Source organism: Hyperolius riggenbachi, chromosome 3 (assembly GCF_040937935.1).
Source record: "Hyperolius riggenbachi isolate aHypRig1 chromosome 3, aHypRig1.pri, whole genome shotgun sequence".
Taxonomy (NCBI): Eukaryota; Metazoa; Chordata; class Amphibia; order Anura; family Hyperoliidae; genus Hyperolius; species Hyperolius riggenbachi.
The window spans coordinates 503,636,970-503,709,058 of NC_090648.1; the positions used below are offsets into that span (position 1 = coordinate 503,636,970).

Here is a 72,089-nt window from a genome sequence, read left to right on the forward strand (position 1 = left end):
TAGTTTATATGGATGATTATGCAATATTTGATCCTTGTGGCTATCGAGTGGTTGACAGCATATCATGTATCTTTTTCTAGGAATATATGTCTGTCTTCCAGCAGTGTACATCTCACATATATCTCTTCATAAAGGTTGACAAGGCCCCTGTACAGAGGCGCCTCTAGGCACCAGCTGATAAGCCAACTGCCTGGAGCGCAGATTTATCTGGGGGCGCTTCCAGGGGGAAAAAGTTTTTTTCCCGTCCTTAGAGACTGAAAACTGAGGGTGTGGAGATAAAAAGTTCTAATGAAAGCATCTGCTGCTCAGCCTCTCATAAGGAGTCTACAAAACATTTGTCTACAACTCTTTGCATGACGTTCCCTAAACTATCTCGGGATCTAGGAGTGTGTCTGTTCACTCCTGTCCCGCCCCTTCTTATGACCCCAAAAAGAAAACATCAGCAGAAGAGGATGGTGTCTTTCTGGGAAGCAGGTACAAGGTATTCCAGAACGGACTGGCCGGGGGCAAAGGGGGGAGATTTTCCTCCAGGCTGCTGGTACAGTGCCTGGTGCATTGAGGTTTTTCTTGTATAAGGCAATGTGAAGCACTAGGCTGGCTGAGGAGGCTTGCCTTATGCAGAGTCCATAGAAAAAAACTCTGTCTGCTCTCTCACCATTGTAAAGACTGCATGTGGGCAGCTTGATAAGGAATTACACAGGTTGAAAAGTTTTAGACTGTCCCTAGACTCCAGGAGGGCTTTCTGACTTGTGCGAGAGACTGGCAGGGACAGGAGTCACATTACAGGCAAGTAGCCTCTGTGAGATATGGAACTGCAATACTATCTAAGCTCTCTGCTCCCTCTCAGTATCTCTCCACTTCTCTTCTCTCCCTTATTAACCTTTGTTTCCCCCTTCCCCTAGTGCTGGCTGTCTTCTTGTCATACAGGGAAGCTAAATAAAAGTTTTTTTCATCCCTCTCTCTGGATAGTGTAATGGTTAAGGGCTCTGCCTCTGGCACTGGCAACCTGGGTGCAAATCTCAGCTATTCCTGCTCAGTAACCCAGCACCTATTCAGTAAGAGACCTTGGGCAAGACTCCTTAACACTACTACTGCCTATAGAGTGTGTCCTAGTGGCTGCAGCTCCTGAGTCCGCCAGGAGAAAAATGCAATATAAATGTCCCTTATCATTCTCTACTTTGCCCCCAGGGCCCCCACCACTTCTTACCCTCACAATTTAATCACCCCGATCTTATTATTAGTAACCCTAGCCTATAGCTGTCAATACATGCATTCATTTTTACTGACAGATTCTTTCACTAGGATTGAATCTGGTGATTACCAACCACCCACATCGATTATACTTTCGATCAATGAATCCGTTCAGGGGCAAACCCAGGATTTTCAAGGCGGGAATTCCTGAAAGGTCTCCCTCAGCCACACACAATACAGTATAATAATATGGTAGGACATCATGCTGGGTATACATAATGCAATTTCCCGTCCAACTGACAGGATCTGACAATTATTCCCTAAATGTCCGATCTGCTCCCGATCGACAACAGGATTGATCAGGAGCAGTTTGGATACAGATAATAATGAGGACAGCCGACATTGCTAATGAAGGGGAAAGTGAAGCATTCACACAGCAGGGCACAGGGCTGTGCTCATACCTGGCTCAGTGCTCTGCAGATATTCTGGTGACTCAACTTGTGCCTGTCCCTAGATACTGCACCGGTCCTGGTCTGAGGGGGGATTCCGGGCAGCTGTAATCCCCCCTGCGTTTGCCTATGCCGTTGCAAAAATGTATCAAAATTACGATCAAACTGTATTTTACAACTGTGAAGAAGAGAGAACCGAGAGCCCGATATGGTGTAGTATGTCAAGGTAATTGGATAATTGGAAAGAGTATGAATTGTATACTCACAAACCAGGGTTACCTCCAGGCAACCACTGTGTAGGCAGGTGAGGAGATTAGCCTGTCCTCACTCAGGAATAAGAAGTCGCTCTCTGTAGGCTTGAAAAACAAGAAGGGGTATCCCCCTCCACCAAAGGTGGATATAATCAGTATTATGGTAGAGAACAGAGGCGCCAAAAGGATAAAAACAATATTTAAAAGTTTTAAAATTATTGCTTAGGAGGCAGTGGTGGACTCACCTCCCACAAGCAGACACAACAACTGTGTATTCACATTTATTGGTATACTCCAAATAAGGTTGCAACGCGTTTCGCAGGTCAAACCCGCTTCATCAGGCAATTACAGGAAGGAGCACACAACAGCAGTAGCGCCAGGTGCTATCTGGACATACTGCTGTTGTGTGCTCCTTCCTGTAATTGCCTGATGAAGCGGGTTTGACCTGCGAAACGCGTTGCAACCTTATTTGGAGTATACCAATAAATGTCCCTTTTGTGAATACACAGTTGTTGTGTCTGCTTGTGGGAGGTGAGTCCACCACTGCCTCCTAAGCAATAATTTTAAAACTTTTAAATATTGTTTTTATCCTTTTGGCGCCTCTGTTCTCTACCATAATACTGTATTTTACAACTAGACACAGTGGTATAGAGGCGGTAGATCGGCGGCTCGTAGTATTGCACTGAACCACTACTGTAATACGATTATTTTCTGGTGAAATGCTGCAGCATTGTGATTATTTTAATGGGGGAGAGGGGGGGGGGGGGGCAGGGGAGGACCTTTTGGCCTGGAGGGAAAACACAAACTAGAGGCCCGTTATCACGACAGCCCAAGCACAAATGACATAACACATGTGCCCCTCGTGCTATATGCCAGTAGTCACATGGGAAATACAGTAAGAACACTTAAAGCGAACCTTAAGTCTACTAAAAAAAATGAGATTTACTCACCTGGGGCTTCCCTCAGCCCCCAGCAGCCGATCGGTGCCCTCGCAGCTCCGCTCCGATGTCCCAGGACCCGCCGGCGAGCACTTCCGGTTTGGCCGTCACCGGCCGACTGGCATGGGAACGCGAGTGATTGTTCGCGTTCCCAGCCTGTATATCCCCCCTATGCTGCTATTGCGGCCAGGAGACGCGTTCCCATGCCTGTCGGCCGGTGACGGCCAAACCGGAAGTGCTCGCCGGCGGGTCCTGGGACATCAGAGCGGAGCTGCGAGGGTACCGATCGGCTGCTGGGGGCTGAGGGAAGCCCCAGGTGAGTAAATCTCATTTTTTTTAGTAGACTTAAGGTTGGCTTTAAGGGACAGCGTAACAGGTAAAGTATAATGCACTGGCACTAGCGGGTACATAATACATTTTGAGTTACAACGGCCGGGGTTTCCGTCGCGTTCAGAATTTATCATCAGAATTCACCTGCAAGCAGCCCTTCTGGAGTCTAGTGACTGTTAAAAACTTTTCAACCTAGACAATACCCTATGTAGCTGTGCACATGCAGTCATTTTAACAATGGTGAGAGACTAGACAGATTTTTTTTCCCATGGACCCTGCAGGCAAGCCTCTGCTCTGCATCATGCTGTATATATTTACCTGCTTGCCCGCCCTCTAATTGCTCTGTAATTGGGCTTTTATTTCCCTCATCCAGCCCAGTGGTTCACATTGCCTTATACAAAAACATGAAAGCGCCAGGCACTGTGCCAGCCCTAAATCATTAAGTGAGAGGCAGCCTGGGGGGGGAAATCTCCCCCCTTCCCCCCTGGCCAGTCCTCCTATGGGGGGAGGGGAGGGCACAGATTTCCTCACCTGGAGTGACAAAATGGCCAGAGGAGCCCCTGCCCCTGTATCTGCAAATATGTGTAACTGATACCTGTGTTTTTAGTTGTAATTAGAGACAGATGGTGCTGGAGTTACCCAGAGTTCCCTGCTGGTTTGTGTATCTTTCCCTTGGCCTTGCTCAGTAGGGGGGCAGGCTCAGTACACTTCTGGTAATTTATGTTTTTGTTTGATCTGTAGTGCAGTGGTAGTGTGAACTTTGCTGCTGACCATCTTATGCTGGGTACACGGTATGAGATTTCCCGCTCGATCGGCAGGATCGATCGATTATGCACATGCTCGGACCAACGGGAATCCCAATGATGTACTTCCTGCCCAGCCGAAAGTGCATCACTGAGCGGGGGGGGGGGGGGGGGTGGGCGGTGCTATGCATATGACCCTGTCCGCAGGGTCAGAGATGGATTAAGATGTACTGAGGCCCTATGCAAAGAAATAGATTCGGGGCCCTTTTGTGGTCCTTGTGGTAAGTCGAAGCAAAGACAGGTCAGAGAAGGTGGCTGGGGGCCTCTTGACACCCACTTGGCCCCAAGCACCTGCCTGGGTTGCCTGGTGAATGATCCCGCTCTGCCACAGGATAGTATGTTTGTCATTTTCTGCATTGCGGTGGGATGCAGTAGGAGCATCATATCTTCACTGCAATCAGGGCCGGTTCCAGAAACAATGGGGTCCCCAGGCCCTTCAATAGACAACCCCCAGCCAAAAGGCAGCAGTATGGGCCCGCGGATGAAGACAAGAAAGCAAGGAGCCACAGACTGGAAGAGGAGTGTGCCAGCTGGGGCAGGAAAGACACAATGCAAAAGGGGAGCAACAGTTAAGTTGGGGAAAAGACACCTTGGGGGCCCCCACAGGCTCTGGGGCCCTGGGGCAATTGCCCCCTTTTCCTCTATAGTGGCTCCGGCCCTGACTTCAATGCAAAAAATAAGTGCAAAACTGGCCTTAGTCTATCAAGTACCTAAAGGCATGCATTGGGATGGGACCATGGTGGTGTCCTCATTAGAGATGGCCTGAACGGTTCCCAGCGAACTTCCGTGGTTCGCGATCGTGGAGAACCGCAAACTTTTCTGGAAGTTCGGTTCGCCCCATAATGCATCATTAGGGTCAACTTTGACCCTCTACATCACAGTCAGCAGGCACACATTGTAGCCAATCAGGCTACACTCCCTCCTGGAGCCACTCCCCCCTCCCGCCGGCCATTACACTCCCTCGTGTGCCTGCAGTAAATAGAGAAGGGACTGCTGCTTAAAATCTCTCATAGGGAAAGATTAGTTAGACTCTCGTAGGCTTGTTAGCTTGCTCCTTTGCGGTTCGCGGAAGTTGACGTGAACCAAACTTTTTGCGGAAGTTCGCGAACCGGGTTATCGGAGGTTCGGGCCATCTCTAGTCCTCATGGTAGAAATAGGCTTCTACAGGGACATTACCGTCATGATAACATTGTTTTACCTTGGAACCTATCCTCATGCCAACCCTCAAGTAAGATGCCAAGATGTTAATTGCTTTTCTTGGTATCAGTTTGGATTTATTCCATCTCCCATCCCGTTCCTTGGTTGAGAAATCCTTCCTGATTGCTGTCGCCAAGGCCCCATAATTAAACAATAATTTTATAGTATCTGAGATGAAATCAGATTAGAATTCTACAAATCAACAGTGATTCATCCTGATCAAGGCCGGATATTCCATAAGGCAGTGTAGGCACATGCCTACAGGCTCCTGATGATGGAAGGGCAGCCTAATCCCCTCCCCCAGTGCCTCCCTCCTTTCCTATACAGAGTACCGAGCAGAGCATAAATGAGAGGTTACTCACCCAGCTCTCTGCATTCCACCGACCAGATCTCCCTTCAGCCGGTGGCATCTCAAGCTACTTAATATTGAGGCAAGTTTACATAATACTGAGGGGCACCTGTGGCCACCTATGCCGGGCAGGGGAAGTAGGGGAGAAGGGGCAGCCAGCACACTTGCGGTGCAGTTTGGTGGGGTCCGTAGGTCCATGGAGGGTGAAGTCTAGGGTGCCGGAACATCTGTGCCCATAGGCTCCAGTGAGGTAAATCCGGGCTTGATCCTGATTCTACGTTTGGTGGCTTGGCGGCCAATCGACCATCTGCTTCAATTATTATGATTGAATCGAATGAAAATTGGTGCATCCAAGAGCATGCCTGATCAATAATGCGACCAATTTCGGGCCAAAATTGGTTGCATGTATCGATAGAATGTGTAATCGATATCGTTAGAATGTGAGGCGTGTTATATCAGGATGATCGATGAACACAACAGAACCCTGGCTGGTGCTGTCTCCCCTAGTGTGAAATGTGCCTCCCGATGCCCCTTGCATGCATACTTTACCTGTCGGTTCCCCACACGCACCCACATTACGCCAGCAACCATGTGGGTGTAAGACCGTGTACCGAGGGGTACCCCAGGATACAGTGAAGTCACAGAACAAGGAAGGAGACACAGACACCAGCTTAGTGCAACCAAAACTTTCTTTACTGAAAAGTATTAACAGGAACAGTTACAAACACAACAAGATTTGCAATACACAGGGTACCCTATACCCCAGAGTCCCCACTTCTGTCCAACTGGACACCTCTACCTGATGGCAGTTTACAGTAGAGCCTCCAAGTCATACTGAACTGCAAAATCACTCTTAGCCATTAGCAGACACAGCAGAGCGAACAAGTCATGCTGAACTGCAGGATCAACCCTAGTCGTGGGCAGTTTACAGTAGAGCCTCAAGTCTTGCTGCACTGCAGTATCAATCCAGTGTCACCTGCTAAAAACAGTTCCTAACTATCTACCTTAAACAGGCCTAAGTCTCAGTTTCTTCAGGTACCGTACCACAAAAAACAGTTTAATGAAAACACAAGAACCCGGGTTCACTGACCTGTTCCCACTTGGTATTAGCAGATCCCTCTCTTTAGGACAGCCTCAGGCCTGCAACCACACTTGCAGCCTTGATGGGTAGCTGGCGTAGAATCCTAAGCCCAGGGCAGCTAACTGGGAACAATCTACACTCCAGCAAGCAGGATTCAAGGAGAAAACAGCAATCAGCCTCTCTGCAGCTTAGATGGATCCAGATTGTCCTTTTCACAGACAGCTCTCCACAAAAACAACCATGTCTGTCTCTGTCTTTTCTTCCTGGTCTTTCTCGAGCTGCCAGGCCCCACCTCTCATGCCTGTTCATCCCTCAGCAGGATAAGTTTATAACTTTCTGATACAGGCTGCATCTAGTGGCCAAAATGCAAACTGTCACTTCAGAACTTAATTCAGGCAAGATTATTGACAATCTCACATGGGTCTTGTGTATGGGAGGAATAGTGCGCAGGCGGAGCCAGCAGCAGACACCGACGTGTGGCAGATGCGGCGTCGCAAGGCCGATTCCCAGGAGATTTCATGCCGGTCGGAGAGAGATCTGTCTCTTGGTCGATCTGCCCGTACATCGCCTGATGTTTGGGCACCTTTATTCCTCTCTAGAGAGTCTCTGGGCACAATTCTCTGTGTCCCTGGACACAAGTGGCGCTAAGCCACCCCTGAGAGCCACGGCACCAGACCCTGGAGGTACGGACGCTTTACAGATGGTAACAGAACATTAGATAAAATCTTTGCAAAATAACTTCCATCTATCTAGCAATGAATTCCCTTAAACATTCCGTCACAAAGGAATAAACAGAGTTTTATCGCAACGTTACAACTGATTGTTCTGACTTTGGAACTTAGTCTCCATCTTTTGTGTCCTCTGCATAACTGAGGTAAACAGAGTGGAACTTGCACCAAGGCCAAGCTTAGTTTGGGGATTGTTCTATTCCTGAGAACTAACATTACCTTTTTATGTCTTTTGTCAATATTGTGTAAAGTGCTACATAAAAATAGGGTTTTGGGGGGTTATTTTAGCATTTTTCTACGGTTCAGATTGTGAGTTCCTCTGAGGACAGTCAGTGACAGGACTATATACTCTGTAAAGTGCTGCAGAAAATGTCAGTTCTATATAAATACATAGATAATAATAAGGTAATAATATGGCAGGACATTAGATTGTGACTATGGTAGGATTAGAATGTGAGCTCCTCCGAGGACAGTCAGTGACATGACTATGTACTCTGTAATGTGCTGCAGATGATGTCAGTGCTATATAAATACATAATAATAATATGGTAGGACATTAGACTATGACTGTGGTAGGATTAGATTGTGAGCTCCTGTGAGGACAGTCAGTGACATGACTAAGTACATGACTATAAAGTGCTGCATAAGATGCCAGTGCTATATAAATACATAATAATAATATGGTAGGACATTAGACTATTACTATGGTATGAGTAGATTGTGAGCTCCACTGAGGACAGTCAGTGATATGACTATGTTCTATGTAATGTGCTGCAGAAGATGTCAGTGCTATATAAATACATAATAATAATATGGTTGGACATTAGACTATGACTATGGTAGGATTAGATTGTGAGCTTCTCTGAGGACAGTCAGGGACATGACTATGTACTCTGTAATGTGCTGCAGGAGATGTCAGTGCTATATAAATACATAATAATAATATGGTAGGACATTAGACTATGACTATGGTAGGATTAGATTGTGAGCTCCTCTGAGGACAGTCAGGGACATGACTATGTACTGTGTAATGTGCTGCAGAAGATGTCAGTGCTATATAAATACATAATAATTATATGGTTGGACATTAGACTATGACTATCGTGAGAAAGGATTGTGAGCTCCTCTGAGGATAGTCATTGACATGACTATGTACTGTGTAATGTGCTGCAGAAGATGTCAGTGCTATATAAATACATAATCATAATATGGTTAGACATTAGACTATGACTATGGCAGGATTATATTGTGAGCTCCTCGGAGGATAGTCAGTGACATGACTATGTACATGACTATAAAGTGCTACATAATAATAATGTGGTAGGACATTATACTATGACTATGGTAGGATTAGATTGTGAGCTCCTGTGAGGACAGTCAGTGACATGACTATGTACTCAGTAATGTGCTGCAGAAGATGTCAGTGCTATATAAATACATAATAATAATATGGTAGGACATTAGACTATGACTATGGTAGGATTAGAGTGAGCTCCTCTGGGGACAGTCAGTGACATGGCTGTGTACTCTGTAAAGTGCTACAGAAGATGTCAGTGCTATATAAATACATAATAATATGGTAGGACATTAGACTATGACTATGGTAGGATTAGATTGTGAGCTCCTCAGAGGACAGTCAGTGACATGACTATGTACTCTGTAATGTGCTGCAGATGATGTCAGTGCTATATAAATACATAATAATAATAATATGGTAGGACATTAGACTATGACTATGGTAGGATTAGAGTGAGCTCCTCTGGGGACAGTCAGTGACATGGCTGTGTACTCTGTAAAGTGCTGCAGAAGATGTCAGTGCTATATAAATACATAATAATATGGTAGGACATTAGACTATGACTATGGTAGGATTAGATTGTGAGCTCCTCAGAGGACAGTCAGTGACATGACTATGTACTCTGTAATGTGCTGCAGAAGATGTCAGTGTTATATAAATACATAATAATAATATGGTAGGACATTAGACTATGACTATGGTAGGATTAGATTGTGAGCTACTTTGAGGACAGTCAGTGACATGGCTGTGTACTCTGTAAAGTGCTGCAGAAGATGTCAGTGCTATATAAATACATAATAATATGGTAGGACATTAGACTATGACTATGGTAGGATTAGATTGTGAGCTCCTCAGAGGACAGTCAGTGACATGACTATGTACTCTGTAATGTGCTGCAGAAGATGTCAGTGTTGGTAAAGAAGGGGGGGGGGAGCACTAGATGGCAGAGAGGTGGCAGTTAAAGACAGAAAGATAATCTGATGGTGAGGAAAGTGTAGAAAGAGAAGGAGGAAAACAGACTTTTCTGGGGAGGAAAGATGTAAATAATCAGCAACAGCCCCCCTCCCTCCTGTAGGTGAGCTTATCTTTATTGCAGCTATCTGGCTGCTAATATCTTTATAACTATTTAATTGTCTTTGACTTTTTCCCAGTATTTCCCCGGACCCCGCTGATAGGAGCACTTACATCTCTGAGTCAGCAGCGATCTCTTGAATCTCCCGGGACAGACAGAGTCTCTATGTGTGACAAGCAGCCTGGAGCGGAAGGGGGCGTGGCTGCAGAACACACTGCTGTACAGAGAGGAGGACTCTGGGAGCGACAGGCATTAGCGTCACTGTGAGTTACCTGTAGTCTTGTTGCTCCCTGCCCCTCACATGCCCAACTGTGCCAAACCCAGCCATCCGTGGTGGCTGCCTTAGCAAACTCTGAAGCAGGGCAGGCGCGGATCTGATCAGGCTGGCTGTATAGCACACCAGCAGGACCGCAACCCACCGCTGCTAGGGTGAAAATGCTTTTGCAGGTAAACTGCCAGTACTACCCCACTGCCCGCAGATCGCCCTTGTTAATCAGCCGCCCCAGGCCCCAGCCTGTGTTAGCTAGGCTGAAATCCGGCCCTGCCCCCCCTTATGAAAGGCAGGCCTTTTCACTCACTCGTGTGCCTGCAGTAATTAGAGAAGGGAGAGTTGCTGCAGAGAGAGATATAGGGAAAGCTTAGTTAGGCTGTTGTAGGCTTGTTAGCTTGCTCCTTGCTGATTCTTATTGCTAAAAAGCACCCCTCAACAGCTCTTTTGAGAGCTTATCTTGTTCTTGTGATCTATTTTTTTTGTGTGGCCCACTTGCATTATATACAGCCCTGTCAGTCAGGTGCAGCTGGCCTTTGGCCCCTTGGGGGTAATTACTACTGTGCCAGGTGCAGATTTGAAATACCCATCACTGCATATACCTACATGTTGTTCACAGTGCACCCACCTACCTACGTGAGCGCACGCAGTGTCACTGTGCCTGTCCGCTATCTGTGTGCGTGTGAGACAGGTGCACATTTGTAATACCAGTCATTGCATAATTGTTAACAGTACCTGTGTGACCGCACGCTGTGTAATATACCACTCCGAGCATACCTGTTAACTGCACCTGTGTGACAGCTGCACATTGTATTGTAATACCAGTCACTGCATACCTTTCACTGCACCTGTGTGACTGCACATTGTATTAGTCAAGTCAGTGCATACCTTTCACTTCACCCCCCCTGATATGGGCAAAACAGGTAGAGGCAGGGGCAGACCCAGAGGCAGGCCACCCGGCAGGTCTGTTCGAGGTCGTGCTGACGTGATTTAGTGCGGCCCTGGCCCAAAGTACAGTGCTCAGAAGGCACGTCCCATCAACTCCCAAGATTGTCAGGTCGTGGTTGACTATTTAACACAGAACACCTCATCTTCCGCAGCCACCAGCGCTCCCAATTGACACTCGTTGGAAGCAGACGCGACAAGCATGCAGTTCAGCCCCCATGTGAAAGAGGCCATAACGTGATCAGATACTCACCTGAAGAGAGGGAAGCCTCAGGATCCTATTGAAGATTACCTCGGTGGTTCGATGTCCCCCGTTGCTGAGCGCAGACCCTCTCCACATTAGGGCCACACAGCTCCTCTTCCTGCAGCATGGCCACGCAGTAGACAGGCGAACACGGCCATGCATGCGCAATAGGCTTACTGCGCATGCGCGGCTACTGCGTGGCCACGCTGCAGGAAGAGGAGCTGCGTGGGCCCGATGTGATTAGCGGCAATGCCTTGTCACTAAACTTCTGGGGGGCCGCGCTCAGCAACGGGCGACATCAGAATACAGAGGGAAGCCTCAATAGTATCCAGAGGCTTCCCTATCTGTAGGTAAGTATCTCATTTTATACCCAAGCTTTGGCTCAGGTATACTTTAACCACTTCACCACTGAGGGGTTTTACCCCCTGACCACCAGAGCAATTTTCACCTTTCAGCGCTCCTTCCATTCATTCGTCTATAACTTTATCATTACTTATCGCAATGAAATGAACTATATCTTGTTTTTTCCGCCACCAATTAGGCTTTCTTTAGGTGGGACATTATGCCAAGAATTATTTTTTTCTAAATGTGTTTTAATGGGAAAATAGGAAAAATGTGGGGAAAAAAAAATTATTTTTCAGTTTTCGGCCATTATAGTTTTTAAATAATGCATGCTACTGTAATTAAAACCCATGAAATGTATGTGCCCTTTTGTCCCGGTTATAAAACCGTTTAAATTATGTCCCTATCACAATGTTTGGCGCCAATATTTCATTTGGAAATAAAGGTGCATTTTTTTCAGTTTTGCGTCCATCCCTAATTACAAGCCCATAGTTTATAAAGTAACAGTGTTATACCCTCTTGACTTAAATATTTAAAAAGTTCAGTCCCTAAGGTAACTAATTATGTATTTTTTTTAATTGTAAATTTTTGATTTTTTTTTTAATTACAAAAAAAAAAAAAATGGGGAGTGTGGGAGGTAATGAGTTAATTTTGTGTGTAAAAGTCATTTATTTGTATGTGAAAAATGTGTAGGGTGTAGTTTACTATTTGGCCACAAGATGGCCACAGTAACTTTTTGCTTTATTGCGACCTCCAAGCCTCCTTCCGGAAGCTTGGAGGAAGAATAAGGAGGCTGGACACGTGAGTTTCTTCTCACAATGATCGCGCTGCCCATAGGAGAGCAGCGGGTCATTGTGGGGCTTAGATCAACGAACGGGAATGGATTTTCCCGTTCATTGATCTCCGGGCGAGCGGGCGGCGGCGGTTTTACTAGCGGCGGGCGGCGTGTTTACGAGCGGGAGCGCGGGCAGCGTCGGGAACGCGGAAAGTACGTGTTTCTCCGTCCCTGGTTTTTAAAGGATGGAAAAAGGGGCGGAGAAATACGTACGCGCGGGGGTAAAGTGGTTAAGAGATGAAATCGATTGTACCAATATTTTCATATGTATTTACAATTGGTTTTACCCGAAAATCCTTCTTGCATAACGTGGCTTCATGCCGAGAAGTGGCTGCGAGAATATCGCTGAGAAAGATTGGGGCTGATTCGCCACCAGACCGACCTTAAACATTTTACTCGTTCATCCCTACTCTACTGAACATACAGTGGCTTGCAAAAGTATTCGGCCCCCTTGAAGTTTTCCACATTTTGTCACATTACATGAATCAATTTTATTGGAATTTCACGTGAAAGACCAACACAAAGTTGTATACACATGAGAAGTGGTACGAAAATCATACATCATTCCAAACATTTATTACAAATAAATAACTGCAAAGTGGGGTGTGCGTAATTATTCAGCCCTCTTTGATCTGAGTGCGGTCAGTTGCTCATAGACATTGCCTGATGAGTGCTAATGACTAAATAGAGTGGACCTGTGTGTAATCTAATGTCAGTACAAATACAGCTGATCTGTGATGGACTCAGAGGTTGTCTAAGAGAATCTTGGTAGCAACAACACCATGAAGTCCAAAGAACACACCAGACAGGTCAGGGATAAAGTTATTGAGAAATTTCAAGCAGGCTTAGGCTACAAAAAGATTTCCAAAGCCTTGAACATCCCACGGAGCACTGTTCAAGCGATCATTCAGAAATGGAAGGAGTATGGCACAACTGTAAACCTACCAAGACAAGGCCGTCCACCTAAACTCACAGGTCAAACAAGGAGAGTGTTAATCAGAAATGCAGACAAGAGGCCCATGGTGACTCTGGACGAGCTGCAGACATCTACAGCTCAGGTGGGAGAATCTGTCCATAGGACAACTATTAGTTGTGCACTGTGCAAAGTTGGCTCCTATGGAAGAGTGACAAGAAGAAAGCCATTGTTAACAGAAAAGCATAAGAAGTCCTGTTTGCAGTTTGCCACAAGCCATGTGGGGGACACAGCAAACATGTGGAAGAAGGTGCTCTGGTCAGATGAGACCAAAATGGAACTTTTTGGCCAAAATGCAAAATGCTATGTGTGGCAGAAAACTAACACTGCACATCACTCTGAACACACCATCCCCACTGTCAAATATGGTGGTGGCAGCATCATGCTCTGGGGGTGCTTCTCTTCGGCAGGGACAGGGAAGCTGGTCAGAGTTGATGGAAAGATGGATGGAGCCAAATACAGGGCAATCTTGGAAGAAAACCTCTTGGAGTCTGCAAAAGAATTGAGACTGGGGGGGAGGTTCACCTTCCAGCAGGAAAACGACCCTAAGCATAAAGCCAGGGCAACGATGGAATGGTTTAAAACAAAGCATATCCATGTGTTAGAATGGCCCAGTCAAAGTCCAGATCTAAATCCAGTCGAGAATCTGTGGCAAGATCTGAAAACTGCTGTTCACAAACACTGTCCATCTAATCTGACTGAGCTGGAGCTGTTTTGCAAAGAAGAATGGGCAAGGATTTCATTCTCTAGATGTGCAAAGCTGGTAGAGACATACCCTAAAAGACTGGCAGCTGTAATTGCAGCAAAAGGTGGTTCTACAAAGTATTGACTCAGGGGGCTGAATAATTACGCACACCCCACTTTGCAGTTATTGATTTGTAAAAAATGTTTGGAATCATGTATGATTTTCGTTCCACTTCTCAAGTGTACACCGCTTTGTATTGGTCTTTCACATGGAATTCCAATAAAATTGATTCATGTTTGTGGCAGTAATGTGACTAAATGTGGAAAACTTCAAGGGGGCCTAATACTTTTGCAAGCCCCTGTAGGTGTCATCCAGCAACTATCCCATCAGCTGCATTGATTGGGTGGCATTCTGGACACCTTCAATGACCCCGTCTGCAATGTGTGATGCCATAGTGTGCTTCTGTACAGCTAGAGCCTTGTGCCCATTGCTGGGCTGCCTTGGCCAAGACTCCAGCATAAGTACAGGGGCCCCAACACCCCCCGATGTGTCAGCAAGGGATCTGGAGTAATGGACTATCTCAGCCAAACACAGGACGAGGGCATTGTTTTCCCCCTTGCCCCTCCCACTCTGTCAAATGCTGCACATTATCCCTCCTCCTCACTCCATAGCAACAGTACGTAGTGATGGGCTCACGAGAATTTGTGATTTAAAAAAATGAGGCTTAATTGCCTCAGGTGTGCGGCTGGATGAGAAGGGGTTTGTTACCCATACGTCCGTCGTCCTCCCTGAGCTCCAAAAAGCTTGCACACGTCCTATTGGAAGGAAGGAGGAAGTGCGCGGTAGTGAGTCCAATAGGACGCGTGCAAGCTGTTTGGAGCTCAGGGAGGACGACGGACGTATGGGTAACTAACCCCTTCTCATCCAGCAGCACACCTGAGGCAATTAAGCCTCATTGTAATCACAAACTTGAGTCCCTAGGGACTCGTGACTACTAGTGAGCCCATCATTAATGGTACGCATCAATAGCCTGAAGGCTAGTAACGTGTTTGTACAGTACTCCTCTCTAAGTTATCACCTGAAGGATCATGTCCTGATCAATGTGGGCGACAGTCCTGTGTGTGCATCTTAAAGTACTCCTGTACTATAATTTTATGACTTGTTAAAATAAACAAAAACCCCACAGCATAATTCACCTACTCTGTGTTACCTTCACTGTCTTCTCCACCCTCTCAGCTCTCCTGTTACCCCACCGCGTCCTCTTTTATCTGCCAGCATTTTCACCATGATGGTGCTGACGTGGGAGTAGCCCGGGACAGCGCCATAGTGGTGAATGTGCCGGCAGATGTGAGAGGACAAGGGAGAGCTGACAGGGCGGAAAAGAAAGGGAACCCTGAGTAGATGAGTCATGCTGTGGGTCAGGGCCAGGCCGAGGCAGAGGTGAGAGAGGCTTCAGCCTCAGGGCACAGTTTAGGAGAGGGCGCACAACTCACTCAGCTATCATTCTCCTATTGTGTTTAAAGCAGAGAGAAATACAGTAAGAAAAGGGGATACATGGCAGCGACTGCAAGCCAGATAACTAGAGATTAGGTGTTGGGGGCAATGTGGCGTCTCTTAGTCTAATAGCAATCAGTGTGTGATGGCTGAGGTGGGAGGGATGGACTTTGGTGTCTCAGCCTTGGGTGCTGGAGGACCTTGTCCCGGCTCTGCTGTGGGTTGTTTTAACAGGTCAGAAGTAGTATGATGGTACAAGTGGGCGCGGTGGGGGCGTTCCTAAGGAGGATAACTGGCATTTTCTCCCCGCCCATTTTGGACATTCTAGTCAGTCAAAGATTTTGCCTGACTAGAGCGGGGGACACGGGGCACTGGACTGAAAGGATGGTGCTGTGACATATGTCACAGCACCATTCATAAAATGGCACGTGTATTAAACAAACCCCCTCTCAGTTCTTAAAAGCTGTCTGCAGAGTCTATACTGATGAATATTATCCAACAATTAAACACCCTTGGCTCACAGCAAACTGATATGGACATTGATTTTGAGTTTCTGTTTTATTATTATAGATCCTCAGAACATACAAATCACAATATATAAACACCAGTACAAATCAAACAAGAGTTACATTGCATCAAGAACACCGCTGGAGATGAGATGCTACTTTTTGTCTTTCTTCTTTCCTCCCTGAGAAATTTACAAAAAAAATAAATAAATTAGAAATACAACAAAACAACACCCACGTTTCCTAATGTAACTATAATCACAAAAAATCAAAAACTAACTTCAGCTCTGACTATAATATATAAAACGAAAACGAATAAACACTCTAGATTCCTTTTATAATTACACTATGGACAAAACTTTCATTCAACCCAACATTAACCACTTAAGCCTAACTGTACAAAAATTTGTCCAGTTAGGCTGCGCGCACTCCCGCGGGCCGCGCACGTTCCCGCAGGGGGCTCCCGTGCGCGCTCCCGCCGCCGGCCGTCAGCCCAGCGATCAATGAAAGGGATTATAGATCCCTTTCACTGATCGAAGCCACCCCCCCCCCCCCCCCCCCCCGGAGAAAAACCGACGCTGCGGTTTTTTTGAGCTCAAAAAGTTCCTGGTCTTCATTCTTCTTTTTGACTCTTTGACTGTGGCCATGTTGTGGCCAAATAGTAAAACTACACCCACAACCACTTTCTATTAAATGAATACATTTTTTAACATTTAAAATTAGCTGTTTACCTCCTACATTAAAAAATACCCAAATAAAATTTTTAATAAAAAAAACAAACAAAAAAAAATAACAATAATAATAATAATAAAATATAAATAGTTACCTAAGGGTCTGAACTTTTTAAATATGCATGTCATAAATATAATTTATTGAATTATGGCCTTTTAAATAGTGATGGACGCAAATTGAAAAAATGCACCTTTATTTCTAAATAAAATATCGGCGCCATACATTGCGATAGGGACATAATTTAAATGGTGTAATAAGCGGGACAAATGGGCAAATAAAGTACATGGGTCTAAATTATGGTAACATGTATTCATTTCAAACTATAATGGCCAAAATTGATTTAGAATAAATTAATTCTCAGCAAAACGTATCACCCAAAGAAAGCCTAATTGGTGGCGAAAAAAACAAGATATAGACCAATTCATTGTGATGAGTAGTGATAAAGTTATTGGCAAATGAATGGGAGGTGAAAGTTGCTCAGATGCAAAAAAAATCTCAACCCTGTGGGCTTAAGTGGTTAAAGTGAACCTGAAGTGCTTTTAAAATTAAAAAAAAGAGACTTACCTAAGGAGGGGGAAGGCTCTGGGTCCTATAGAGCCTTTCCTCTCCTCTGCCGATCCCCGGCTCCATAGTGTGCATGCGCAAGAAAGCATGGAGCCACCTGTCTAAATCTTCCAAAGCCTCCGGTGGTGGGAGATTTGAACTGGGGAGATAGCGCTGGAACGAGGGGACCGTGAGAGAAATGAGGCTCAATTGGACCCAGAGCCCTCCCTCTCTTAAAGTGGATCTGAGATAAACTTTTACTCATTGCATAATTGTGTTCTTTTCATATAATTTATAGGGCATTCCTCAAGCCAAATACTTTTTTTGTTTTGTTTTAATACTCGAATTCCCTATAAACTAAACAAGCCTCGCCCACAGCTTTTCAGAGAGCCTTGGCACTCAGTCCCAGGTAGCAAGGGCTTATGGGAGCTCAGTCTGGGCAGGAGGAGGTTACTAGCCAGAGATTTCAGAGGCAGAGGGGAGGAGGGAGGAGGAGAGGATACTGAATTTACACACAGGCAAGCTGATAGCATCTCCAGCCCTCAGCCTGTGACAATGTGACAAACAGAACATTGCTGCCCTCATTGTATCACAGGAATAAATAATCATAAACCGTTTAAGCTGTTTGCAGCTAGATATGCTATCTAAACTTTAGATAAGATATATAGACAAGTTACTTATTATAGTTCGTTTTTCATCTCGGATCTGCTTTAAGGCACCTGTTTTTTTTTTTTTGTTATTTTAAAAACACTTCGCACTACGGAGCCGCCCGTCTTCAGGAAGACTTCTGAAGCTTTCCGTGGTGGAAGAGAGGAGTATTCAACCCATCGCCGGTCAGAGACTGCTAGCGGGGTAGACAGCGCTGGAACAAGGGAACAAGGAGAGGAACAGGAAGGCCCTACAGGACCCAGAACCTTCCATCTCCATAGCTAAGTGTCTGTGTTTTTATTCTAAAAACACTTCAAGCTCGCTTTAACAGAGCAATGAAGGCTACCAGGGTGAGCTGACTGACTGGAACAGTGGGAGTAAAAAGCAATTGCTCAGTCGTTACAGGATAACCATTAGGATCTTACCTCAGAATCGCTGCCGGAGCTGGAACTGCTTTTGTCTCCTTTATGTCCATCCTGGGAACAAAAATATACAAAAATATACAAAAAGTCAGCTAACACATCATCTTTACATAATGCAAAATGCCCCAAAGGAATGGATGTGGGAGAAACAGGATAAACTCTATGTGAACGCATGAACCACCACAGGTTCACTATTAACAGCAGAAAAAAAACAACAAGAACATATATGCTGATTTCCCAGTGCCCACACATTTCTGCTTACGTGGACACAGTTTACGTGATCTTCTTGTCATTGTATTAATGGGTGGCTTCAAATCGCATAAAGAAAGACTAGCAAAAGAAACAAAATGTATACTTGGTTCATAATTGTAGACAAAGGTTTAAACAAGAATTCTAACTTCTTGGGCTGTTACAAAGAGTTTTTAATGCTACAATTCCTTCTATTTCACGTGCTAGAAGATGGGTTTTGAATGCTACAATTCTTTTTAGCTTATAACAAATATTATTTGTAATCTGCCTAGTCACGGTGGAACTCTGGATTTACAATGTCTTCCCATCACACGGAGTCTGTGGTTTGTGATCTTTTAGCACACAAGTGGTCCTATCTGTTTGTCATAAATTAGCTAGCATCTCTGTGAAAGCCTCCTGAAGTTGTAATTTACCACTTGCCGACCGCACACTCATACCGTGTGGCGGCAAAGTGGTAGCTGGAGGACCAGCGACGCAACTGTGCGTCGCCAGGTGCCTCCCTAATTAATCAGGAAAGGCCGCTGGCGCGAGCGGCCGTTTCCTGTTAGATCACGGAGCGGGTCTCCGTGAATAGCCTGCGAGCCGCTGATTGTGGCTCGCAGACTAAATGTAAACGTAGGAGACATCGGTCTCCTTTGTTTACAATGTACGGCGCTGCTGCGCAGCAGCAGATCGGCGATCCCCGGCCAATCAGCGGCCGGGGATCGCCGCCATGTGACAGGGGACAGCCTGTCACTGGCTGTACAGGGCGGATAGCGTCCTGTGCAGCCCCGATCACCGGGGATGAGCAGGTAGGAGAGGGAGGGGGGAATTTCGCTGCGGAGGGGGGCTTTGAGGTGCCCCCCCCCCGCAACATGCCTGCCCACCGGAGCGATCAGACCCCCCCCCCTGCACATCATCCCCATAGGGGGGAAAAAAGAGGGGCGATCTGATCGCTCTGCATGAAACATGATCTGTGCTGGGGGCTGCAGAGCCCACCCAGCACAGATCACAAAAAATAATGCTGGTCCTTAAGGGGGGGTAAAGGGTGGGTCCTCAAGTGATTAAAGTATCAAATGACATTTATTTATGTCTGCAAAAGAATGTTTCTCCTTCGAATGTGCAGTGTATATAAGCTGTGTTTTTTTAACATCTTGTTAATATACAGGAACTAAGTCTAAAGAAGACTTATTAGTCGAGAGCTTACTTTTTATTTACCTCTAAGTTAGCCAATAAATGGTATTATCCAGATTTAAAACTCCCTGCTTTTACATAATGAAGAAAGTCTTCTACTGCTAGCACACTGCCCTCTGCTGGTAGACTAGGTGAAATAATCCGTTTACAGGCAATCCCTAGTTAAACACAACTTGAGATACAACATTTTAGCATTCACACTAGAAATCGTTAAACGCAATCGCAAACGCTGAGCAATTTTCTGGAGTTTTCCAGGGTTTTTTCCTAGAGATTTTCCAGCGATTTTTCACTGTACAGAAATCGTTTTTTCAGCGATTAGCGTTTTTTTGATTTCAATAAGTTGTGTCTGTCTTCCATAAACAGGAAATGACATCTGCACAGGAAAAAGAGGTGTTTTCTGGGTAAACTGCAAGATTTGATGGGTAAAATTGCTGGAGAAACACTGTTGATTGTGAGCAGGCCAGCGCTTCCAGAGTGATTTACAAGCGCTCAGATACTTAACACTGAAACGCTAATCACTCAGAAAATGCTCAGGCAATGCGTTTCCATTTCACAAAATTGCAAATCACTTAGATGAGAACAGTGGTGCTCGGATACCATTTTTCATTATCTGGAACTAATTCGGATCCGGATACCCAGATATCCGATCCGGGTTGGATATCTGGATTCAAAATTTTCCAATCCGAATCGGATATCCGACCCTAGTATCCGGGATATCCGGCCGGATTCGGATATCTGGATAGAAAAGTGTCCTTTAACCGGTTCAGCGCCGCGGTCCGAAAATCTCATGCATCCGAGCAACGTTCACCTCCCATTCATTCGCCTATAACTTTATTGCTACTTATCACAATGAATTGATCTATAGCTCGTTTTTTCCGCCACCAATTAGGCTTTCTGTGGGTGATACATTTTGCTAAGAGCCACTTTACTGTAAATGCATTTTAACAGGAAGAATAAGAAAAAAACGGAAGAAATTCATTATTTCTCAGTTTTTGGCCATTATAGTTTGAAATTAATATACGCTACCGTAATTAAAACGCATGTATTTTATTTGCCCATCTGTCCCGCTTATTATACCATTTAAACGATGTCCCTATCACAATTTATGGTGCCGATATTTCATTTAGAAATAAAGGTGCATTTTTTCAATTTGCGTCCATCACTATTTATAAGCTTATAATTTTAAATAATATAATAACATATTCTCTTGACATGCATATTTAAAAAGTTCAGACCCTTGGGTAACTATTTATGTTGTTGTTTTTTTTTTTTTAATTGTTGTTTTTTTTTTTTTTAAATAAAAAAAGTGTATGTGGGTAATTTTTGGTGTGGGAGGGAAACTGCTAATTTTAAATGTAAAATAATGTTTTTTTTTTATCAAAAATGTATGTGGGTGCAGTTTACTATTTGGCCACAAGATGGCCACAGTGAAAAAAGTCCTAGATGCGAACCAGCTCGCATCTAGGAACTAAAATGCTGAGAAGTTGTTTCCTGGGGGCAGAAATACCGCGCTCTCTGGAGAGAAAGCGTCGGTATTTCTGCGGGGAAGTTAGATCGGTGAATGGGAATTATATTCCCATTCACTGATCGGGGGGCTAGCGGCGGGCAGCGGGAGCGCGCGCGGGGGCGCGCCCGATCGCGCGCACGAGCCGGCGGCAGCACCAGTGCCTATCTGGACGAGGAAGCTCGTCCAGATAGGCCGAACTGGTTAAATTGCTTTAAAAAGGGTTTTGGGGGTCAATGAGGCATGTATCATCATTATTTTGCAAAGGGAAACACTAATTGATGATGTGGGGTCTTAAAATCCCCCCCCCAAAAAAAAATGGCTGTCAATTAACATCAGGCCTAGGTTCCAGACAGCAAAGTGCCATGTGCAAAGTGCAAAGCGCAAAGTGCCACATGCAAACACGTGCAAAGTGCCACGTGCAAAGTGCCACGTGCAAAGTGCTACATGCAAACATGTGCAAAGTGCAAAGTGCCATGTGCAAACACATGCAAAGTGCAAAGTGCCATGTTCAAAGTGCCAAGTGCAAAGTGCCATGTGCAAACACGTGCAAAGTGCCATGTGCAAAGTGCCAAGTGCAAAGTGCCACGTGCAAAGTGCCACATGCAAACACGTGCAAAGTGCCACGTGCAAAGTGCCACGTGCAAAGTGCTACATGCAAACATGTGCAAAGTGCAAAGTGCCATGTGCAAACACATGCAAAGTGCAAAGTGCCATGTTCAAAGTGCCACGTGCAAAGTGCCACGTGCAAACAAGTGCAAAGTGCCACATGCAAAGTGCTAACAAGTGCAAAGTGCCACGTGCAAACACGTGCAAAGTGCCACGTGCAAAGTGGCATGTGGCACTTTGCACGTGTTTGCACTTTGCACGTGTTACTTTGCACGTGTTTGCACTTTGCACGTTGCAATTTGCACGTGTTTGCACGTGGCACTTTGCACTTGTTTGCACTTTGCACGTGGCACTTTGCTCGTGTTTTCACGTGGCACATTGCACGGGTTTGCTTTTTGCACGTGGCACTTTGCACGTGTTTGCACTTTGGACGTGGCTGCACTTTGCATGTGGCTGCACTTTGCACGTGGCAGGCAGCAGCTGGCCTGGTGTGTGCACAGCACACACACAGACACATGGCAGCTGCAGTAGCACTGCAGCACACACTCTAAATGTCACACTATGACATCAATCAAGCTAATGAACGATTTAACTATAGTGTAGTGATAGTGAAGGGGTTAATCACTGAACAGCTTATCACTGTGTACAGCCCTTGGCCCAGCAGCAGTGCAGCACACACTCTAAAGGCTCATACACACATCAGACCATAGTGTTTTGAAAATGAAAGATCACAGACCAATTTTACCCCCTTCCATGTAGTATGAGAGCCATACCTTCACAGTCTATTCTATGGAGCTGAACTCCCCATCAGACAGAAATCTTTGCAAGATGCTGCACACACAGATTGCATTCATAGTCTATGAGATCTGCAGATCCTTACACACCTTGTTTAACAGACATTCATCTGCAGATCAGATCCACCAAGATGGATTTTTAGATCTGCAGATGATTGTCTGATCTGCAGATGAATGTCAGTTAAACAAGGTGTGTATGAGGATCTGCAGATCTCATAGACTGAATGCATTTTGCAGGAACGGATCTTTGGCAGGAACAGATCTTTTGCAGATACTGATCTTTTGTGTCTGTACAGATCCGTGTGTGCAGAATCTTGCAAAGATTTGTCTGATGGGGAGTTCAGCTCCATAGAAAAGACTGTGTAGGTATGGCTCTCATACTACATGAAGGGTGGTAAGATTGGTCTGTGATCTTTAATTTTCAAAAGACTATGGTCTGATGTGTGTATGTGGCCTTAGGCTGGGAGCCCTCTGATTGGCTCAATGAGGTCAGGTGGGGCTGGCCAGGGTTCCCCTCTGTGGTAGGTTGCTAGGGCTTCTGATGGGAGCCCTCTGATTGGCTCCAGGACGTCATCTCCTTAGTTACAGTATTTCGGATCCGGATACCCGCAGATATCCGCGGATATTCGAATTATGAGCCCAACTATCCGCAGATAGCTATCCGGATTTGGGCCTAGCTATCTGGAACCTGGATCCGGTCGGATAGGCCTAAGAAGTTCGGATATCCGGGTTACCGGGATATCCGGAATCCTGATGAGCAGCACTGGATGAGAACACTTCCATACACTTTTCATTGTACAAGCATTTTTCAAAATGTTAGCGATTTTCAGCGATGCTGAAATCGCTTGTAAAGCGCACAAGTGTGAAAGGGCCCTCAGAGATACAAACAAAGATGTCTTCATGTACAAAATGTACAATATTGTATTTTATTACATATTTTGTTGTTAAATTTTACAGTTTGTATAAAAATTGTTATAGGTAGTTTAACATTTTTTAAAAGCACAATTAATACAAACAAAAATATAGTTTATACTATATATCCAAATCCAGAATTTTCCAAAAATTAAATAATTTATCCACGTTTCACCATGTATAACCCAGGTCTCAACTTACAAACAATCTCCCAGAAAAGAACCTGTTTGTAAGTAGGGGACAGCCTGTATTAAAGTTTAACTTAAAGAGAAAGCATAACCAAGAATTGAACTTAATCTCAATCAGGGATGGTCGTAGTCAGCCAACTTCGCTACGCTGGTATTTTTACGCAAATACGCTTCGCAATCTACGGCAATGTAATCATAAACTTCACTACGTTTGCATTTCGTAGACTACGTGTTAAATTACGCATGCTTCGCGTAGTGCGAAGCGTAGTTGATGCGACCGCTTATGCCCTTATGCGGAAAATTTTCCGCAATAATCTTCAACCTATTTGCAAGTATAAAGTAATATAAGTGTACATTCCACCTTCCAATGCGGAATTGTATGCGTCTAAAAGGGCAATAATATTTCTGCGCAAGCGCAATGACCCATATAGATGCAGTTACCGCACGTGTAGTTGACTTCGCAATACATACGTCAACTACGCATAGCGGGCGAAGCTTCGCATAGCGGGACTACGACTACGCGGAAATGCGTACGTGTAGTTCTTAAACTTCGTCTATGAACTACGATGCGTAGTTGCGTACTACGACGCGTAGATTCGCGCTGGCGTAGTTTACGAGCAACCCTGGTCTCAATCAGTAGATGCCCCCTTTCCCATGAGAAATCGTTTCCTTTTCACAAACGGATTATCAGGGGGCTCTGTATGGCTGATTTTGTGGTAAAACCCCTCCCACAAATGATGTCAGCGCCTCACAGCACTGAGGTACTGACATCACACTGTGGGAGCCTTGTTGTATTGTGGGAAATAACAGCTGTTTACAACTGCCAAAAAAGCAAGCAGCAGCTACTACCACTGACATCACCTTCCAGCAGTAAAAATGTCACCATGTGATACATGTCATAATGTAAATCAGGTTCAGGAAATACTTTACAATGAGCAAACACTGACTAAATCATTTATACATAATGATTGTAAGAATTAAGCACTTTTTTTATTACATTATTTTCACTGGAGTTCCTCTTTAACCATTTAAGCCTTCTGGACAGTGACTGAGTGTCCTGCTGATCGAATTTGGTATGTCCACAATTAAGCAACGACCTTATTATCTTGGGTGTGCCCCTCAACACACTCATTTAGCCGGTCATGCTTCATTGTGATACGCAAACCCCTTCACCGCGGCAAGGTAATGATCACGAAGGGGAATAGGCACATGTACATGCCTTTTGTTTTGTTGATGCAGCCGCAGTGCAGCCAGAAAATTAGGCAGGCATGTACACGCACCAGAAAAATTATTATAGCAGCTGCTGCTAGCAGCGGCCTTAAAAATTCAGGAATCCGCCTGGAGTCCTGGACCCTGTTGGTGGTGGCGGAGAAGGCAGTCAAGCGGCCTGCAGGCAGAGATGCTGTGTGGGGAGCGACTTAGTCTTGGGACAGGCAGCCAGTCACACAGCGTGCAGGCAGAGATGCTGTGTGTGGGGACTGACTTAGTCTTCGGGTGGACAGTAGCCCTCTGGGATCCATGCCTCATTCATTTTGATAAAGGTGAGGTACTGAACACTTTTGTGACTTAGGCGACTTGTCTTCTCAGTGACAATGGCTCCAGCTGCGCTGAAGGTCCTTTCTGACAGAACGCTTGAGGCAGGGCAAGACAGAAGTTGGATGGCAAATTGGGATAGCTCTGACCACAGGTCAAGCCTGCGCACCCGTAGTAGTCCAGGGGTTCATCGCTGCTCACAGTGTCTACATCCACACTTAAAGGAGAACTGTAGTGAGATGTATATAGAGGCTGCCATATTGATTTCCTTTTAAGCAATACCAGTTGCCTGGCTATCCTGCTGATCATCTGCCTCAAATTCTTTTAGCCCTAGACCCTGAACAAGCATGCAGCAGATCAGGTGTTCCTGACATTGTCAGATCTGACAAGATTAGCTGCATACTGGTTTCTGGTGTGATTCTGCAGGCAGATAGCTCAGCAGGACTGCCAGGTAACTAGTATTGCTTAAAAGGAAATCAATATGGCATCCTCCATATACCTCTCACTACAGTTCTCCTTTAAGGCCAGGTAGTCGGCTACCTGCCGGTCGAGGCGTTGGTGGAGGGTTGGACTAAAGAATGTCTGTATGTCTGACATCACCATGAGATCACTAGAGCGTACTGTCCTTGCCTGCGTGGACATGGGAGAAGGAGGAAGATTACTGGCAGTGGCACTTTAATTCCGTTGTGCTATGACATCAACCTTAATCACACTGTAAAGCATACTTGCCAAATGGTGTTTCAAGTGCTGCATCCTTTCAGCCTTGTGGGTATTTGGTAACATCTCTGCCACTTTGTGCTTATACCAAGGGTCTAGTAGTGTTGCCACCCAGTACAGGTCATTCTCATTCCCCTTGAGTATTTTTATACGGGGGTCCCTCAACAGGCTGGACAGCATGAAAGACGCCATCTGCACAAAGTCAGATGCCGCCGTACTAGCCATCTCGTCTTGCTCTTCCTCAGTGATGTCAGGTAAGTTCTCCTCCTCCCCCCAGCCACGAACAATACCACGGGAAAGGTGAGCAGCACAAGCCCCCTGCGACGCCTACTGTGGTTGTTCTTCCACCTCCTCCTTAAAAAAAAACACCTTCCTCATCTGACTCCTCTTCCCCAGACGACTCCTCCTCCTCCTCCCCCCTCCTCTGTGATGCCGCAGGTGTTGATGATGCTGCAGTTGATGTTTCAAAAAATTCTTCCCCCTCCTGTTCCTGGTCATGCTCCTCTACAGCTTGATTCGCCACTCTATGCACGGCACGCTCCAGGAAGAAAGCATATGGGATCAAGTCACTGATGGTGCCTTCACTGCGACTCACCAGGTTTGTCACCTCCTCAAACGGACGCATGAGCCTGCAGGCATTACGCATGAGTGTCCAGTACTTCGGCCATAACATCCCCAGCTCCCCAGAGCATGACCTTTCACTGTAGTTGTACAGATACTGTTTGACGGCTTTTTCCTGTTGTAGCAGGCGGTCAAACATGAGGAGTGTTAAATTCCGTTGAGGGCAGGCTATGACAAATCAAGGGCCTCACCGGCAAGTTGTTTCTCCGCTGAATATTGGCCAAGCGTGCCATGGCCGTGTAGGACCGCCTGAAATGCCCACACACCTTCCTGGACTGCTTCAGGACCTCCTGTAAGCCTGGGTACTTAGACACAAATCTTTGGATTATAAGATTGAGCACATGTGCCATGCAGGGTACATGTGTCAACTTTCCCAAACTCAAAGCCGAAATGAGATTGCTGCCATTGTCACACACCACGTTGCCAATCTCCAGTTGGTGGCCACTGATCCACCTGTTTGTTCAGAGCAGCCAGGAGAGCTGCTCCAGTATGACTCTCGGCTTTGAGGAAAGACATTTCCAAGATGGCAAGACACCGTTGTACATGGCATGCAGCATTGGCCCTGGGGAGCTGGGAGTGTGTAGTTGGAGAGGATGTAACAGGAGGAGTAGGAGGAGAAGGAGAGGAGGTGGCAGCAGGCCTGCCTGCAAGCCGTGGAGGACTGGAGGTGTCACAACTAGGTCTGCTGCACAGCCACATAATCCCTGCTTGCCAGCGGTCACCACGTTGACCCAATGTGCCATATAAGTAATGTACCTGCCCTGACTGTGCTTGGCAGACCAGGCATCCGTGGTCAGATGGACCCTTGACCCAACACTGTGTGCCAGAGATGACACCACTTGCCTTTCTACATCACGGTACAGTTTGGGCATCACCTTTTGAGAAAAATATTTGCGGCCTGGTATCTTCCACTGCGGTGTCCCCAAATTTTTGGAAGGCCTCAGAGTTCACCAGCCGGTATGGTAACAGCTGGCGAGATAACATTTCCGCCAAGCCAGCTGTCAGACGCCAGGCAAGGGGGTGACTGGCAGACATTGGCTTCTTCCGCTCAAAGATTTCCTTCATGGACACCTGGCTGCTGCTGTGGGCAGAGGAGAAGGAACCGCTCAAGGTGAGAGGCAGAGTGGAGGAGGGTGGCTGTGAAGGTGCAAGGGAGAAAGTGGCTGAAGAAAATGCTGCACCTAAAGGAGGAAGAGGAGGCGGTGTGTGGCTTTGCGTTTGTTTGCTGCTTTTCCTCAGGTGGTCTTCCCATTGCCGTTTGTGCTTTTTCACCATGTTCCTATGCGGGTCTTGGTCTTTCCACGACTCAATCTTTGATTGCAGATAGTTCATTTAAAACAGCGTGCGGTCACACATATGCAGTGAAAGCTATACAGTGACTGCTATATAAAACAGCGTGCGGTCACACAGGTGCAGTGAAAGGTATGCAGTGACTGGTATTAAAAATGTTCATCTGTCACATACACAGGTACAGTGAACAGGTATGCAGTGACTGCTATATAAAACTGCGTGCTGTTACACAGGTGCAGTGAAAGGTATGCATAGACTGGTATTAAAAATGTGCATCTGTCACATACACAGGTACAGTGAACAGGTATGCAGTGACTGCTATATAAAACTGCGTGCTGTTACACAGGTGCAGTGAAAGGTATGCATGGACTGGTATTACAAATGTGCAGCTGCCACACACACAGGTACAGTGAACAGGTATGCAGTGACTCGTATATAAAACTGTGTGCTGTTACACAGGTTCAGTGAAAGGTATGCATGGATTGGTATTACAAATGTGCAGCTGTCACACACACAGGTACAGTGAACAGGTATGCAGTGAATGGTATATAAAACAGCGTGCGGTCACACAGGTGCAGTGAAAGGTATGCATGGACTGGTATTATAAATGTGCAGCTGTCACACACACAGGTACAGTGAACAGGTATGCAGTGACTGGTATATAAAACTGTGTGCTGTTACACAGGTGCAGTGAAAGGTATGCACACGGCACGGACTGGTATTACAAATGTGCAGCTGCCACACACACAGGTGCAATGAAAAGGTAGGCACTGAATGTGCTGGACCAGGCACAGTATATCAATTAGCAAGGGCCAGCTGCGACAGACAGGGCTGTATATGCAGTGTCAGTGGGCCACACACACAAAAAAACACATCACAAGAACATTAGCTCTCAAAAGAGCTGTTTTGGGTGCTTTTTAGCAATAAGTATCAGCAAGGAGCAAGCTAACAAGCCTAACAAGAGCCTAACTAAGCTTTCCCTATGTCTCTGCAGCAACCTCTCCCTTCTCTTACTACTACAGCAGCAGACAGAGTGAGATCATGTCCGACGCTGCTGCCTTATATAAGGAGGGGGGGGGGGGGGGCTCCAGGAGGAAGTGCAGCCTGATTGGCTGCCATGTGTCTGCTGACTGTGATGTAGAGGGTCAAAGTTTAGCCCAATGATGTAGTATAGGGGGTGGGTCCAACGAGAGAAAAATAGTTGGTGGTCTGATATTCTCACCTTGTCACCTTTCTTTTTCTTATCTTTCTTATCCTTTTTATCCTTCTTGTCACATTTATCCTTTTCCTTGTGCTTGTCCTCCTTATGGTCTTTATCCTTATGGTCATCATCCTTGCCGAAAACTACATTATCAATGACAAGATGCATTTTATACAACAAAATATTGATGTGGAGATTTTTTAGCACAGCAGTTAGCAAAGCCTATTAAAAAATATAAATTGGTGACAGCAGCACGACCCTATGTGTTATATCTTTATCAGGGCCAAATGATCGATTAGGCATTTCAGGCACATGCCTAGAGGCCTACCTCCTTCCTTTCCATTTCTCACTGCTGCCTGCCTGTTCTCTCCCCTGCCTCTTATCTCCCAAGTTGTTACCAAAACAGTTAATTTATTTCAGGTTCAGTTTTGGAGGGTGTGGCCTCTTATGAGGGGTGGAGTGTAAGGTGTCTCCTAGGCCTATAGGACTGTTCAGATGTATATGCGACCTTGGTTTTCATGGTAAGCCACATGCAAACAGCCAAACAATCATTCACAAACAATTTGGCCAACATTCTGCTTGTAGTAAGTGACTGTTGATTCTAAGCTGCATGTACTATCCAACTGAGATTGGGGGGGAGGGGCAGGAGGAGGAAAGGCAGGAGGCTCCCTGCAGCGCCTCTTCAGACATCAGACTAGCAGCTTAACTGATCATGAACCACTGCTTCAGATGTCAAAGTTTGATGCCTGTACCATACTTTAGAAGAGAGTAACCAAGCAGCTCAGGGTGACCCAAACTACTAGGAAATGACCCCTCACCAGGGGCGTAACTAGAACTCACTGGGCCCCCTTGCAAAACTTTGGATGGGGTCCCCTCCCCCCCCCCCCCCCCCCCCCCCCTCACCTCACTTTCTGCACAGGTAAACTGAGAACCAATGTTATTCCATTGCAGTGGCGTAGCTAGGGTATTTGACACCCGGTGCGGATAATTTACTGACACCCCCCAAACAAACAAACCCAAAACCGGTGGGTGTGGCCATGACATCACATAGGTGGAGCTAACTGTAATGTAACTATGTAATAGTAAGGCAGTGGGGTGGGCTAATATAGGTAGCCAGATAGGTAGGTAGGTGCCCCCAATACAGGTTAAATAAGTAGGTGCCCCAGCATAGGTTAGATAGGTAGGTGCCCCCAGTATAGATTACATAGGTAGCTGCCCCCCAGTATAGGTTTGATAGGTAGGTTTCTCCAGTATAGGTTAGATAAGTAGCTGCCCCCTGTATAGGTTAGATAGGTAGCTGCCCCCCCAGTATAGGTTAGATAGGTAGCTGCCCCCCAGTATAGGTTAGACAGGTAGCTGCCCCCCAGTATAGGTCAGATATGTAGCTGCCCCCCAGTATAGGTCAGATAAGTAGCTGCCTCCCAGTATAGGTCAGATAGGTACATGCCCCCCAGTATAGGTTAGATAAGTAGGTGCCCCCAGTATAGGTTAGATTAGGTAGCTGCCCCCCAGTATAGGTTAGATTAGGTAGCTGCCCCCCAGTATAGGTTAGATAGGTAGCTGCCCCCTCGTATAGGTTAGATATGTAGCTGTTCCCCAGTATAGGTTAGATAGGTAGCTGCCCCCCAGTAAAGGTTAGACAGGTAGCTGCCCCCCAGTATATGTCAGATATGTAGCTGCCCCCCAGTATAGATTAGATAGGTACCTGCCCCCAGTATAGGTTAGATAGGTAGCTGCCCACCGTATAGGTTAGATAGGTAGCTGCCCCCCAGTATAGGTTAGATAGGTAGCTGCCCCTCAGTATAGGTTAGATAGGTAGGTACCCCCCAGTATAGGTTAGATAGGTAGCTGCCCCCCAGTATAGGTTAGATAGGTAGCTGCCCCCCAGTATAGGTCAGATAGGTAGCTTCCCCCCCAGTATAGGTTAGATAGGTAGCTGCCCCCCAGTATAGGTTAGATAGGTAGCTGCCCCCCAGTATAGGTTAGATAGGTAGCTGCCCCCCAGTATAGGTTAGATAGGTAGCTGCCCCCCCAGTATAGATTAGATAGGTAGCTTCCCCCCCAGTATAGGTTAGATAGGTAGCTGCTCCCCAGTATAGGTTAGATAGGTAGCTGCCCCCCAGTATAGGTTAGATAGGTAGCTGCCCCCCAGTATAGGTTAGATAGGTAGCTGCCCCCCCAGTATAGATTAGATAGGTAGCTTCCCCCCCAGTATAGGTTAGATAGGTAGCTGCCCCCCAGTATAGGTTAGATAGGTAGCTTCCCCCCCAGTATAGGTTAGATAGGTAGCTGCCCCCCAGTATAGGTTAGATAGGTAGCTGCCCCCCAGTATAGGTTAGATAGGTAGCTGCCCCCCCAGTATAGATTAGATAGATAGGTGCCCCCCATAATGGTCAGCCGCGGGGAGGGCAGCACGACCTCTCCCTCCCTTCCACTGCCCCTGCCGCCCTCCGTGCTCCCCCCTCCGAATACAAAGTTAGCGCAGCCAGGGAAGCGCTGTGTATAGCCAGGGAAGTGCTGTGAATGGTCACTCACCTCCCTGGTTCCAATCGCCGACGGTCTCCTCCCGCTCTGCATAGACGCAGATACACACGCGGAAGCAGCGTGTGTATCTGCGTCTATGCAGAGCGGGAGGAGACCGGTGTTCCAACTAGCTAGCATACATTGACAGAATAGCATACATTTAAAGTGATATACCCCTTGTTAGTAGAATCAGTGTCCCCTTGCCCGCTCGCTTCGCTCGCTGGGCTGCGGGCTCGGTCCTCGCTTCGCTCGGACAACTTTTTATTCTAACTCTATGTCCACTTGGATAGTGGAGATTGCATATCAGCACACAGGCAGCTAACTGGGGTTGAAAAGGTTAATGCTGCTGATGGGTATTATGGGGTTAATGTATGCCCTGCATGACTTTGCACATGCTCAGTAGCATTTGTATGCTATTCTGTCGGGTATGCTAAAATGTTGGAACACCGGCGGCGATTGGAACCAGGGAGGTGAGTGACCATTCACAGCACTTCCCTGGCTATACACAGCACTTCCCTGGCTGCGCTAACTTTGTATTCGGAGGGGGGAGCACGGAGGGCGGCAGGGGCAGTGGAAGGGAGGGAGAGGTCGGGCTGCCCTCCCCGCGGGTGACTCCCCCCTCCATTGTAGCACCCCCCTCCCTCAGGCTCAGGGCGGCTGGAGTCACCCCACCTGGTGCAGGTCGCACTCCCCGCACCTGCCTCACGATGCTAGTGTTCCATTGGCTAGTGCACACTTGACTGTGTTTTCCCCATGCAGATAAAAACAGACAGCAGTGAAGCACTGCAGGCCTTTTCTCTATCAATTACATTAGCTTCTGTGATAAAACGTGCATGTTTTCACACCTACAGACACACATGGTGTGCAGACACCGCATACAGAAAACCGAAAAACAGATGAGTGTGCGTCCAGCCTCGGCTTATTACACTCACTCTGTCCTTCTCTGATGGAGCAGAACTGGCTCTGCAGACTCTTCCAGCATCACTACAGTACACAGCACTTGGGGAGGGGTGGAGAGGATGGTGTACACAAGAGCCTGCTGCACACTGAATAGGGACTGTCTACAAATCTTTGTCTGCAAAACTTTGTATGATTCCTTATCAGTGGCTGAGCAGATGCAGCCATTAGAACAATTGTGCAGAGAGCAGAACATTTTTCTCTCCGTGCCCTTAGTTGCCAGTCTCTCAGGACAGGGAAAATAAACTTTTCTCACCTTGGGGCCCCCTGCCCTGCTGCTTCTGGGCCCCCCTGCAGCTGCATCTCTTGTAGGGTCTATTGTTACGCCCCTACCCCCCACCAGGGCACAAATTGCTCTCCGAGCAGTGCCATGAAACCCCCTTGCCATCACAGTTGCTTTCTCGCTAGTAGACCACTCAACAATACTCCCAGAGACAGAGACCTCGGCAGTTCCCTCAATGTATGGAGGGTGACACTGGATACATGACAAAAACACCCCCCTTCCCCCGAGGCATTACCAGGGTTGGTGTCACCCAGTGTGGAAACTCATGGTGTCACCCCTCTCTTACCCCAGGAAATTCACCAGGCTAAACAAAAATAACACTTTTTTTAGTAAGAAAACTCCTATATTTACTTAGTCTTACGCCACTCGCCCTAAGGGCCCTTTTCCACCAGCGCGTTTGCGCTGGCTGAATCGCAAAAACGCAAACCGCTAGCGATTTTACAATCGCTACGGTTTGCTTTTTAACATAGGAATCGCGGTAGGTCATTTCCACTACCGCGATTCGTTTTTTACTTGATCGCGATCGCGCCGCGGAGCGACTTTTGCCGCGATTTTGCTATGTAGTGCATAGCATAGCAAAATCGCGGCCGCGAACGTCGGGGAATCGCCGCTAATTGCGATTCAGCAATCGCTAGCGTTCAGCGTGAACGCTAGCGATTGCTAGTGGAAAAGGGCCCTTAGGGCTGGTTCAGACGGGCGTTTTTGTGGCGTTTAACGCAGCGTTTCAGACGCAGCGTTTTTTGGGATCTACTGCCATCCCATGCAAGTGAATGGGAGCGTTTACAGCTGGCTTTTGCAGGCTTTCATGAAAGCCTGGCAGTAGATCCCAGCGTTGCGTCTAGTCTCAAAAGCAACATGCTGCTTTCAGAGGCGGTAAACGCGAGGAAACAATAGCAGAGACCAGAACTGCTAGCCTTGAACGCTTTTCAAAAGCTTTCAAAAGCTAGCTTTTAAACGCTGGCGTTTAAACGCTGGCGTTTGACCGCAATGCCAAGCAAAAGCTCAGTAGACGCCCGTGTGAACCAGCCCTTAGCCTGGAGCTTGGTGTCACCCCCTCTGCAGGAGACACTTGGTTTGGTCCACACTTACCGCACCCCTCTAGTGTTGCTACTGTAACCCCTCATCCATTATCCAGCAAGGGCTACACATGGTTGTAGTGATGAGCACAGATTTCACATAGACGTCATTTCACATCGAAATTTGCAATTATTATGTGAAATCGTAATGCGAAATTTTGGGAAAAATCTTAATTATTTTATTCTGTAATTGTATTCATTTGTAATTTTGCATAATTTTCATGTAATTTTGTGCCAACTTAGCCGATGATTAGCAAAGTCACTATACATTCTATTGCCACCAAAATTGCTACATATGTTAAAGAAAACCTGTAACAAAAAAAACCTCCCCTGGGGGTACTCACCTCGGGAGGGGGAAGCCTCCGGATCCTATTGAGGCTTCCCCCGTCCTCCTGTGTCCCACGGCGGTCTCGCTGTGCCCCTCCAAACAGCGGGTTGGAAATATTTACCTTCCCGGCTCCAGCGCAGGCGCAGTATCTGCTCTCCGCTCGGAGATAGGCGGAAATAGCCGATCGCTGTCGGACCGCTCTACTGCTCAGGTGCAAGTCTCCTGCTCCAGTGTAGTAGAGCGGACCCGACAGATCGGCTATTTCCGCCTATCTCCGTGCTGAGAGCCGCAACTGCGCCCCCGCTGGAGCCAGGACAGGTAAATATATCAGCGCTTGTCAGGCTTGTCGAGGGAGGATTGCGGGAGACTTCGGGGGAGCCAGCGCTGGACTGCCTGCAGCTACAGGGGAGGGGGAAGCCTCATTGTAACCCTGAGGCTGCCCCCTCCTGAAGTGAGTACCCCCAGGGGATGTTTTTTTTGTTACAGGTTCTCTTTAAGGAGAATATTATAATTTTCAAGAAAACCTTGTCGTTTTTAAGAAAATCGATTTTAAAAATGCAAGGGAAAAAATGTTTTTTTAAACTGTCATTTTTCTGAATTTCAAAAACCATTTTCCCTTTGCATTTTTTTAAAATCAATTTTCTCAAAAACTACAAGGGCCCGTTTGCAATTAACTTTTTCTCCTTTTTTTTTCCTCCTGAGTGATATTTTCACACCCTGCCAATAAAATGCCCTTTAAACCACCAACAATCAAGAAAATACACAAAACTATTTTTCAAGCACTCTTCCAGCTACTTTTTGTGCTGAAAAGTTATTTTAAAAAGAAGCAGAGAATGTATCTCCTAGAAGAAAAGTAAGGAGAAAAAGTTAATTGCATATGGACCTTTTTGAATTTTTTTTTTTTACATGTACTCACTATTCTCTGTAATTTATGTAGCTATTTTGGTAGCATATATGGGGCCTTTGCTATTCACCGCTAAAGTCGGCACAAAATTATGTGAAAATTATGCTAAATTACAAATGATTACACAAAATCAATTTACAGATCGTTATTACGTATGGGTGTAATTGCAAAAATGTACGTGAAATTGTGTGTAATCGTAACTAGCTGATTGCAATCATCGCTATATGGTCGTCTTTGACCCCTACAGTTGATAGTTCCAGTCCTTTCTGAGTCCATCCCAGGGCCGGGCTGAGGCAGAGGCGAGAGAGGCTCCAGCCTCAGGGCGCAGTGTAGGAGGGGGCGCAGGGCGGGGCCGAGGCAGACGCCAGAGAGGCTCCAGCCTCAGGGTGCAGTGTAGGAAGGGGCGCAGGGCGGGGCCAAGGCAGAGGCCAGAGAGGCTCCAGCCTCAGGGTGCAGTGTAGGAGGGGGCGCAGGGCCGGGCTGAGGCAGAGGTGAGAGGCTCCAGCCTCAGGGCGCAGTGTAGGAGGGGTCGCAGGGCCGGGCAGAGGCGAGAGAGGCTCCAGCCTCAGGGTGCAGTGTAGGAGGGGGCGCAGGGCGGGGCCGAGGCAGAGGTGAGAGAGGCTCCAGCCTCGGGGCGCAGCATAGGAGGGGGTGCAGGGCAAGGCCAAGGCAGCGGCCAGAGAGGCTCCAGCCTCAGGGCGCAGTGTAGGAGGGGGTGCAGGGTGGGGCCGAGGCAGAGGCCAGAGAGGCTCCAGCCTCAGGGCGCAGTGTAGGAGGGGGCGCACAACTCACTCAGCTATCATTCCCCTATTGTGTTTGAAGCAGAGAGAAATAAGAAAAGGGGATACATGGCAGTGACTGCAAGCCAGATAACTAGAGATTAAGGTGGGTGGGTGCTGGAGGACCTTGTCCCGGCTCTGGTCCAACCTTTCCTATTCCTACCAGAACCCGCAGCTGAGAGTGAAAAGTGTCATCATTTTTTGCAGAAAAAGATCCCCCCAGTATAACCAAATACATTGCAATAAATATATGAAATCAGCACTTACATTTCTTTACACCTGACATGCTGCCGAGAGATCACAGCGTCCGTCTGAGGAAGATATTTTATGTCTGGATTGGAATAGAAAGAGATTGTTTAAAGTGATGTTCTGTTCTCACACAAACAAAAAAATAAAAAATTGCTATAAAAAAGTATGTTTTAGCAATATGACGTCATTAAATATTATTGATTTGCATTCAGCTTTCAATTTTCAGGCAACTGCAACAATGTTGTAGCCTGGAATCTGTATTGTTATTCAGCCTACTTATTTCCTCCTCCTGCATGAGTAACTAGCTGTGCAGCGAAGGAGGTTGTTTTCCACTCTTGCACAAATCACTGGCAGCAACAAGGATACTCTCAAACTGACAGCCAGTGGTGTAACTAAAGCTACGTACACACATACGACAACGATCGTTCGTTTTGAATGACAAACGAACTTTTAATTGACGAAAGAACGACCTAAGTAAAGTTAGCTTTTAAAGGTGTGTAACGATCTGATCGTTAGAACAAACGTTACATCGCGTAAAGCAACTATTGCGCTTGCGCATAAAAATGAAAAGTTCCATGGAGGAATAGCGAAATGCGCATGTCAAGCCTAGTACGAACGACCGTTTCCACTGATGTACTACCTTTGCAAACGATCGTCGTTGGAAAAAATCCGCCAAGCTAGATCGTTCGTTTTGAACGATCTAGCTCGTCCGTCGTTAGACTTAATGGTCGTTGCCTGCTTTTTTTAAAACGATCGTCGTTTGAAATGATTGGGGAACGTGTACGCACCTTAAGGAGCCAGTGCAAATTTTATATTGGTTCCCCCCACCCCCAGCATTCTATAAGTAACTTGACTTGCCTAAAAATTGTGGTAAAATCATGGCAAAATCACTGCGAACACGATTTTTCTAAAAATCACGATTGCAGCAATTTTGCTGTGATTTTTAAGCAAGTAAATGGGAGCGTTTTTAAAAAATGCAGACGCAGTGCTGACCAAAAAGCGCTCTGCAGCGTGTCTCAGGCCTTAGGGCCCGTTTCCACTATAGCGAATCCACATGCGTTGTCCGCATGCGGATTCGCACAGCCAATACAAGTGGATGGGCCTGTTTCCACTTGTCAGTTTTGCTGTGCGTTTTTCTGTGCAGGATTTTTCTGCACGGCAGAGCCTTCAGAATTCGCTTGCGTGTGGAATGCAGGCAAATCGCACGCAATGTATTTAATAGGGAAATCGCATACGGTTTCCCCATGCATTTTTTGCCGTGAATTCGCATGCGATTTTGCATAGGTACCCATGTTAATTCACACAGGCAGTGACTTGGTTAAAATCGCATTACCCTGACCTATGCGAAATCACATGCGCAATCGCGGCAAAAAACGCATGCGGAATCGCACCCGCATGCGATTTCGCCTGCGGTGATTCGCCGGTGATTCCGCAACGCACTAGTGGAAACGAGCCCTTATTTGACATTTATGAGGTATTTTCCCTCACTAGCCGGTCATTTCAGTTTTCCATGCAGTAACAGCCTTTAGCGAATTGACATTTCGTGAAATGTTCGATAAAATCAGCTGTTTTCTGCTTTATTGCTTGCGCTGGTAATGCTTTGTGAATTGAAGCCTATATAGGTTACTGTGAATTCTAAGGGCTCTGAAATCTATATATATAAAATCTGATGTATGTATGTATGTATGTATGTATGTGTGTGTGTGTGTATGTGCCGCGATCACGCGAAAACGGCTTGACCGATTTGAACGAAACTTGGTATGCAGATCGCTTACTACCTGGGATGATATGTTCTGGGGGTCTCGGGTCCCCCCTGCACATGTGGGCAGAGCTACAAACAGCAAATCATATTTCACCCATTCAAGTCAATGGAAAAAATGTAAAAGGCTGCCATTCTCACAGTAATCAAGCCAGAGTCCCCACACTTGGCACAGTTGGTCACTTGGTGACCGAGGTTACAAATCCAGGAAAAGTGGGCGGAGCATAAAACAGCCAATCAAATTTCAGCCATTCATTTTAAATGGGAAAATGTAAACTGCAGTCATTCTTAGACTGTTAATCACAGGGGTCTCAAACTTGCCACAGTTGGGCACTGGGTGAATGCAATTAAGATTCAAGAAAATGGGTGGAGCCTACAACAGCCAATCAAAATTCACCTATTGATTTTCAAGGGGAATATTTAAACTGCTGCTATTCTTACACTTTTAATGGTAGAGACTTCAAACTTGCTACAGTGAGTCTTTGGGTGACTGGGGTTCAAATTCACTAAAGGGGCGGGGCCACAAACAGCCAATCAGATTTCCTTGGTGGATAGACTGCTTCCATTCACACATTTTTGATGCCAGGAACCTGAAAGCTCACAAACTTGGTCATTGAGTGACTGTGTGTCAAGGTTACAAAAAGTGGGCGGAAACAAAACAACTTTTACTGGGAAAATGTAAACTGCAGCCATTCTTGCACTGTTAATGGTAGGGTTCTCAAACGTTGCACAGTTAGTCACTGGGTGACTGAGATTATGATTTTGGAAGGTGGGTGGAGCCTACAACAGCCAATAAAAATTCACCTTTTGATTTTCAAAGGGAATATTTCATCTGCTACCATTCTCTTATACTGTTAAAAGCAGATGCCTCAAACCTGGTACAGTTGGTCACTGGGTGACTAGGGTCCAAATTCAGAAAGGGGGCGGAGCCACAAACAGACAGATTTGTTTATTTTTCAATGGGAATATACAAAGTATTGATAACAAGGATCCCAAAGCTGATAAACTTGATAATTGAGTGACTGTATGTCAAGGTTAGAAAAAGTGGGCGGTGCCAACAACTAAATTTTAAACATGGCAGGGTTCCCAAACTTTACACAATTGGCCACTGGGTGACTGGGATGAATATTCAGAAATGTGGGTGGAGCCTACAACAGCCAATCAAAATGTACCTATTGATTTTCAAGGGGAACATTCACATTGCTACCATTCTCACACTGGTACTGGCAGAGGCCTCAAACCTGATACAGTCAGTAATTGGGTGACTGGGGTCCAAATTCACTAAAGGGGTAGAGCCACAAACAGCCAATCAGATTTGTAAGATTGATTTCAGCCATTCTGTTATTGGCAGGGTTCTCAAACGTGACACAGTTGGCCACTGGGTGACTGGGACTAATATTCAAAAAAGTGGGTGGAGCCTACAGCAGCCAATAAAAATTCACCTTTTGATTTTGAAGGGGAATATTTACATTGCTGCCATTCATGCACTCTTAATGTCAGAGGCCTAAAATCTGCTACAGTCAGTCACTGGGAGACTGGGGTTTAAATTCTGAAGGGAGCGGGCCAAAAACAGCCAATCAGATTTGTTTAATTTCAGTGGTAAAATGCAACTTATTGATGCCAAGGACCTCAAAGTTCATAAACTTGGTCATTAAGTGACTGTATGTCAAGATTAGAAATAGTGGGCGGAGCCAAAAACAACTAACTTCTTACATGGGAAAATATAAACTGCAGCTTTTCTTACACTGTTAATTGCAGAGTTCTCAAACTTCACACAGTTGGTCACTGGATGACTAGGATTAATATTTGGAAAAGTAGGTGGAGCCTACAAGAGCCAATCAAAATTCACCTATTGATTTTCAAGGGGAATATTGAAACTGCAGCCATTCTCACACTCTTAATAGCAGAGGCCTCAAACCTGCTACAGTCGGTCGTTAAGTGTCTGGGGTTCAAATTCAGTAAAGGGGCGGAGCCAAAAACAGCCAGATTTCTTTGCTGGATAAACTGCTTCCATTAGCACAATTTTGATACCAGGAACCCAAAAGCTCACAAACTTGGTCATTGAGTGACTGTGTGTCCAGGTTACAAAAAGTGGGTGGAGTTAAAAACAGATTTTTCTGGGAAATTGTAAACTGCAGCCCTTCTTCACTGTTAATGGCAGGGTTCTCAAACTTAGCATAGCTGGTTACTGGGTGATTGGGATTAATATTCAGAAAAGTGGGTGGAGCCTAAAAATGCCAATCAAAAATCACATGTCACTTTTCAAGGAGAATATTAAAATTGCTGTCATTCTTGCACTAATGGCACAAGCCTCACACCTGGTACTGTTGGTCATTGGGTCACCGGGGTTCAAATTCAGAAAAGGGGACAGAGCCACAAACAGTGAATCAGATTTGTTTCATTTCATGGGAAAATACAAATTATTGATGCCAAGGACCCCAAAGCTCACAAACTTGGGCATTAAGTATTGACTTTGTGTCCAGGTTACAAAAAGTGGGTGGAGCCAAAAACAAATTTTACTGGGAAAGTGTAAACTGCAGCCCTTCTTACACTGTTTATGGCAGGGTTCCCAAACTTTGCCCAGATGGTCACTGAGTGACTGAGATTAATATTCAGGGAAGTGGGTAGAGCCTATAATAGCAAAATTCACCTGTTGATTTTCAAGTGGAATATTTAAATTGCTGCCATTTTTACACTGTTAATAGCAGATGCCTCAAACCTGCTACAGTTGGTCTTTAGGTGACTGGGGTTCAAATGCTGGAGAGGGGCAGAGCCACAAACAACCTATCTGATTTGTTTAATTTTTATGGGAATATACAAATTATTGATGCCAAGGACACCAAAGCTCACAAACTTGGTCATTGAGTGTTTGTGTGTTAGGGTTAGAAAGTGGGCGGAGCCAACACCAGTCAAATACATACCCGAGCAATGCAGGGTCATCAGTGGGAGGAGACAAATACAAATTTCACTGGGAAAATGTAAACTGCAGCCATTCTTACACTCTTAATGGCAGGATTTTTAAACTTTACACAGTTGGTCACTGGGTGACTGGGATGAATATTCAGAAAAGTGGGTGGAGCCTACAAAAGTGAATCAAACTTCACCTATTGCTTTTCAAGGGGAATATTTAATTGCTACCATTCTTGAACTGTTAATGGCACAGGCCTCAAACCTGGTACAGTTGGTTATTGGGTGATTGGGGTTCAAATTCAGAAAAGGGGGTGGAGCCACAAACAGCCAATCAGATTTTTTTCATTTCAATGCAAATTATTGATACCAAAGACCGCAAAGCTCACAAACTTGGTAATTGAGTATGTGTGTGTTAGGGTTAGAAAAAGTGGGTGGAGCCAACACCAGCCAAATACATACCCGGGCAACGCCGGGCAATCAGCTAGTGTATGAAATAAAAACTTTTTTAGGCTTAGTTCAGAATGCAAAACGCAACCCCTAAGCGCTTAACAACTGCGATTTTGATTTTCAGCGTGATTTTTAAAGCTATGTGTGTTATTGCACATTCCTTTAAAGAACAACAGAAGTGAGAGGTATATGGAGGCTGCCATATTTATTTCCTTTTGAGCAATACTGGTTACCTGGCTAACCTCCTGATCCTCTGCCTCTAATACTTCTATTCACAGACCCTGAACAAGCATGCAGCAGATCAGGGGTTTCTAACATAATTGTCAGATCTGGCAAGATTAGCTGCATGCTTGTTTCTGGTGTGATTCAGACACTACTGCTGCAGCCAAATAGACCGGCATGACAACCTGGCAACTGGTATCGTATAAAAGGAAATAAATATGGCAGCCTCCATATTTTTCTCACTTCAGTTCTCCTTTAAGTATAATCGCTCTGAAAAAAAAATGGTACATGCAGTAGAATTTTTTGATTTTCCAAAAAATGGAAACATTGCTGTGAGAACCCCCTCGTAGTGTGACACTGCAGTCGCGTTTTGCCGATCACCGGCCATCAACAAGTGTAGTGCAATCGCCCCCAGCTTAAACCAGCCCTGACTAGCAGACCTTTGCCTCGCCTGTCTCCACAGTGCAGCCCTCATAAGTAAAGTACAACAAATCAACAGAGATGATGCTGTTACCTGTCAGAAGATCTTCTGGCGTCTTTGCAGCTACAGCACAGGCAATATCAGTGGTACAGAATAATGGATGGGTGGGTCCTGTACAGCAGCCAACGCCCATCAGAACCAGAAATACCGGTCACATAACATGCCCCCACCCAGATCTATCAGGGAATCATTCAAGAGCTAGATGTATAGGTGTGTTATAAATGAGAATGCATTTAAAGTGAATGGGAACCGCATTTTTTTAAAAATGAAGCAAATACTTACCTAAGGAGAGGGAAGGCTCTGGGTTGTATAGAGCCTTCCGTCTCCTCTCTCGGTGTCCTCTATCCTGTGCTGGCTCCCTCCCCCCCCCCCCCACCCGTTTCAATCCCCCGCCGAAAGGGTATTTGGAAGTCTTCGGGAGCCGTGTCCTCCTGAAGACGTGCGGCTCCATACTGCACAGGCGTGAGCGTGAAAGAGAGCGTGCTTGCGCAGGTGCAGTACAGGGCCGCCCTTCTTCAGGAGCACTCGGGCTCCCTGAAGACTTCTGAAGCCTCCTTCGGCCGAGTAAAGCAATATTTGACTAAATTTGTCATATACTGCTACCGGGCGAGCCAGCACTGGAACTAGGGGACCAGGAGAGGAGCGGGAAGGCTCTATAGGACCTAGAGCCTTCCCTCTCCTCCAATTCACTTTAAGGGGTCAGTAGTTCTGAACATACCCCAGAAGTTGTAAAAAAAAAAATGTTATTCCATCATTACAAAAGGCTGAGATGGGCAATGCGTTTCGTGGAGGCATAGGACCACTTCTTCAGGACAGTTATATCAGTGCCTGCCGTGTAAACAACCCAGCGTTGAGCGCCTCCCATATCCCATGTGGTTCAGACCCACAATATGGAGAGGGTGCAGCAGTGCCTGCTACAATCTGCCAATCATGTAATGGGCTAGTTGTGGGGTACAGTGTAAGGACTCGTTCACACTAAGGGCGTTTTTGCCCTTTTTTCAAGCGCAGGCGATTTTCAAAATCGCCCTAAAACGCTTGTGCAATGATTGCCTATTAGAGAGTTCACATCTGAGCGGTTTGTTTCTGATCCGCTCAGCAAAGCGCTGCCTGTACCTTTTTTTGAGGCGATTTTGCCTCAATGGAAGGTATAGGAAAAACGCAAAACGCTCACAAAATCGCTTTGTATGTCAATTGCGTTCGCATTTTTAAAGAGACTCCGTAACAAATATTGCATCCCGTTTTTTATCATCCTACAAGTTCCAAAAGCTATTCTAATGTGTTCTGGCTTACTGCAGCACTTTGTACTATCACAGTCTCTGTAATAAATCAATGTATCTTTCCCCTGTCAGACTTGTCGGCCTGTGTCTGGAAGGCTGCCAAGTTCTTCAGTGTTGTGGTTCTGCTATGAACTCCCCCCTCCAGGCCCCTCTATGCACACTGCCTGTGTGTTATTTAGATTAGAGCAGCTTCTCTCTTATCTTTTACAAGCTGGATAAATCGTCCTCTGAGCTGGCTGGGCTTTCACATACTGAGGAATTACAGACAAGGGCAAAGCTGTTTGCAGGAAGAAACGAGCAGCCTGAAACTTCAGTGCATGAGAGATGCAGGGGGAAAGAAACACAAAAATGATCTCTTGAGATTCAAAAGGAATGCTGTATACAGCCTGCTTGTGTATGGATGTATTTTCTATGTGTGGACATACTGTACATCAACCTACTTCCTGTTTTGGTGGCCATTTTGTTTGTTTATAAACAAACTTTTTAAAACTGTTTTTAACCACTTTTAATGCGGCGAGGAGCGGTGAAATTGTGACAGAGGGTAATAGGAGATGTCCCCTAACGCACTGGTATGTTTACTTTTGTGCGATTTTAACAATACAGATTCTCTTTAAGAATAAATACATAGTATTTATTCTTTTCCGGGTCAAAGACTTCACTTCCTGACTTGCGTCAGGGAGTTAATTAAAAAAAACCTCTCTGGAAAAGTGCTTAGAAAAGCACTTTTAACAAAAATGCACCGCCCACCCAAGTGCCGGGAATCGCAAAAAAAAATTGTGTCACAAAGCGCCCAACGTGACACGCTAACGCAATCGGAACGCAATGTGAACAAGGCCGAACTGCTTATCCTATAGATGCTGAGGTGTTGACAAACCTGTACCTTTAAAAAGAGGGTTTACTGATCAAATCCTCATTTAAGTTATTTTAACTTCCCCTTTTTTGGATGCTTATTGCGTGAAATAAGTCCTAATTTGCAGTTTTGTGCGCTGCATATCAATCTTTTTTACAGTTTTTAAGGACCCCAACAGCCAAAACAAAAAGCAGTTAAAATCTGACAAAATATCCTCAAGACAGTATATATGAGCCAGCCTCCCTACTCACTTGTCTTACAGGAAATGCTTTTGAAAAACAAAGATAACCCTAAGAATCTCCCATGAGGAGATGGACTAGTCCAAAACCTGTCGGTTCTGTCAAATTTTTAAATTTTAACATTTACATGCTTACATTTTTTTTTGTGCTGGAGTAGTCCTTGGCTTTAATCTTTATTTCCTGGCTGAGTGGGTTTGTATTGCTGTCTTTCGGATGCAGCCTGCCTGGGAGGGGGGCGGTCTGTGTGTCCAGACTCCTCCCCTTATCCAGTCATCATCCACATGGAGCAGTCATGGAGGGCCTGGGATGGTCACCTTGTGTACGTAGCAGATGTGCCCCCAGTATTAGGTAGGCACCCCCCCCCCCCCCCAACTATAGTTATCCAGGCATGGCTCCAGTATTAGGTAGGTTCCCCCAATACAAGTAGTCAGATGTGGCCCCAATATTAGGTAGGTACCCCCCTGCCCGGTATAGGTACCCAGATGAGGCCCTAGCATTGAGTAGGTCCTCCCATATAGGTTGTAGATGTGTCCCTAGTATTATGTAGGTACCCCCCCCCCCACAGTATAGGTAGCCTCCCCCCCCCCCCATAGTTATCCAGGCATGGCTCCAGTATTAGGTAGGTTCCCCCAATACAAGTAGTCAGATGTGGCCCCAATATTAGGTAGGTACCCCCCTGCCCGGTATAGGTACCCAGATGAGGCCCTAGCATTGAGTAGGTCCCCCCATATAGGTTGTAGATGTGTCCCTAGTATTATGTAGGTACCCCGCCAGTATAGGTAGCCTCCCCTCCCCCCATAGTTATCCAGGCGTGGCTCCAGTATTAGGTAGGTTCCTTCCTAATACAGGTAGTCAGATGTGGCCCCAGTATTAGGTAGGTACCTCCCCCCCTCCCAGTATAGGTACCCAAATGAGGCCCTAGTATTAAGTAGGTCTCCTAATATATGTAGCGGATGTGCCCCCAGTATTAGATAGGTACCCCCCCCCCCCCACTATAGTTAGCCAGGTGTGGCTCCCATATTAGCTAGGTACACCCCAATATAGGTAGCCAGATGAGCCCCAGTATTGGGTAGCCCCCCTCCCCACGTTAAATAGCTTTATTAGTCTAAAAACAGTTGTTTGGATGTAATCATGCAAATAGTGGTAATATCTAGCACTGGACTTATTGTAAAAACTATTTGAAGTACATCCAAAAAACAATCTTTGGTGTTCCGGGCTCACGGGGTCATCAAACAGAAATGCGGCCCAATCACATCGCCACACTTTTGTGTGTACTTCCGGAGCGCAATGTCTGCTGACTTCCGGCACGTAGCCCCTCCCCTCCAGGGCCGGTCCAATGCCCAATGGGGCCCCGGGGCAAAGATAACCTGGGCCCCCCATGAAAACTCAGCTCCCAGGGCCTCGGCTTCTGCCCCAGCCCCCCCCCCCCCCCCCGATCATTTCAATGAATCCCCATGTGCTCTCCAGGGCTCCTGCACAATATTAGCAACGTAACTTAATTGTCCCAGCAGCCACCATGCCCCTCCCATCTTCTTCCTGCTGTCTGCCTCTTGTGACCAGTGCATGTTATGCATCCTACCTAATAAAAGGCAAGTGACCTTGCGTCCCATGTCCCTGTGTCAGTGCTTTTGTGCTACTGTGCATGTCCTACACTGACAGCCGTTGGGAAAGGACGCAGGACGGGACAGGGGTGCGGGCGTGTGTGTGGGGGCGGGCATGTGCGCGTACACGGCGTGTGTGTGTGCGCACGGCGGGCACACTGCAATGTGCTGCTGGTGACCTAGAACCTGTTTTTCAATAAGCTTAGGTCACCTAGTAAGTGTAATAACATGGGTTGGTAACAAGAGGCAGGCAGCGGGAAGAAGACCAGGAGCATGAAGGAACGGAGCGACGCACCGGCCGCTGGGACAGGTGAGATCCTTCCGGGTTTGGTGAGATACCAATGCTGCTATTGTGCAGGGGCCCCGGGACAGGTGAGATACCAATGCTGCTATTGTGCAGGGGCCCCGGGACAGGTGAGATACCAGTGCTGCTATTATGCAGGGGCCCTGTGATAGGTAAGATACCAATGTTGCAGGAGCCCCGGAACAGGTGGGATACCAATGCTGCAGGAGCCCCAGGGGCTCCAGGACAGGTGAGATACCAATGCTGCTATTGTGCAGGGGCCCCGGGACAGGTGAGATACCAATGCTGCTATTGTGCAGGGGCCCCGGGACAGGTAAGATAACAATGCTGCTATTGTGCAGGGGCCCCGGGACAGGTGCGATAGTAATGCCGCTATTATGCAGGGGCCGTTTGATAGGTAAGATACCAATGCTGCTATTGTGCAGGGGCCCCAGGACAGGTGAGATACCAATGCTGCTATTGTGCAGAAGCCCTGGGACAGGTGAGATACCAATGCTGCAGGAGCCCCGGGACAGGTGAGATACCAATGCTGCCATTGTGCAGGGGCCCCGGGACAGGTGAGATACCAATGCTGCTATTGTGCAGGGGCCCCGGGACAGGTGAGATACCAATGCTGCTATTGTGCAGAAGCCCCGGGACAGGTGAGATACCAATGCTGCTATTGTGCAGAAGCCCCGGGACAGGTGAGATATCAATGCTGCTATTATGCAGGGGCCCCGGGACAGGTGAGATACCAATGCTGCTATTGTGCAGGAGCCCCAGGACAGGTGAGATATCAATGCTGCTATTGTGCAGAAGCCCCAGGACAGGTGAGATACCAATGCTGCAGGAGCCCCGGGACAGGTGAGATACCAATGCTGCTATTGTGCAGAAGCCCCGGGACAGGTGAGATACCAATGCTGCTATTGTGCAGGGGCCCCAGGACAGGTGAGATACCAATGCTGCTATTGTGCAGAAGCCCCAGGACAGGTGAGATACCAATGCTGCTATTGTGCAGAAGCCCCAGGACAGGTGAGATACCAATGCTGCTATTGTGCAGAAGCCCCAGGACAGGGGAGATACCAATGCTGCTATTGTGCAGAAGCCCCAGGACAGGTGAGATACCAATGCTGCTATTGTGCAGAAGCCCCAGGACAGGTGAGATACCAATGCTGCTATTGTGCAGAAGCCCCAGGACAGGTGAGATACCAATGCTGCTATTGTGCAGAAGCCCCGGGACAGGTGAGATACCAATGCTGCTATTGTGCAGGAGCCCCGGGACAGGTGAGATACCAATGCTGCTATTGTGCAGAAGCCCCGGGACAGGTGAGATACCAATGCTGCTATTGTGCAGGAGCCCCAGGACAGGTGAGATACCAATGCTGCTATTGTGCAGAAGCCCCAGGACAGGTGAGATACCAATGCTGCTATTGTGCAGAAGCCCCAGGACAGGTGAGATACCAATGCTGCTATTGTGCAGAAGCCCCGGGACAGGTGAGATACCAATGCTGCTATTGTGCAGGAGCCCCGGGACAGGTGAGATACCAATGCTGCTATTGTGCAGAAGCCCCGGGACAGGTGAGATACCAATGCTGCTATTGTGCAGGAGCCCCAGGACAGGTGAGATACCAATGCTGCTATTGTGCAGAAGCCCCGGGACAGGTGAGATACCAATGCTGCTATTGTGCAGAAGCCCCGGGAAGCACGTAACAGTCAGGCTGGGTTCACATATAACAGTGTGAAAAAGTAGCGTTCTAGGATGGTGCGTTTGCGTTTTGCTATTGTGTTTTTACCGCGTTTTTGGTGCGTTTTGCATTTGCGTTATTTACGCAGATGCGTTTTTCATGCGTTTTGCGTGCGTTTTAACCACAGCGTTTTTGACCTGTTGATTCACATACTACATGGATTTGGTAAAATTGGTCAGTAATTGGCCAATTACAGGGGTTGGACAAAATAATGGAAACCCTTAACATTTTGGCATCATAATCTTCGAACATGTTTTAAGCAATCAAAACTTGTCATATGTTAAATTTTTTTTGTTTATTATTTTTGTTATTTGATATGTTTAATTAAAATAATTGTTTTTTACAGATATTTAAACCAAAGTTGATTATAATTTATAAAAATGGCAGATCTCTCAGACTTTCAAAGAGGCCAAATTGTTGGTGCTCATATTGCAGGTGCTACTGTAACAGAAACTGCCCGAATGCTTGGCATTTCAAGAGGTACTGTCTCAAAAGTAATGACTGCCTTTGAAAGAGAAGGAAAAATGTCCTTAGCAAAGCACAGTTGTGGCCGAAAGTCGAAATTGTCTGAAAGAGACCGCCGGACTCTAAATCCAATTGTTAGAAAAGCTCGCAAGACCACGGCTCCTAAAATCACTGCAGAGCTGAATGAACACCTACAGAACCCAGTTTCCACAAAAACTGTTCGTCGGGAGCTGCACAAATCTGGATTCCACGGAAGAACTGCAATTAGAAAATTTCTGCTCTCAAAGACAAATGTTTCAAAGCGTTTAGAGTGGTGTACAAACCACCAGAATTGGTCCCTCGAGCAATGGAAAAATGTGATTTTTCTCTGACGAATCACCGTTTACCTTATTTCCAACCTCCGGCCGAGTGTACGTTTGGAGACAGCCGAAAGAAGCATTTTATCCAGACTGCCTTCTCCCAACCGTAAAACATGGCGGGGGTTCTGTGATGATCTGGGGTGCTATTTCTTGGAAATCCACCAGGCCAATGATTTCCCTTCATGGAAGAATTAACAGCCGAGACTATTTAGGAATTTTGGGCGACCAAGTTCATCCTATGGTTCAAGAACTGTTTCATCTTTCAAGATGATAATGCCCCAATCCATACAGCTAGAATTGTTAAAGAATTGCACGAGGAACATTCTAATGAAGCTGAGCATCTCATCTGGCCACCACAATCCCCAGACCTCAACATTATTGAGCATTTATGGTCGTTATTATAGATTCAAGTAAGAAGTCGATTTCTGCCGCCATTGTCTCTAAAAGAACTGGAGGGTGTTTTAACTGAAGAATGGGCTAAAATTCCTTTGGAAACAATTCACAATTTGTATGAATCAATACCTCGGAGAATTGAGGCTGTAATAGCCGCAAAAGGTGGACCTACGCCATATTAAAATATATTTTGTGATTTTCAAGGTTTCCATTATTTTGTCCAACCCCTGTATAATATAACATTATAAGAGATGAGGACCCGCTGAATATTTGATGTACGCTGGGGGTCCACTTTAAGTATATAAAGTTGGAATGTGAGCCACCAGAGATAACTGTATACACAAATATTGGAACACGAATTTGGTTTGCAAAAAAAAGATGCATGTATGCAAAAGAGTTATCCGGGAACATCCAGCGGCCTGCAGTCCTCACGTATAGATCTCAATAGAGACGCACTCTGATACAATGTATATACAAATGACTGCCAGATGCAAATCTATAGCATAACATTGCTGTGTGTAAATACTCCCCAGAGCTGTACAGCGCTCGCGGTCGCAGGTGTCGGAGCTTTTGCATAGTTACTTTATTGCTTCGTTAGAACTGAATCTTTTTTGCAAACCAAATTCATGAGCCGGTATTTTTGTATATACAGTATTACTAAAGTATTTATAATTAAAGTATTTAACCCTTCTCACACCTTCCCCAATGGTGTATATCACATCCATGTGTACCTTCCTGCAGCCTGCTGCAATAATACAACTATTCCTTCTTGCTCTTATTTAGCCTCTTTATGAAAACATTAGAGTTTTAAAGGACACCAGAGGTGACATGTGACATGAGATAGACGTGTATGTACAGAGCCTAGCACACAAATAACTAGGCTGTGCTCATTTTTTTACTTTCTCTGCCTGAAAGTGTTAAACATCAGGTATGTATAAACTATAGTGTAACCCTCATGATAAGTAATTACAGTCATAAAACACTTTCCTGTCATTAAATGACTTCTTAGAGCAGAAAGGAGATAAAAGGGGTCTCCTTGGACTCGTTACATCCAACTGACTTGACTGCTGTGTGAGATGTGTAGAACTTAGGAAAAGCCTTTCTTCCTATTGAGAATGGGATCTTCTTGTGTGGCCACGCTATGATGAAGGTGACAAAGAAACAGTAAAAATGTAAAAACTAGTTTTAAATATAAAATAAAACTGTGGGATATCTAAAAAGGTCATTTTTAGGAGAAGGCAAATAGATACAATTGTTTTTCTCATCAGTTTATTTTCACCTCGGATGTCCTTTAAAGGGACTCCGAGCAGTACCTGTGGGTATGCCTTTAGGCTACTTTCCAACCAAGACGTTGCGTTTTAGGGGACGTTATGGTCGCATAACGTGCCCCTAACGCAACGCATGGTGGTGTTGAAGTTGGACGTCAGATTGAGCCAGGTTATGCAGCTCTTAAAGCAGCCGCTCCAGGTTAGTGATAGGAAGTCCGGATCTTTTTAAGGATTCGGATCATTTGAATCGGATCATTGAAAAGATCCGGATCTTTGAACTGAATCATTTGAATCATTTTTACTAGGGAAGCAGACTGGGTGAAATGACTAGCAGGACAGGACTTTCCCTGCACTGTACATTCTGTATGGCCTGAAACACACCAGAGGAGTTTTTCTGAGCGTTTTGAGTTTTTAAATCTGCTGCTAATGTTATCCTATGTGTCTGTGCACACTGGAGCAATGAGGTTTTGTAAAAAACCCCATAGCATTACATTGGGAAGAGCTTTTAGAGGTTTCAAAACCTCTTCCCAATGTAATGCTATGGGGTTTTTTACAAAACCTCATTGCTCCAGTGTGCACAGACACATAGGATAACCTTAGCAGCAGATTTAAAAACTCAAAACGCTCAGAAAAACTCCTCTGGTGTGTTTCAGGCCTAAGTTCCTGTTTCTTCCAGACAGACATCCACTGTGAACCGAATCTTTCATTGTGATGATCTGGATGATTTGACTCACAGAAAAGATCCGTATCAAATGAACGATTCGTTCATGATCCGGACAACACTACAGTCCTACCACAAGTCTCTGCAGTGCAGTGAATATTAATTAGCCATGTGGCTGGCCGCAGAGGAGGAGGAGAGACCTCCTCCTCCAGCATTACTGAGCATGTGCAAACAGTCTAACTTAGCCCAGTATAATGTACAGCATGCAGCACTTTGTATAAACGTGCTGCGTTACAATGTAACGCAACGTGGGCACTGTGAACAGCACATTGATTTTACAGTGCTGTGAGTTAGGCTGCGTTACTGGCTGCTGTAACGTGGGACTTTAACGCCCCACTGTGAAACCAGCCTAACTAATTAATTATATCCTCACACCTACCAGCATGATGTTTGTAATTATATCCCCCTGGGTTCCTTGTAATTCATTGCATTGTGCTGAATGGAGCTGCTGACTTTGGAGAAAAGTCACCCAGTGTAATACAATAGAGTGACCATATTTTTGTGGGTCCAACCTGGGACGGGGAGGGGGGGCGTGGGGGGGGGGGGGGGGGGGCGGCGCGCGCAGCGCGCCGCGCCGAAAAGTGGGAAGGAGTGAGGAGCGTGCAGTGGCGAAGACTGGGGGAGGGGGGCTGCGGCGCGCGCAGCGCGCCGCGCCGAAAAGATGGGCGTGGCCATGACATTGTATGGGCGGAGCTAACGTAATGATGTAACAGCGAGGCATAAGAAAGCAGTGTTTACGCCATGATGTGGACAAATGAGACTTTGTATCATGGGTGTGCAGAAACTGTGTGATGCTAATAGTATACCGTAACCACAAAGCAGCAAACATAGCCATCTATGACCATTAAATAATAAACGCAGTAACAGTTACCCCGGACACCAGAAAATAAACGCAATAGGCAACATGTCAGTATAAAATAAATGCAATGCGGGCAAACATGTCAGTACAAAATAAACGCAATGCGGGCAACATGTCAGTACAAAATAAACGCAATGCGGGCAAACATTTCACCAGACAATAAACGCAATGCGGGCAAACATGTCAGTACAAAATAAACGCAATGCGGGCAACATGTCAGTACAAAATAAACGCAATGCGGGCAAACATTTCACCAGACAATAAACGCAATGCGGGCAAACATGTCAGTACAAAATAAACGCAATGCGGGCAACATGTCAGTACAAAATAAACGCAATGCGGGCAAACATTTCACCAGACAATAAACGCAATGCGGGCAAACATGTCAGTTAAAAATAAACGCAATGCGGGCAACATGTCGGTACAAAATAAACGCAATGCGGGCAAACATTTCACCAGAAAAGAAACGCAATGCGGGCAAACATTTCACCAGAAAAGAAACGCACTGCGGCCAAACATTTCACCAGAAAAGAAACGCAATGCGGGCAAACATTTCACCAGAAAAGAAACGCACTGCGGGCAAACATTTCACCAGAAAAGAAACGCACTGCGGCCAAACATTTCACCAGAAAAGAAACGCACTGCGGGCAAACATTTCACCAGAAAAGAAACGCACTGCGGCCAAACATTTCACCAGAAAAGAAACGCACTGCGGCCAAACATTTCACCAGAAAAGAAACGCAATGCGGGCAAACATTTCGCCAGAAAAGAAACACACTGCGGGCAAACATTTCGCCAGAAAAGAAACGCAATGCGGGTAAACATTTTGCCAGAAAAGAAACGCACTGCGGGCAAACATTTCACCAGAAAAGAAACGCACTGCGGCCAAACATTTCACCAGAAAAGAAACGCAATGCGGGCAAACATTTCGCCAGAAAAGAAACGCACTGCGGGCAAACATTTCGCCAGAAAAGAAACAATGCGGGCAAACATTTCACCGGAAAAGAAACAATGCGGGCAAACATTTCACCTGGAAAAGAAACAATGCGGGCAAACATTTCACCTGGAAAAGAAACAATGCGGGCAAACATTTCACCAGAAAAGAAACAATGCGGGCAAACATTTCACCTGGAAAAGAAACAATGCGGGCAAACATTTCACCTGGAAAAGAAACAATGCGGGCAAACATTTCACCTGGAAAAGAAAGCATTTACTCACCTGGCAGAAGTGTCCGGCCTCTGGCGCGCTGCTCCGTCCCGGGACCGTCTTGTTCCTCCTGCTCTGGTCTCCCGCGCTGACAGGGCTACGGCAAGATGGCGCCCGAAGCCCTGTACTAGTGACACAAATAGGTCTCCAGTACAGGGCTCCGGCAGCCATCTTGCCGTAGCCCTGCTCGCCTGCTGGTGTCGGAAACAGACACCGGAAGAGGAGGCTGGAGCGGGGCTGCGGGCAATGAACTGGCACGGCGTCTATAGACGCCGCTGCCAGTTCATTGAGGAGAGAGTGGCCAGAGTCCCGAGGCCGGGACGTCCCGCTGCTCAAAGCGGGACGTTTCCTGGGACCTCATTAAGCCTGGGACAGCGGACCCCGAATCCGGGACGTGTCCCGGGCAATCCGGGACGTCTGGTCACTCTAAATACAATGTAACTATGGAAAGATGCATATCATTTTGAAGCTCTCTTTCTCCTCTTTCCAACGATATATAAACCGCTGCCCTATGCTTTTTAGTTTTCGTTATTTTCGCGATTGAAATCGATCACGAAAATAGCGAAAACTAAAAGGCGTAGGGCGGCGGTTTATGTATCGTTGGAAAGAGGACAAAGAGGGCTTCAAAATGGATGCATCTTTCCATAGTTACTGCACTGCTCGGAGTCCCTTTAAAGGGAACCTGAGATCTGGGAAAAAAAATAAAACTTATACTTTACATATCTGGGGGTACCTCCAGCCCCTTTAAGGGCTGGAACCCACTAGAGCGATTTTGTGAGCGTTTAGGGAGCGATTCAAAACGCTAGCGATTTCCCTAATTTTTAATTCTGAATGGTCCTTTCAATTAATTTTAATTTTTTTACAGTGTGCAGTAACTTTAAAACGCAAGCAGAATCGCTCTGTGTAGGTTTTGATGAGCGATTATGCCAGCGTTCATATACTTTACATTGCAGAAACGCTAACGCTAATCGCTAAAAATTCTGCATGTCCTGCGTTTGCGATTTTGGTAATCGCAATCGCTCCAGTGGAATTTGGACCATCCATTAACATTAGCTGAGCGTTTAGGGAAATCGCTAGCATTTTGAATCGCTCCCTAAACGCTCTAGTGGGTTCCAGCCCTTAGGCTGATCAGTTCCTCGCCATTTTCCCACACCGCCTCCTGGATCGTCCGCTAGGCGGCCCACCTGCACTGACTGGCAGAATTACTGGGCCGCCTAGCAGATAATCCAGGTGGCGAGGGAACGATCAGCCCCAGGTATGTATCAGGGGCCGCATCACGCCGCATCCGGTTGTACGGACGACAACCTGTAGTACCTGCGGGGGGGATGCGAGGCGATGCAGCGATCGCCTCGCATCCATGCTAGTGTTGGGCGAACATCTAGATGTTCGGGTTCGGGCCGAACAGGCCGAACATGGCCGCGATGTTCGGGTGTTCGACCCGAACTCCGAACATAATGGAAGTCAATGGGGACCCGAACTTTTGTGCTTTGTAAAGCCTCCTTACATGCTACATACCCCAAATTTACAGGGTATGTGCACCTTGGGAGTGGGTACAAGAGGAAAAATTTTTTTTGCAAAAAGAGCTTATAGTTTTTGAGAAAATTGATTGTAAAGTTTCAAAGGAAAAACTGTCTTTTAAATGTGGAAAATGTCATGTTTCTTTGCACAGGTAACATGCTTTTTTTCGCCATGCAGTCATAAATGTAATACAGAGAAGAGGTTCCACGAAAAGGGACCGGTAACGCTAACCCAGCACCAGCAGCAGCACACGTGATGGAACAGGAGGAGGCGCAGGAGGAGAAGGCCACGCTTTGAGACACAACAACCCAGGCCTTGCATGAGGACAAGAAGCATGCGGATAGCATGCTTTGTACCGGCATGCAGTCATAAATGTAATAAAGATAAGTGGTTCAATAAACAGGGACCACGCGGCAACGCTAACCCAGCAGCAGCAGACGTGATGGAACAGGAGGAGGCGCAGGAGGAGAAGGCCACGCTTTGTGAGACACAACAACCCAGGCCTTGCATGAGGACAAGAAGCGTGCGGATAGCATGCTTTGTACCGCCATGCAGTCATAAATGTAATAAAGATAAGAGGTTCCATAAACAGGGACCGGCAACGCTAACCCAGCAGCAGCAGCAGCAGCACACGTGATGGAACAGGAGCAGGCGCAGGAGGAGAAGGCCATGCTTTTTGAGACACAACAACCCAGGCCTTGCATGAGGACAAAAAGCGTGCGGATAGCATGCTTTGTACCGCCATGCAGTCATAAATGTAATAAAGATAAGTGGTTCAATAAACAGGGACCACACGGCAACGCTAACCCAGCAGCAGCAGACGTGATGGAACAGGAGGAGGCGCAGGAGGAGAAGGCCACGCTTTGTGAGACACAACAACCCAGGCCTTGCATGAGGACAAGAAGCATGCGGATAGCATGCTTTGTACCGCCATGCAGTCATAAATGTAATAAAGATAAGAGGTTCCATAAACAGGGACCGGCAACGCTAACCCAGCAGCAGCAGCAGCACACGTGATGGAACAGGAGCAGGCGCAGGAGGAGAAGGCCATGCTTTTTGAGACACAACAACCCAGGCCTTGCATGAGGACAAAAAGCGTGCGGATAGCATGCTTTGTACCGCCATGCAGTCATAAATGTAATAAAGATAAGTGGTTCAATAAACAGGGACCACGCGGCAACGCTAACCCAGCAGCAGCAGACGTGATGGAACAGGAGGAGGCGCAGGAGGAGAAGGCCATGCTTTTTGAGACACAACAACCCAGGCCTTGCATGAGGACAAAAAGCGTGCGGATATAGCAGCAATGCTTTTTGCCGCCATGCAGTCATAAATGTAATACAGATGAGAGGTTCAATAAACAGGGACCGGAAACGCTACACCATCCAAGATGTTCATTGGTCATGTTACTTGGTTGGGGTCCTGGAGTGTTGCGTAGTCATTTCCAATCCAGGATTGATTCATTTTAATTTGAGTCAGACGGTCTGCATTTTCTGTGGAGAGGCGGATACGCCGATCTGTGACGATGCCTCCGGCAGCACTGAAACAGCGTTCCGACATAACGCTGGCTGCCGGGCAAGCCAGCACCTCTATTGCGTACATTGCCAGTTCGTGCCAGGTGTCTAGCTTCGATACCCAATAGTTGAAGGGTGCAGATGGATTGTTCGACACAGCTACGTCATCTGACATGTAGTCCTTGACCATCTTCTCCAGGCGATCGGTGTTGGAGGTGGATCTGCACGCTTGCTGTTCAGTGGGCTGCTGCTGCATGGGTGTCAGAAAATTTTCCCACTCCAAGGACACTGCCGATACCATTCCCTTTTGGGCACTAGCTGCGGCTTGCGTTGTTTGCTGCCCTCCTGGTCGTCCTGGGTTTGCGGAAGTCAGTCTGTCGGCGTACAACTGGCTAGAGGAGGGGGAGGATGTCAATCTCCTCTCTAAAGTCTCCACAAGGGCCTGCTGGTATTGTTCCATTTTGACCTGTCTGACTCTTTCTTCAAGCAGTTTTGGAACATTGTGTTTGTACTGTGGATCCAGAAGGGTATAAACCCAGTAATTGGTGTTGTCCAGAATGCGCACAATGCGTGGGTCGCGTTCAATGCAGTCTAGCATGAATTGAGCCATGTGTGCCAGAGTCCTACCAGAATCCTCATCATCCTCTTGTGAGCGTTGTGATAGTTGTTGTGATGCATCATAGTCGTCACCTTCCTCCTGGTCTGCTTCTGCTGACCATTCGCGCTGAATTGTGGAAGTCCAACGTGCACCGCTCTGGCCCTCGTCAGTGGTGGCATGAAATTCCTGCTCCAACTCCAGCTGTTCCTCCTCCTCTTCTTCGTCATAGCTGCTGGGGCCAGCGTTTCCTGAGGCGGATGGCCTGATGTTGGTACCATCACGCTGATCGTTTTCTCCTTCAGATTCCCCCAGTTGCATCATGACAGCTGTTTCCTTGATTTTCAACATTGACCTCTTCAGTAAACACAGCAGTGGTATGGTAATGCTGACTGAAGAGTTGTCACTGCTCACAAGCAACGTGGATTGCTCAAAATTTTGGAGGACTTGGCAGAGGTCCAACATGTTGGCCCAATCGGATCCACAGAAGCTTGGCAGCTGTCCGGATGCGCCTCGGTACTGCGCCGTCATGTACTGGACCACTGCACTCTTCTGCTCGCAAAAGCGGGCTAGCATGTGCAGCGTAGAATTCCAGCGCGTAGGGACATCACACAGCAAGCGATGGTGGGGGAGATTGAAGCGCTCCTGCATCTTGGCGAGTGCCCCCGAAGCAGTACTGGAATTTCTACAATGTTTGGCCACTCGACGCACCTTCAACAGAAGATCGGCCACGCCTGGGTATGTCCTCAGGAACCGCTGAACTACTAGGTTCATCACGTGCGCCAGGCAAGGGATGTGTGTCAGCTTAGCCAACCTTAAAGCGCGAATGAGATTACTCCCATTATCACACACAACCATGCCCGGTTTCAGGTCCAGCGGTGCCAGCCACAAATCCGTCTGTTCCTTTATTCCCTTCCAAATTTCCTCCCCTGTGTGCTGCTTATCCCCAAGGCAGATCAGCTTCAGCAACGCTTGCTGACGCATGCCAACAGCTGTGCTGCACTGCTTCCACGATCCTACTGCTGCTGGGTTAGCGTTTCCGGATGAGGTACAGCTTTGAGATGCGTTGGAGGAGAAGGAGTCAGAGAGGTAGGTGCTGCTGTTGTTATCCAGTGGGAGGGACGGCGGTGCAGCTGTTTGCGGCGTGGGCAACACCCGCGCCGTAGCAGGTGAGGAATCGCTGCCAGGCTCCACAAGGTTCACCCAGTGCGCGGTAAGGGAGATGTATCGACCCTGGCCGAACGCACTCGTCCAGGTGTCAGTGGTGAGGTGAACCTTGCAGGCAACGGCATTCTTCAAGCTTCGGGTTATTTTGCTGACCACGTGCTCATGCAACTCAGGCACTGCAGAGCGCGCAAAGTGGTAGCGGCTGGGAACCACGTAACGTGGGATGGCCACTGACATCATGCCCTTGAAGCTGTTTGTCTCCACCACTCGATATGGCAGCATTTCGCAGGCCAGAAGCTTGGCTATGCTGGCTGTTACTGCCACGGCCCGGGGTCATTTGCTGGCAATTTCCTCTTGCGCTCAAACATCTCCGACACAGACAACTGAACCGTAGCGCTGCACACGGAAGGGCTGTTGGTTGTTGTGTTTGATGAACACTGGGAGACCTCAAGAGCACTACTCCGGAAAGTGACAGTGTCAGCGTCGTCTGATGTTTGTGAATGTTGTGAACCACGCAATGGCTGGGCTACTGCTGCTGCTGAGGCGGGTCTGGTGGTGAGTCTGGTGAACCCAAGGGAGGCAGTGTTGCTGGTACCCTGTCCTGCCGAGTTTGCCCACAGAGTGGGATGTTTGGATAGCATGTGGCGGCTCATGCTGGTGGTGGAGAGGTTGTTAATACTTTTCCCCCTGCTCAGGCGGGTCTTGCACACCTTGCAAATCGCCATGGTAACATCCTCAGTGCAGTCTTCAAAGAAAGCCCAGACTTTGGAGCACCTGCCTTGCTGGCGATTTCTGTTTGCGCCTCTTTTGCCTCTCACTTGAACTTCCATGCTTGCGGTGCCTGAAATTGCGCGCCGCCTACCTTGTGGCACAAGGCGAACTCGTGCAGCAGTGGGTTCTTCAACAGACTCATCTGTGCTGCTGCTACGACGGCGATGTTCTCGGTCACAAACAAAATCTGGGTCTATGTCCACATTGTCCATACCCTCCTCTTCCATCTCCTGAAACTCGTCATATGTCATTGTGGGGGGCCGCCGCCGTGGAGTAGAGCTCCCCAGAACAACCTCTGCGCAGCTCACTCCAACGTCGTCTTCCAGATCTTGTCGGCCGACCTCCTGCAATTGCAACCCCTCCTGCCCAACTTGCTCTGGGATTTGGGTTTCCGAGTCCTCCTCGGACTCGCCTTGCATTTCAGTGCGCGGTGCATTTCCCACAGTTAATGGTTGTGAATCCGGGCACAACATTTCTGGCTGTTCCTCCATTGACCTTTGAAAGGTGGAAGTTTGTTGGGCTGGGAATAGCTCCTGCGAATACCCCATTGTGTCCTGAGGTAATTCATCGGACTGGTTATCTGGCAGTTGTGTGCGTGGTGTCGCTGCCGGTTGTGTCAGCTTTGTGCCCACTGGCTCCTTGTAACTGGCTGAGGACTCGGACCTCGTGCGTGATGTGCTGGTGCTGCTTAACCCACTGCTGGACGCTTGAGAGGCCATCCAAGTAATTATCTGGTCCTGTTCTTTTGGATTTGTGAGGGTTGTTGTCCTGGACAACATGGGCGGTATTGAGTGGGTTTTCTTGGGTGCTCCCCTGTGGCCTGTACGTGAACCGTCAGGGGAAACACCTCTTCCCTTGCCCCTTCCTCTTTCACCGGATTTCTTCCTCATTTCACTTATCCTTACAGTACACGCTGACTGGCAGCAGTACAGTGGCAGTACAGAAATGCTATACAGTACCACTATTCCCAGCAGCGACACAGAGCACAATGCTATACAGTGGCGGGTGAGCGGTGTACCACTATTCCCAGCAGCGACACAGAGCACAATGCTATACAATGGCGGGTGAGCGGTGTACTACTGTTCCCAGGCCCAGCAGACACAGAGTGGAAGTAAACACAATGCTATATAGTCTGGCTGAGCCGTGTACACAGAGTGGCAGTACACACAATGCTATATAGTCTGGCTGAGCCGTGTACACAGAGTGGCAGTACACACAATGCTATATAGTCTGGCTAAGCGGTGTACACAGAGTGTCAGTAAACAACGGTATATAGTCTGGCTGAGCGGTGTACACAGAGTGGCAGTAAACACAATGCTATATATAGCGTGGCTGAGCGAGGTGCACAGTGGCAGTACACACAATGCTATATAGTCAGGCTAGGCCGTGTACACAGAGTGTCAGAAAACACAATGCTATATATAGCGTGGCTGAGCGAGGTGCACAGTGGCAGTACACACAATGCTATATAGTCAGGCTGAGCGGTGTACACAGAGTGTCAGTAAACAATGGTATATAGTCTGGCTGAGCGGTGTACACAGAGTGTCAGTAAACAATGGTATATAGTCTGGCTGAGCGGTGTACACAGAGTGGCAGTAAACACAATGCTATATATAGCGTGGCTGAGCGAGGTGCACAGTGGCAGTACACACAATGCTATCTAGTCAGGCTAAGCCGTGTACACAGAGTGTCAGAAAACACAATGCTATATATAGCGTGGCTGAGCGAGGTGCACAGTGGCAGTACACACAATGCTATATAGTCAGGCTGAGCGGTGTACACAGAGTGTCAGTAAACAACGGTATATAGTCTGGCTGAGCGGTGTACACAGAGTGGCAGTAAACACAATGCTATATATAGCATGGCTGAGCGAGGTGCACAGTGGCAGTACACACAATGCTATATAGCCAGGCTAAGCCGTGTACACAGAGTGTCAGAAAACACAATGCTATATATAGCGTGGCTGAGCGAGGTGCACAGTGGCAGTACACACAATGCTATATAGTCAGGCTAAGCCGTGTACACAGAGTGTCAGAAAACACAATGCTATATATAGCGTGGCTGAGCGAGGTGCACAGTGGCAGTACACACAATGCTATCTAGTCAGGCTAAGCCGTGTACACAGAGTGTCAGAAAACACAATGCTGTATATAGCGTGGCTGAGCGAGGTGCACAGTGGCAGTACACACAATGCTATATAGTCAGGCTGAGCGGTGTACACAGAGTGTCAGTAAACAATGGTATATAGTCTGGCTGAGCGGTGTACACAGAGTGTCAGTAAACAACGGTATATAGTCTGGCTGAGCGGTGTACACAGAGTGGCAGTAAACACAATGCTATATATAGCGTGGCTGAGCGAGGTGCACAGTGGCAGTACACACAATGCTATATAGCCAGGCTAAGCCGTGTACACAGAGTGTCAGAAAACACAATGCTATATATAGCGTGGCTGAGCGAGGTGCACAGTGGCAGTACACACAATGCTATATAGTCAGGCTGAGCGGTGTACACAGAGTGTCAGAAAACACAATGCTATATATAGCGTGGCTGAGCGAGGTGCACAGTGGCAGTACACACAATGCTATATTAGTCAGGCTAAGCCGTGTACACAGAGTGTCAGAAAACACAATGCTATATATAGCGTGGCTGAGCGAGGTACACAGTGGCAGTAAACAATGCTATATATAGTGTGGCTGAGCGAGCGGTGTACTACTGTTCCCAGCAGCGACACACAATGACTGGGGGGGACCCTGGCTAGCGTGGCTGGAGAGCGAACTACCCTGCCTGCCTACCCAAAGCTAAACCCACAGAGAAATGGCGGAGATATGACGTGGTTCGGGTATTTATTTACCCGAACAACGTGACCGTTCGGCCAATCAGAGCGCGTTCGGGCCCGAACCACGTGACCCGTTCGGCCAATCACAGCGCTAGCCGAACGTTCGGGGAACGTTCGGCCATGCGCTCTTAGTTCGGCCATGTGGCCGAACGGTTTGGCCGAGCACCGTCAGGTGTTCGGCCGAACTCGAACATCACCCGAACAGGGTGATGTTCTGCAGAACCCGAACAGTGGCGAACACTGTTCGCCCAACACTAATCCATGCTAGTGCAAACGGGCCCTCATTTCTTTCTTTGCCAGATCTTAGGTACACTTTAACTAAGGCCTCTTTCACATGCGAGGCTGAACTGCTCGCTTGTCAGGCTCGTTCAGCCTCTCAGTTGCTGCACACGCGCCATTCCAGTGCAATTTAAATGCAACCAAATGGCTGCGGTTATAACACCACCTGTCAATACCCAGTGGCAGAGAACCACGACATGTCACGTCTGAGCACGGCTGCGGCTGCACTCCGATGTGACTCTATGGAGGGCCACCCGTCTACCGCGCTATCAAGCACCTAAACGTTACAGGAAAGCATCTGACAGGCAATGAATTCACCCCCAGTCAGCTGCCCATGTGAAAGAGGCCTTATTGAACACCAACATTTCCAATCTAAAGCTACATACACATGGGGGACAACAGACCAGGAGACAAGAGACCAGGGAGCGACAGCTGTGGCCGGCGATTGGCCACGTCAATCGCCTGGTGACAGCTCTGACTGGCGACGGTTCGTGGCGCGCGCCTCAGACACACGGGGGACCTGTCGCCGCAACGTGCGCGTCACGCGTGCCACGTGGTTGTGGCGACAGTTGTGCCCCGTGTGTATGGGTCATAAAGATAAAAACAATAATGGTGCACAAGCCAGCCTGGGGCCCCAGGAACTCTCACTGCCCGGGGCCCCAGAACCAGCATGCAACACCATATGTGAGCGCAGCCAAGCCCTGGATCTGCCACACCCAGGAGCTTGTCCCCAACTGCTCTAAGACTTACCAAACACACAGGAGATACTCACTTCCCAGACAGTTCTCTGCTGCTTATATAAAGCCTGCAGGCTGCTTGTAAGCCAATCAAGAAGTGCACATACACATGACACCTAGTCTGCAGTGATTAATTCAAACAGAAGCTGAGCTACTCAGCTAGTAATTGGAGAGGGTTTCAGTTGCATATAGACAATGGCTATATGGCCAGCAGGGGGCACCAGCGTGCAGGATATACCCTCTCATCTGCCCCCCTCCTAACTAAACTGCATGGGAATCTACAGTAAAATTAAAAACAATAATGGTGCACAAGCCAGCCTGGGGCCCCAGGAACTCTCACTGCCCGGGGCCCCAGAACCAGCATGCAACACCATATGTGAGCGCAGCCAAGCCCTGGATCTGCCACACCCAGGAGCTTGTCCCCAACTGCTCTAAGACTTACCAAACACACAGGAGATACTCACTTCCCAGACAGTTCTCTGCTGCTTATATAAAGCCTGCAGGCTGCTTGTAAGCCAATCAAGAAGTGCACATACACATGACACCTAGTCTGCAGTGATTAATTCAAACAGAAGCTGAGCTACTCAGCTAGTAATTGGAGAGGGTTTCAGTTGCATATAGACAATGGCTATATGGCCAGCAGGGGGCACCAGCGTGCAGGATATACCCTCTCATCTGCCCCCCTCCTAACTAAACTGCATGGGAATCTACAGTAAAATTAAAAACAATAATGGTGCACAAGCCAGCCTGGGGCCCCAGGAACTCTCACTGCCCGGGGCCCCAGAACCAGCATGCAACACCATATGTGAGCGCAGCCAAGCCCTGGATCTGCCACACCCAGGAGCTTGTCCCCAACTGCTCTAAGACTTACCAAACACACAGGAGATACTCACTTCCCAGACAGTTCTCTGCTGCTTATATAAAGCCTGCAGGCTGCTTGTAAGCCAATCAAGAAGTGCACATACACATGACACCTAGTCTGCAGTGATTAATTCAAACAGAAGCTGAGCTACTCAGCTAGTAATTGGAGAGGGTTTCAGTTGCATATAGACAATGGCTATATGGCCAGCAGGGGGCACCAGCGTGCAGGATATACCCTCTCATCTGCCCCCCTCCTAACTAAACTGCATGGGAATCTACAGTAAAATTAAAAACAATAATGGTGCACAAGCCAGCCTGGGGCCCCAGGAACTCTCACTGCCCGGGGCCCCAGAACCAGCATGCAACACCATATGTGAGCGCAGCCAAGCCCTGGATCTGCCACACCCAGGAGCTTGTCCCCAACTGCTCTAAGACTTACCAAACACACAGGAGATACTCACTTCCCAGACAGTTCTCTGCTGCTTATATAAAGCCTGCAGGCTGCTTGTAAGCCAATCAAGAAGTGCACATACACATGACACCTAGTCTGCAGTGATTAATTCAAACAGAAGCTGAGCTACTCAGCTAGTAGCTCAGCTTCTGTTTGAATTAATCACTGCAGACTAGGTGTCATGTGTATGTGCACTTCTTGATTGGCTTACAAGCAGCCTGCAGGCTTTATATAAGCAGCAGAGAACTGTCTGGGAAGTGAGTATCTCCTGTCTATGGGTCATAAAGAAACTGTACGTGATATGAGTCAGCGGAATTCTTTCTTCCAGTGGAGCAAGTCACACCTGCAGGTCAGGGATTTTCCCCAGCTATGTGAGATATTTTTTACGTACTTTGCAGCGTCACAGCGCCTAAAGGCTCTTTTAACTCCGAAAACATCCAATTATGCATTCAGTTTAGCAACTTGTTTTTCAGAGAAAATGTCACGACTGATTTGGGTAATAACTTTAAAAGGAAACTTAATAAGAGGGATATGGAGGCTGCCATATGTATTGCCTTATATACAATACCACTTGCCTGCCTGCCCACGGGGGAGGTTGCAGGGGACAGTTAAAGAGACTCTGAAGTCTCCCTAAAATGAGGTTTTTAGTTTAAAAACCTCATTACCATTATTGTCCCACCTAAAACGCTGCATCCCCGCGGCTGACAACCCCCTCGATCACCCCAAACTCACCGTCACGGGGTTCCCCGCAGGCAACTTCCGCATAGAGGCAGCGCAGCTCTGCCTCCATGTGCGTCAATCAGCGCTGGATCGCCGCCTCTCCCCCGCCCCTCTCAGTCTTCCTTCACTGAGAGGGGCGGGGAGAGGTGGATATACGCGCTGATTGACGCGCATGGAGGCTGCAGCAAAATCTACGACCAAGAAAGTCGTGGATTTTGCTGCCCTGTACCCCCGTGAGTTTGGGGTGATCGAGGGGGTTTTCAGCAGCGGGGATGCGACGTTTTAGGTGGGACTATGTTAATGAGGTTTTTTAAATAAAAACCTCATTTTAGGGAGACTTCAGAGTCTCTTTAAAGGGAACCCAAACTGAGAGGGATATGGATGTTTCCTTTTAAGCAATACCAGTTGCCTGGCTGTCCTGCTGATCTTCTGCCTCTAATACTTTTAGCCAAAGACCCTGAACAAGCATGCAGCAGATCAGGCGTTTCTGACATTATTGTAAGATCTGTCAAGATTAGCTGCATGCTTGTTTCTGGTGTTATTCGGACATTGCTGCAGCCAAATAGACCAGCAGGGCTGCCTGGCAACTGGTATTGCTTAAAAGGAAATAAATTATGGATTGGATTAAAGGGGAACTTCAGCCAAACATACTGTCATCAAGTTACATTAGTTATGTTAATTAAAATAGATAGGTAATATAATCTCTTACCCACCCTGTTTTAAAAGAACAGGCAAATGTTTGTGATTCATGGAGGCAGCCATCTTTGTCATGGGGGTAGCCATCTTTTTGGTTGAAAGGAGGTGACAGGGAGCATGAGACACAGTTCCAACTGTCCTGTGTCCTGATCACCCCTCCCAGCTGCACACGCTAGGCTTCAAATGTCAAATTCAAAATGTAAAAAAAAAAATTGCACCAAAACAGCAGAACAAGAACAACAACATCAGAAATCCCATCATGCTTTGCACAGCATCAGGGGAAAAAAGCCCGGGCAGTTTTCTTCTGTGCAGCTAAAAATGAGGCTTGTATAAGAGAAACAAAGTTCTGATGTTGTGAAACTGTTAAAGAAGCACCAAGCCTTTTCAGTGCTGCTCAGTCGATCTTCAGTCCGGAGGTTCACTTTAAATATGTCAGACTCCATATTCTTCTCACTAGTGGTGGTCAAGTAGATGCAAATAACTTCGAGTTGATGCAAACGATGCATTTTTTTTTATGCACATTTATGCAGCTTGAAAATGAACCAATCAAATTTTACCTCGCCAGGATTTGATTGGTTCATTTTCAAGCTGCATAAATGTGCTTACACGGTTTGCATAATACTGCATCAACTCAAAGTTATTTGCATCTACTTGACCATCACTACTTCTTACTTCAGTTGTCCTTTAAGTAGCTAGAGGTTCCCCTGAGGGCCCATTTCCACTATCGCGAATTCGCATGCGTTTTTCGCATGCAAATTCGCATAGAAACAATGGAAAAAGCACACCAGCACTGCCATGGTTAAATTCGCATACATCGTCATCCATGCGACTTCGCATGCGACTTCGCATGAAAATTCGCATAGCAATACAAGTGAATGGGACTGTTTCCACTTGTCAGGATTCCTTTGCGTTTTTCTGTGCAGAAAAAATTCACATGGCAGAGCCATCAGAATTCGCATACCGCATACCGCTATGCGAATCGCATACAATGTATTTAATAGGAAATTCGCATGAGGTTTGGGTATGCGAATTTTTATGCGAATTCGCATAGAAACAATGGAAAAGCACACCAGTACTGCCATGGTTAAATCCGCATACATCGTCATCCATGCGAATTTGCATGCGAATTCGCATGAAAATTCGCATAGACCCACAAATTTTTACCGCGGCGATTCGCACCGCACAAGTGGAAATGCAGCCTTAGGGCTCGTTTCCACTAGTGCGGTGCGGAATCGCTGCATAGCACCGCTGACGAAATCGCATGCGGATGCGATTCCGCATGCGTTTTTTGCCGCGATTTCGCATGCGATTTCGCATAGGCAGGGTATATGCGATTTTAACCATGTCACTGCCTGTGTCAATTAACATTACTTCCAATGCGAAATCGCACACGAAATCGCGGGAAAAAACGCATGCAAAAAACGCATGTGATTTCCCTATTAAATACATTGCCTGCGATTCGCCTGCATTCCACACGCAGGCGAATTCTGCAGGCCCTACCGTGCAGAAAAATCCTGCACAGAAAAACGCAGAAGAAAACTGACAAGTGGAAACAGGGCCATCCACTTGTATTGGTTATGCGAATCCGCATGCGGACAACGCATGCGGATTCGCTCTAGTGGAAACGGGCCCTTACACTCTGATTGGGACTCTGCATATGTAAGGAAGGAGGGAGGCACTGGGGGAGGAGAGTGAGCCGCCTCTCCATCATTAGGCGCCTGTAGGCATATGCCCACTGTGCCTTGAGATAAATCTGGCCCTTGGAGTATAGGCCAACAACCCAATTATGACCCAATTATAAGCCAATCCCACATTGTCTCCCCCTAGCCTCCCAACTGTGTATTTGATGCAGAGTGCGCACCATCACCAGGCCTGAGATGTGGATGGGCAACTTAACAATGCTGCTATTGCTAGTGTGCTCTGTCCTGCTCTGCCTTTCATGCTAACTTTGCTTAATGACTGCTTTGCATGTGCAAACTAGTGACTTTCCGTGCAACTGCTTTGCCTTGTGCTGTGCTGGATGTTCTGAACTTGAAAGGCTTTGTGTGACGAGTGATTGAAGTTTCAGGACATTTGCAGCCTCTGCTATTATAATCAGCTGTACTGTATTTCCACCATTAGTTTGGTTTTCATAAGATCTGGATGTAACTTTGTCACGCATTTGTGTTCTATACAGCTGTTTGAGTGCTGGTCGGTGATGTGTACTGATGTGTTATTATTCACTATTTTGCATGTATCTAATTCAAAATCCTGTATTAACAAGAAGTTCTTAATTAGGATGATACCATTTATTGGCTAACTTAGCGGTAAATAAAAAGTAAGCTTTGGGCTTATAAGCCTTCTTCAGACTTTGTCCAGTGTATATAAACTGTGTTCTCTACGATCGCGGCTCGCACACATAATGTAAACACACGGGGAAGAAATCCCCGCTGTTTACATCAAGACGGCGCTGCTGCGCAGCAGCGCCGTGACGGAGATCGGGATTGGCCGGGGATCGCCGTCATTTGATAGGCTGAAGCCTATCCTATCAGGCGCAGGATGGATATCCGTCCTGCGCAACTCACGCGGGAAGAGAGAGGGAGGTAAGGGGAGGGAGCGCGCAATATTGCTGCGGAGGGGGGCTTTGAGGAGCCCCCCCGCTCGGCCACATGGAGCGGTGGCGATCAGACCCCCCCAGCAGGTCATCCCCCTAGTGGGGAAAAAAGGGGGGGGGCGAAGTCTGATCGCCCTGCTGTAATGACGATCTGTGCTGCGGGCTGGAGAGCCCACGCAGCACAGATAATGCAAAGTCTGCCCGGTCCTTAAGTGGTTAACCTCCTGAGTAGAGATGTCGCGAACCTCCGATTTTCAGTTCGCGAACTTCCGCGAAAGTCCGGTTCGCGTGAACTTTCAAGAACCGCAATAGACTTCAATGGGGAGGTGAACTTTGAAAACTAGAAACACTTATGCTGGCCACAAAAGTGATGGAAAAGATGTTTCAAGGGGTCTAACACCTGGAGGGGGGCATGGCGGAGTGGGATAGACGCCAAAATCCCGGGGAAAAATCTGGATTTGACACAAAGCAGCGTTTTAACCTCCCTGGCGGTCTATTAAAACCGCCAGGGGGCAGCGCAGCACTTTGAAAAAAATGTTTTTCAATCATGTTGCTAGCCTAGCGCTAGCTACATGATAGCCGCTGTGCAGCGGCATCCCCCCACCCCCTCCGATCGCCTCCGGCGATCAGCGCAAACAGGAAATCCCGTTCAGAACGGGATTTCCTGTTTGGCTTCCCCCGCCGCCATGGCGACGATCGGGATGACGTCACCGACGTCAGAGGGAGTCCCGATCCACCCCACAGCGCTGCCTGGCACTGATTGGCCAGGCTGCGCATGGGGTCTGGGGGGGGGGCTCTCTAACGCGGCGGGTAGCGGCAAATCGGCGGCGATCGAAGTATGCACGCAGCTGACAAAGTGCTATCTGCGTGCAACAAAAAAAAAAGTTTACAAATCGGCCCAACAGGGCCTGAGCAATCCTCCGCGGCGGCTTAGTCCGTGTTCAGCACGGGCTTATCGCCAGGGAGGTTACGGGCAGAAATCACACTGAATGCTAAATTGCAGGCCTAAAGTGCTTTAAAACATCTTGCATGTGTATACATCAATCAGGGAGTAAAATTAGAGTTCTGCTTTACACTGACACACCAAACTCACTGTGTAACGCACCGCAAACAGCTGTTTGTGTAGTGACGGCCGTACTGCGCACCATGGCGAGATTGCTCTTCCTCAGTGATATCAGGTAATGTCTGACTGCCTTATCAACTTTCGATGGTTCTTTCTCTACCATTGTTAAGCTTACATCTATTTTTTTAAATTACATTTTCTGCTGGCTGTTCAGTACCTGTAACGAGAATCTGTTATGGAGGGCAAGTCTGCCATTGTGAGTGACCACGGGTAATGGCCGGGAAATCAGGGTTCGATTCTGGTCTGGAGTGGGAGCCTGAGAACCGGCTACCACCACCACACATCCAAGTAAGGACCCATTTGCTGTATAAGTAATGTACCTACCCTGACCGTGCTTGGCAGACCAGGCATCCGTGGTCAGATGGACCCTTGACTCAACGCTGTGTGCCAGAGATGACACCACTTGCCTTTCAACATCATGATACAGTTAGGGTATCGCCTTTTTAGAGAAATAATTGCGGCCTGGTATCTTCCACTGTGGTGTCCCAATGGTCACAAATTTACAGAAGGCCTCAGAGTCCACCAGCTGGTATGGTAACAGCTGGCGAGCTAACAGTTCCGCCAAGCCAGCTGTCAGACGCCGGGCAAGGGGGTGACTGGCAGAAATTGGTTCTTCCGCTCAAAGATTTCCTTCACGGACTCCTGGCTGCTGTGGGCAGAGGAGCAGGAACCATTCAAGGTGAGAGGCGGAGTGGAGGAGGGTGGCTGTGAAGGAGCAAGGGATAAAGCGGCTGAAGATGCTGCACCTGAAGGAGGAAGAGGAGAAGGAAGGCTTCTTTTGTGTGCTATTTTTGCTGAGGTGCTCTTCCCATTGCAGTTTGTGCCTTTTCTGCAGGTGCCTTCGTAATGCAGTTGTCCCTACGTGGGTGTTGGCCTTTCCAGGGCTCAATTTTTGGAGGCAGAGAGAATAGATGGCATTGCTCTGATCTTTGGCAGACACATTAAAAAAAATTCCACACCGCTGAGCCCCCCTGGCAGGGCCGGATTTAGGCCAAGGCCACCTAGGCCATGGCCTAGGGCACCACAGAAGCAAGGGCACCAAAGCAGCAGGCTAAACTGGTGCAGCATTTGTAAGCTTGCAAATGTTGCAATGCAGGGAGATCAGGCTAGTGCCTGACCACGGTACTCTGCTGCCAGCCGCCTCTGCCGCAGCCACCTTGCTATTTGTGCACGTTTGCATTGTGGCTGGCGGCTATGGACTTGGTCAGCATTGGAGACGGAAAGGAAGAGGAAGCTTCTGCACTGGAGACAAGCGGAGAAATAAGTGACACTGATGGCTGCTGCAGTGTGAAGGCGAGCTGGCTACCTATACAGAAAGGGGGTGGGAAAAGGAGGGATTAAGGGTGTCATCTGGCTACCTATACTGGGGGGAAAGGAGAAAGGGGGAGGGGTCATCTGGCTACCTATACTGGAGGGAAAGGGGGAGGGGTCATCTGGCTACCTATACTGGAGGGAAAAGTAGGAGGGGTCACCTGGCTACCTATACTGGAGGGAAAGGGGGGAGGGGTCATCTAGCTACCTATACTGGGGGGGGGGGGGGGTCATCAGGTTACCTATACTGGAGGGAAGGGGAGAGGGGTAATTTCGCTAACTATACTGGGGGGGGGCAACAGGCTACCTATACTTGTGGGAGAGGTCCTCTCGCTACCTATACTGAAGGGGGGCGGCTGGTGACAGTGGCCTTGGGCGGTAAAGAGTACAAATCCGGCCCTGCCCCCTGGGGTAATGGCACTATGGTGGAATCAGCAGCTGACGTTGAAGGGCATGTTGGCTGGCTGTCCATAGGTGGCGATACATGGCGCCACCAACTGTTTCTGACGACGAGCTCCCCCAGCTTCTTTCAGCAACTCATCTCCTCCTACTCCTCTCTGACTCCCCCTCTGAACTGTCCCCCTGTTCATCTCCTCTATTGGGAACATACGTGGCATCCGTATCATCGTCATCATCATAATCATCCTGTCCAGCTCTGCTTGCCTCAGACACCTCCACAACTGCACCAACAGCAGGTACTTCATCATCCTCCTCCTCACACGTTACATCCATAATGTTGCCGCCTAACTCAGACATATGAGGTGGTGTAACTTGCTTAGCGCCTTCATGTTGTTGTAACAAGAATGGCTGTGCATCAGTGATTTCCCCACCAAATAACTCCTGCAAAGTGTCAAATGCAGCGGATGTGGTGCTTGTAGTAGCGCTGGTGGCTGTGGAAGATGAGGTGTTCTGTGTTAAATAGTCAACCACGTCCTGACAATCTTGGGAGGTGATGGGACATGCCTTCTTCTGAGCACTGTACTTTGGGCCAGGGCCGCACGAAATCACATCAACACGACCTCGCACAGACCTGCCGCGTGGCCTTCCTCTGGGTTTGTCTCTACCTCTGCCTGTTTTGTCCATATCGGGGGGGATGAAGTGAAAGGTATGCACTGACTTGACTAATACAATGTGCAGTTAACAGGTATGCAGGGAGTGGTATATCACACTGCGTGCGTTCACGTAGGTAGGTGGGTGCACTGAAGTGAACAACAGCAAGTAGGTATATGCAGTGATGGGTATAATAATGTGCACCTGTCACACACCTACAGTTTTGTGTGTGACATACGTAGGTAGGTGGGTGGGTGCACTGAAGTGAACAACAGGTAGAAGATTTATTCAGTGATGGGTATTACAATGTGCACCTGTCAGACACAGACAGGTACCGGATAGGCACAGTGACACTGTGTGCGCTCACGTAGGTAGGTGGGTGCACTGGCTGAAGTGAACAGCAGGTAGGTATATGAAGTGATGGGTATTACAATGTGCACCAGTCACACACAGACAGGTACTGGACAGGCACAGTGAGGTAGGTGGGTGCACTGAAGTGTAGAGATGGCCCGAACCTCTGATTTTAGGTTTGCAAACCTACCGCAAAAGTTTGGGTTGCCCGAACTTTCGCG

The 72,089-nt window shown here is 47.2% G+C and overlaps 1 long non-coding RNA gene across 2 annotated transcripts; it reads right to left on the minus strand.

Moving 5' to 3' along the window:
* Positions 1–16,011: 16,011 nt before the first annotated feature.
* LOC137561766 (uncharacterized) lies at positions 16,012–42,136 on the minus strand. Of its 2 annotated transcripts, none has more exons than XR_011030104.1 (5): positions 42,066–42,136; positions 36,232–36,295; positions 29,136–29,257; positions 18,327–18,377; positions 16,012–16,160 (listed from the first exon to the last, which is right to left on the minus strand). It is a non-coding gene; the product is annotated as an uncharacterized lncRNA (long non-coding RNA). The 2 variants fall into 2 exon arrangements; XR_011030105.1 differs by lacking the exon at positions 42,066–42,136 and adding an exon at positions 38,114–38,136.
* Between the last annotated feature and the right edge of the window lie 29,953 nt (positions 42,137–72,089).